The following is a 72,089-nucleotide window of genomic DNA, read 5'->3' on the forward strand; positions in this document are numbered from 1 at the left end:
ACTTTGGAGTGTGAAGCCTCCTTGTTGTCTCCTTGGTTTCATCTCATAGTATTTCGACCACTTTGAATTTTCCAAGAAGGTTGCTTCCCTTTGGCCCCCAGAGACCAAAATGAACTTGATCACACATGTGGACTTTCTTGACTTGTGCACCTTCCTGAAGTTCACCTTCATGTTGAGCATGGGTCCGATGTTATTCCCTAACTCAACAACTTGGGTTCGATTCCTGAAGGCCCATTTTCCATGCTTGGACCACACTTGGGGTTCTCCAGCACTCCCAATCTTGATGCTCTGTGAGGGTCTGTCACCCTTAGGATTGGCCTCTGCTCCACATACTAGTTCATTAGAGGACCGACTTAGACTCATGAACTCCTCTCACATTTGCTCTTCATAACCTTTATACCTAAATTTGGTTAGTAAGGGCACCTTCAAGTGCCATATGCCAAAAGTTTGTGCTCCTTGTCTCTCAGAGCATTGAAATGTTGTGCCATTGAAAGTGGTAGGTAATATTGCCAACCAACGCTTTGGGTTTCTAGCATTGATGCTTACACATGATACCATGAACTCGATTGCATGAAGATCAAGTTCTTCATTATACTCTCTCTTAAATATTGGAAATGGGACTACATTCACTGATCTCTTATTAATATTTCTAGGATGAATCTAGCTAGAAAGGGGACTTGATTCGCGATTGGGAATTTTGTAAAAGTACCGCAAGGATATCAAAAGAGGCTTCTGTTGCTAGCTTGTTTTTAGCTTTGATTTTTTTCTTTTCTCTTCTCACATGCTTTTGGATTCGTTCTAGCACTTGCCTCTTGATTGCATCATTCATCTAGGAGTTAGCTCCACCCACTAGAAGGGTGTCAGTCTCTGGAGGACTCTTTCGCCAATATTTTTTTTACTTCTTTTCAATGTCTTTGAATTTCACTTTCTTTTCACTACAAAGGGAAAGATATTCAATTTTGAAGATATCAAAATTCATTCTTTTGAGGATTGTTGTACTGCTATTGTCATGATGATACCAATTTTAGAGGGTTTCATTTAGGGGGGTTTTGAGGTCTCAAAAATGCCTTTCAGGAGATAGAGAGAGTGTGCTCAAGAGAAATAGAAGCAAAACATCCATAACGGAACTCCTAGTTTAAAAAAGGTTAAAAATACTTTTACAAAAAGATATGTACATAACAATATTATGAATTTGTATGATCAATATCTATTTTTAGCCTATTATATTCCTGATTATGAAATTCTTTACATTAATGGCATACAATCTCGGCCACTTTTATTTAATGATATATTTTAATTAATGATAATGATTGATTTAATCTAAATTTAAATGAGTAAAAAGCTTGACACTCATTTTTTCCCCTCCTTTCTTTTATCCCTCTTATGTTCTCCCTCCTTTGTGGTAGCCTATATCTCTCTCTCTCTATGTGTGTGTGTGTGTGTGTGTGTGTGTGTGTGTGTGTGTGTGTGATGGATACCAAAATTTGGCCTTCAAAAAGGCATCTAAGCTCCCAAATCACGTCATATTAGTGTTTAACTCATTCCAAATGGATGGAAGATAGATGTCTACTATCATTAACAAACATAGTTAGATCACCATGTAGTAGGAAAAACATGGGAAAGGACAAAGATATGAGAGCTTGTTCATCTCTACTTAGAAGGGTAGAATTCAATATTTCAAGCTTCGAGTAAATAAAAATAGCATAAAGGAGTTACTGATGCAATATGTATTTATGCATAGAGAGTTATATTTGGAACCTGAAACTTCAAATCTTCCAATGCATAGACCAAATTGTAAGAATCTGATTCTTAAAGTCTTTATTTTCTTAAAATCGGTTTAAGATTTTCCATTGTAACATTGATTTGTCTTATGGATGTCTACCCCTCTAGTCTTGAGGAATGGGAACTAGTCGAGTCCATTATTGACGTTATGTATGGTTTGATTGGAGAGGAAATGTACAAAGCTAGAAATAGCTTGCAGATAATGACATATTCTTTATTGGCCATTCTTATATTATCCCCATGCAGCAAAAACAAGGGGGATCAATATCCCCCCTTCATTTGCTAGATTTTTCAAGCTTTGAGTAGCCTTTTCGAGGTCTAGGTACTAGTAAGGGCTATAGATATAAAATATTTTCTGAGATATAGAAAGCATTAAAACCTAATATCTCAAGTAAGCTAAGCAAAGTTACTTTGTTTATGCTTAATAATATATTTGCTGATTTCTTTTCTAATTTTGAGATTAAAATATCAAAGGTTATGCTTTCAATGAAGAGACTAACATATGATCATGTCATACAATTTATTGATGAATGATGGGACACTAGGACACAAGGAGAAATCATATGTAAGATAGATTGATACTCTATAGCTTTTAAATATATGGTTGCTAATCAAAATTTTATCCTTAGCTTTCATCATATTAGATGGCATTATGTTGGTGGTACTCTGGTTAGTTTAGACCAAAATTTAGATAATTTTAGCAAATATCCTATAATGGATCTTGATGTTTGGTTCAATGAGGACATAATTGCAATCATCAATGTTAGATCCTCATGTATGCTACATCAAGTGAGGATGGATTTATAGAGTGAAGATATTGAACTATCATGCTCATTTGTGTTTTAACTTAATAATAAATGAGTCAAATTTTATATCATATTATATCCACTTAGATGTATATATGATTCCACTTCTTGATTAATAAAGATTTGTAACATATTTTTTGTAGATATCAACAAGGAGAGGGAAGAATATACCATGCAAAGATATTGAAGAAAATATCTCTTTAGTATCAATATAAAATACATGTATAAATTTTGTGGTAATTTTTTATCAACCATCTCCATGACTTATACACATAAGGGCTTACAAGCAATGAGGCAAAGCTACTTCTTTTTTTGAGGACTTTTCTTAGGAGAAGGGACATCCTTTCTAGGAGTACTTTTGCCTTTCTTTGATGCTTTGGTTGCCTTAGGTATTGAAGGCATAACTTTACCTATTGCAATTACATGCATCTCCTCTCCTTTATTTTCCAAGCCCCCACTACTATCCGTAGTTTCATACAATTGACAATTATGTACTTTATGACCTTTGCTCTTATATACCAAACATGCTCACTTGTACAACAATCCCTTGAAAACTGTCATACATTTGCAAGAAAAGATTTTTAGTTCATTGTTATTTTTTACAATGGACTATATTATTATCATCAATGGATTATTTTGCAATGAGCCTGTATCTTAAAGCTTAGTATCTTTCTCATTACCTTTATAAATTTATCATCATTGAGATAAATAAATTTAACCAATCTTCTAGCATTTGCAATTACTCTCCTACCACAAGAGTGACTATCATCCTGATGAGGACACTACAACCAACATTATAAAGTAAAACAATAATATAAAGTAAAACTATGAAACTTGTTGATGGTATTTTATAGAATATATTTTCTTATTATGTTCCAACCATATTAATCAAGACCTTACTACAACTTGTCTATACTAAATTGTTACAAGTAAATTAGAAGGCATGGAAGTCTTTCTCTAGTACTTCAATCAATCCTTTTACAGCTCTATACCAAAAAGACAATAAAGAGTACTTACAAAAAGAAATATCAAAATATTTAGAGTACTTGCATTTATAAATAGATCAAAATATCAAGGAGACCCTAGATTTTATAGCTTATAACTTAACATTTCCATGGCTTTCTTTCAAAGAATTGATGAGGAAACATTGCTTGTCCACACAATCTATTCAAATTAGGCTTCAATGAGAACTAAAAACAATCATACTTCAAATATTTAGCAAAACAAATCCTCATAAAATCTAAAAAAATATTGAATTACTTACTTTTCATTGTATTGAGTTAGAAGGAGCTCCAAAGTGTCAAAGTTAACTAGATTGAACCAATGATCAAATACACTCGCATCAAGCTCATTTCTCATATAGTATAAGATAGATAGATCAAGAACCTCAATTTTTTGTTGTATATCAAAGGGGAGCTTATGCATTTACACACCTAGCAAAGGAATGGAGATAGTGGGCATAAACATGATAAACCTATTGCTAAAAAAATAGAGTAGGAAAAAAAATGGATATATTATACCTCATCCCAACAAGAAAAAAGAGTCATTTAGTTCTCTCATTTTATTCTTGAGGATCTGAATACTATCAGAGTAAAAAAATATCATATCAAATCTTCTATTAATATCACTAGGTGAAAAAAGCAACTGACATTGAAGCCCTCAAGATCAGCCCTTTCAAGAAGGGTAGATAGCTCTTTTTCAAAAGATGATAGCTACTCTGCTTCCTTTTCTTCTGCCTTCTTCCTTCTATACTCCCTCCATTTATCTACCTACTCTTATATGGCCTTTTCCTCTTTCTCATATTGTTTTGTGTCTTTTTCATGGGTGACATATTCAACCTTAGGACCTGGATCACCTTTCTTTTATCTTTATGGAGGCGCATTTAAAAGATTGAAAGTCTTCTTATTAGTAAGGGGGACTGGCTCAAGGACCTTTGAGAATCTGTATCTCAACCTCCTAAGAATTATCATGTTTTTGTCTGTAAGTGTAAGTCTATGTGCATGAGCAGCACAAATATAGGAATCTTTAAAAAACTCAATCAAAAAATATTTTGAAGCCTCTTGAATGCAATTGAGAGTTTTCCTTGTCTATGTAAAACTATCAAGACTATGCTTGTCACAAATTTCTCTGACAAGCCTTTGAAAGGGCAGTTTTGGAATTGCAATATCAAGAGCCTTCATTGCACTTTTAAACTCCTTCAGGCATCTAACATGCTTTGAAAACTTTCTCCTTGGATTTTATTTCCTTGGAAGTTTAGAATGCTTGGACGACAAATGGATCTTTGAAGCAAGGCCTTTAGGATTAACTTTTTACTTTCATGCCGTAGACTTAGTTCTAGCCATTTGAAATCTCCATAATTTTTTAAAAAAAACTCAAAATTAGGATAACCCCAAGTCAAACAAGGAAAATGGTTGATATAGCCAAGGATCTTATGCATCCATAGTTGTTAGCTTGATGTATGACATAGTTGCTATACATCTTTACATTGCCTATGTAATTGAAGTGGTTAGCATGTACTTAACAAACCCTAGAAAAAAACATAAGAAAGCAATATAGAGTATCATGAGATACTTGAATGACACTAGTGCTTTGCTTCAAAAAGTGCATGAAAATACTCTTGCATCAGCTAGCATATGAAATGCAAAATGCAGACCTGTCCATGAGAGAGAGCTGCCATTATTGCATTTCATATATCAAGAAAAAAGTTTTGGTTTTATTTTAGAGAAAATTCATAAATAATAAATGATATAGAACTAGCTAGGATCTATAAAAGAAAATTACATCACTATAGAGAAATTACAACTAGGCATAGGACCTATCAAAGATAAAATTTCATTATTGTAGAGAAAATGTCTTCTTTTTATCTCAAGACTATAGAAAATAATGTGCATTATGGGACCTTGTGTGTTATGAAATCTTAGTTATGTGCTGGCTATTGGAAATTTTTGAGTTGTGATGAAGTTTCTTTGCACTAGTAAAGTTGGAGCAAGAAAGGAATTTAGTGGTTTGAGAATTTACTTTTGGTTTGAAATTTATTTTTAAATTGACATTTTCTTAAAGTATAATGGGAAAATTTCTCCACATGTGTGGTGGGTATACCATTGTTGTCTCAAAACTTATGCCATGTGTCACTAACCTTTCCACACATTGTGGCACTTTTATGGCGTTATTTTTTTAATGAAATGAAATGTTTTTTAGCCTTTTTTTTCTAGTTCAAATATAGCCTTTTTAATCAGTGCATGGTACCTTTTGAGCAAGTTTCAAGGTGATTGTTTATAAATAAATACACTTTGTGAAGCCAAATCAGGTTGTTGTTTACACAAACTTTCATTATTCACATTTTTTTCTCTCCCACAACCATACACCTTGCACATCATAAGTCAAGAATATGTGTGCTCTTGACAAAACAAGTTCATGCTAACAAAGCAATACATTTCTAAGATAATAAACTTCTATCGGTTATTTCTCGTATACATAAGTGTTGTGATTTATTCTTAATTCCACTAAGAGAAATAAAAATGATTGAATAATTTATTTTAAAGACATACAAGTAAGGAGTCCCTCTTTACTTTTTGTTAATTTTTTCATTTTTTCTAAATGATAAATATTTTTTTATGAAATGTGATAAGAATCCAAAAGGCTCCTTTGACCTCTATAATCATGTTTCATAAGTTATCAATTAATGTAGGGTAGAATCTTGGCTCATATCATTTTAGGGGGCCGGAATGGGACTTTACCCTACAGGTAGAGAGGTCGAGCGTTGCATCCCTCTCATTTCCTATTCTCTTTGAACCAAGTGCGATATGGGTCCGCTTCGGTTCAGATGCTCTACGCAAAGGAGATTGTCTGAAGACCAACACATGAAGGCTATGGAATGAATTGACCATCAAAAACCCAGTAAGACTCAGAAGTTGCTAACCAAAAAATCCTATGACATTCGGTAGGAGTGCCACGCAGTGTCTTTTAGATCAGACTCCTGATGGACTACTAAAACATGTCAAGGTTTGGACACATTACACTTTGTATTCCTAAACTTGTCTTGTTATCTTAGAATTTGGTTCTATGAGTAATCAAGATGACTAAACGAAAGATTTATCTAGAGGGAATGGAGAAAGAGGATCTGGAGGATACATGTGATGAGAAGCTCTTTGACTTCCACCATTCAATTGAAAATTCATCTAGATTCAACTACATCAGAGATATGCTCAATGCTCCCTTTGATTTGCAAGAGCTCATAAAGGATCTTGAAGACAAACTAAAGGACTATATGGAGTGCTATGATAGATATAAGCATGGCCTAGAGATTGAATGATTTGCCCATCATAGTGATATAGTGGAAGCTACCAATGTAGCTAGAACAACCTTGCAAACAAGATTTAGCCTCATTGATTTAAGGAATTCAAGAAGTGGGAAGTAGATTGCCCTTTTCATCAAAATCAGCATCAATCTTTGCTTGTCCACAAGGATGTTGGATTTCTTGTATACCTTGAGTATATAGATAGCTCTTCTTTAGATACAATACAAGAGAAGAAAACAAAGGATATTGCAAGTAAAGATAAAAAGGTTGAAGAGAAGGGAGAAATGTTTTAGGAGGATGTTAAGAACCAACTAGAGCAGAAATGTGATCTTGCTTTGTTTAAAAGTGAGAATATTACAAAAGTGGAAGAAAAGAAGATAAAGTTGAGTAAAAAGATTGAAGAAGGTCCTCTTGATTGTATCCCAACATTTCCAAATTACCTCATCAATAAAAAGAGATATGTATTGCTAAATGATATTCAATATCTTTTCTATATCAAAGAAGATTACTGCTTAACAATCCTTACAAGATGGGGCCAAAATGATAATAATTTTATAGGTTATGAAGAGGAATTTCTAGCAAGTCTTGATGTTGAGGGAGAGAATTTTCAAGATAGCCCTATAGCCTTGCATTTATGTATTAATCAGATCGTGGAATATGAAAAGGAGGGGCTACCTACTACATAAGAAGAGTTCTCACAAGTTCAATAGAGACTTGGTTTTGATGACATGGGTTATGAAGAGAAATTGAAGTCTCCATTGAAGAAGAAACCAAAAAGTTCAATAAATCTTTATGATGATAGTCTTCTTGAAGAATATGAAAATCCTAAGGCATGGAAGATAATTTTAATATATCCATTGATTTTTGCATAAAAGTTTAAATATCCCTCTTTTCTTCTTTGGGTGACATTTTGTATAGTCCTTGCCAAAGATGATGTATTACATGATGTGATTGTATATTTGAGCTTGAATTATATCAAATTTGTCTATAGAACCATTAGAAGACCTCTAATAAATTTTTTGCTTTGTATCTTCCACCTCCATGTCTTCTGTGTCTAAAGTATTTTGTTATTGCTTGATAATGTGATTTTTCTATACCTTGGGTTGACTAGATAGATAAAGATCTGTATTTCTTGATAAAATATAGAGTATGGTTGTATAAAATATGATGCATAGTTAGCAAATAAAGAAAGTTAATTAAGAAACCTTATATGAGTTAGAAAATGAAGATATATACATACGCACACACATACACACACACACACAAACTTATTACCGTATAATGAGTGAAGTGTTGAGCACCCCAAGCTTTTGTCATTGCCTTTTTAAAAAGATTCAATTGGGTTTTGAAGTCTTTGAGATCCTCATCATTCCATTCAACTTTATCACAATAAAATAGTATTTTGTCTAGCCTTTTCCAAACATTGGCTTTTCCATTCCAAGCTTGTTCATTATCAACATGATCCTTAATTGCATTACATGGGGAATTCCACTAATTGTGTCTAAAAGGTGAGCCACCATTCCTAGAGTTTATCTTACCAAGTCTCCCACGAAAGCTTAGGAACCTTTTAGCCTTTACTCCACCAATAGATAGATTTTTGGGGACACAATTACCATCCTTAGACTTTTGAAGATCTAGTTCAATAACAACAATACCACCATGCAAATCAATTGTAGATAATACTTTTTTAATATTTATTATAGCATTTGTTCTAGCTGATCATGGCTTCAACTTCCATTCAAACCTTATATAAAGATGCACAAAATTTTCAATTATCATGCAATGCCCATGAAGTATATAGATATGGGCATTCACTAAATGAATATTTAGGATGGCTTAAACTATGGATCCTTGTTGTGCCTAGAGGAAACTATATTCCAATTGCTTGAGTTCAACTCTATGGCTAGGGACATGTAGTATAGGCAACGAGATTAAGAATTAGCTCCCTTTGACATATTGTACTTACATTTGAGTGTCTTTAAGGCACTAGCTATGTGCCATCAATCTTATAGTTCCCAAATCCCTCAACAAATAGCTCTTCTCTAGCTTGTTGTCTCTTAATAACTTCAGGTATTGGTGTTTGATGAAAAACTCAATACAGCATATCAAAATTCTCTGTATCTACTTCAAATGCTCCTAGCCACCAAATATTGGGTTCAGATCAAATACTAAATGACATTGAGTGATTGCAATGACATGATGAAAGTTCTCTATTCATCAAGTAATAGAGACCCTCTCTAATTTTGTGCATTTTGAAATCTCACTTTCATCAAGTTCAACCACCAATCTAGCCACTCCTTGCGCCTCTTCTAGTGACAAGTCATAGAATTTGATCATTAAATATTCTAGGGTGGGCAAGTCAAGGAAAATTTTGTTAAATTCATTGAATAAAACTTCCTTTATCCTTCCCTTGAAGCTAGCCTTGATATGGAAAGGCTCACTGCAGAATCTCCATCACTTTGTTATTCACTTTTTGTCTGATAGATCTAACTACAGCTGGCCTTGGAAGTATGCAATTGCATACCTATCCTTGCTTTATATTTGATTATAAAATTTGAAAAAGTTTTATATGAGTATCTTGACTGATACCAATACTATCTAGTGTCTTTTGCACTAACTCAGTATCTAAAGAATGATCCTTTATCAATGACTCTAAGCATTGTTTCTTTTCCTTTTTAAATTTCTTCATCTCCAAAATATCTTTTGAAACTATTGAAGGAATAAGAGGATAGTAAAATTGAGATGCTTTTAAAGAATCTCTTTCACTTGCATTCGATTGAAGAAGAGATCTAAACATATCACAAATTAATACAATTAATTATAAACAAGGCCATATTCAATATTTTTATAGTGAAAAAAATATAGATTTTTGCTTGGATTCTTTTACTACATCCACGTGTTCCTTATTTGAGATTCTCAATATTTTTAAGATCCCTTTGTTGATTTTGAAGACCTAAAATAATTTGCTTTTGTTGACAAGATTTGATGCATTTCTCTAACGAATGAATCCTCTTTTGACACCCCTCTAGCTTTTGCAATAACTCATTGTTATGTTTTGATAAAATATGGTTTTAAATCTATCCACCTCACCTCCATCACACACTTTTTGGCTCTTGGATCACATAGTTGCTTTATAGTGTGAAACCTTGTAAGGATTAAATGGGGGTCAAATGGAATCTAATCGACAAAACAAGACTTGGATTGTGTTCTTGGCATCAAAATCTATCTAGGAAAACTCCAACTCATCCATTTGCAATTGTTTCACTTTGCATGAAAAAATGGTCTTTTACGTTTCCCGAGCACTTTTTTGCATTGAAAACAAGTCCCAAAATTAGCTCTCACCAATATGAGGACATCTTTTTTGGCAACTATAATCTAGAAATCTATTATGACCATCACCAATGAACCTCATCAATGAAGAGCTATTATAGAAAGGTAGAGTGCTATTTTTGCTAGGATCTTTGGGATATAGCCTGTCAGCTAACCAAAGATCAAGATTCTTCTTTCCTTCAAACCTAAGTATATGTTTCGTAGACTCTATAATAGTAATGGTTTTTTTCCTCTTCCTTATTAGTTCATACTCACTATCCAACTCAATATGAAGATGATAGAGAGATCTTTTACTAGAGCTATAGAGATCATTGGATGGCTGATCCATAGCTAAGGATATGATTAGAAAATTGATTCGAAAACTATGTGAATTAGAAACAAGAAAGAAAATGAAGAAGGAACTAGTAAGAAGGGTAAAGGCAGAAGAGAGTGAGAATGGAGGGAAGTAATCAAACATAAACAAAATTCAAAATGAATATTAGTTTTCACTTTAACCAGAATGAGTAAGATCTTCATTCTGATAACCTATGTCACCTTTATGGTAGCCTAGATTTTTCTAAGTTTGATGTGACTACTAGAATATCATGAGAATGACTTATTAATGATTTTTTATATATTTACTTACCAAAATATAAAATTAGTGTCAAGGAGAGGACTGGGGAGAGAGAAAGAGGAGAGAGAAGATTGCAGAAGAGAGAGAAGAAGAAGTGCAAAGGAGAGAGAAAGAGAGTGATGAGGAGAGAGAAATACTAGAAATGGAGAAAGAAAGATAGGAAGAGAAAGAGAACAGCCATGAAAGTTGGAGAGAGGGAGAAGATGAAGGAGACTTGTATTATTATAATATGATGGTGAAAAATCAAGTCCCTAATACCTTATATACTAGCCCAGTGTAGCTAGTATTTTCCCATTATTAAATCCCCATCTCTTACATTCCATCCCCACCCGAAGGTTTTTTCCCTCAAAAACAATTTGGCCACTTATGATAACTGGGTAGGAGCAGATCAAAGTACTACTCTGCTGCATTATTATAGGGTTATACTAATGAATGGAGGTATTATTGTGTACGATGGGTCATTAGGGTATGTACGATACATGGGCCTTATTGGGGACTTATAAAAAAGAAAATTTGATCCAAATATCTTGAGTAAATGTGAGCGACAGACAGTGGATAACAAGCTGTTTACTATAGGGCCATGCTGTAGTAAATCTATCATAACTTTCTGTAGGAGACTCCGATCAGGGTGTGCCATATGTAAAACTGGAGCTCTCAAGAAGTAATTTCAGCCCATGTATGATGTCTATTGCTATCCATAGCACATAATAAAATCTAGTTTGAAGTAGAGAGCTGTTTGTAGTCAATCTGAGAGAAAATAGGGCCACAGTTAGCTAGATTTCAGCCAAATCTACTTTTAATAGGTATGGAAACTCTTCCAAAACTAAAGCTGGCCTCCAAGAAGCTTCCTCAAGTGGTAAACCTTGTCATTTAATCAAGTATTCCATGATGGAGCGAGAGTGAAGCTTCTTTTCCCTTTGTCCTATGACTTGCTCGGGTATGTATTGAATGATGCCTTTTTCATCTATCAATGGTAGCTCCTCAACATAATCCACTAATGATCCAATGAAGGGCTTCAATAGACTCACATGGAAGACATTATGAATCTTCGTGGATGGGGGCAATGCCACCCGATATGCCAAGTCTCCCACTCTTTTGACAATCCGGTATGGCCCAAAGAACGTGTGAGCTAACTTGTTGCTGGACCCATCCTTAAGGGTGGCATATCTGGACTTGGGCACCTTTAAAAGCACCAAATCCCCTTCTTGGAACTTAACATCCCTTCTTTTGTCATTAGCATAAACCTTCATTTGATTCTCACTTTCTTCAAGTTGACTTTACACTACTGAAGTAATGCATGCATTCTATCCAACTCCTCCTTGCTTTGTGGGTTTATCTTATCATTGAAGATAAGCATGGGAAGGGGCAGCTTATAGCCATACAAAGCCTCAAAAGCTGAAACTCCAATGCTAGAGTGTGTAGAGTTATTATAGGCGAACTCAGCCAAATGCAACCTTGAGTCCCAAGCATGTTGCACATCATGATAGAAGTAAGTTTACAGCCACTTATTAACCCTCTTTGTCTGGCCATTGGTCTATGGATGGTAAGCAGTGGAAGCAGCTAACTGAGTGCCCATAGAACTAAAAATTGCCTGCCAAAAGTTACTCATGAACTTAGCATCGCACTCATGCACAATGACCTGTGGTAAGCCATGTAATCTGAAAACATGTTCCATGAATTGGCTCGCTACTTGAGAAGCTCGCGGGGTTCACTATATATATATTCTCTATATAACGTGCGTTCATGGCATATTTATAAATATCCTAATCTGTGAATTTTTTTGAATAAAACACAAGCCTTTTCTATTCAATCTGTAGGTAGCCCCCTTATATGACACCCTTCTGTATGTTAAAAATGTATAAAAATAGTGTTTTAAAAACCGCTTATTTTGAACTCACGTTATATATACATATATTCATGAGTGACCCCCGCGAGTTGAGAAGCATTATATTGAGTCTTTGTAGCAATGAAATGGGCTGCCTTGGTGAGTGTGTCCACAACTACATAGATGTTGTTCCATCCTTTTTTAGTCACACCGATAGGCCGGTAATGAAGTCCATAGTAATGTGTGTCCATTTGCCTTCGTGCATAGGCAGTGGCTGAAGTAAACCAACTGGTTTTAAGGTGTTGTCCTTGTTTTGCTGACATGGCACGCAGCTCAAGAAAAAATCTTTTACATCCTTCCATAGGCCCTTCTAGTGAAAGCTCTTAGCAATCTTATCATAGGTTTTAAATATGCCCAAATGACTAGCTGTAGGTGAGGAATGCATCTCTTGCATGATCTTTTGCTTGAATGGAGAAGTGTGTGGGATGGCAACCCTACCTTGAAACCATAAGAGACCGTTCTTAAACTGATATGGAGAGTTTTCTTCCACATGCCTTTGGTGTAATTTCTGGAAAACGTGGCTAAAATCAGCATCTAACAAACAGGCCTCCTTAAGCTCTTGTATCCAATCATTATGAAGTTCCATGAAGCCTGAAACTTTATAGGCCCACATTCTAGATAACGAATCAGCAACTACATGGTCTTTTCCTAACATATGTGTAATGTCAAAGTCATAGTTTTGCAATGTAGCTAGCCATTTGCATTGTTTGGGGTAAGATAAGACTAAGAGAGGAAATAATTGAGGACCCTATGGTCGATCTTGATCCTAAATCTACTGCCATACAAGTAGTGGTGCCATTTCTTAATGGCATGAAGGATGGCCAGCATGGTCAAATACATTCATGGTCATCTCATTTTCACCAAGCTTGCGGCTCTCAAACACTATAACCCCATGCTCCTATAACAATACAACTCCTATGCCTTTGCCACTACTGGCATCACATTGAATGGTGAATTCTTTAAAATAATCCAAGCAGACCATGATGGGAGTTGAGGTAAGCAATTCCTTGAGCTGATTAAAGCTCCTATAAGCTATGGCATCCCAAAAAAAGGCCTCTTTCTTAAGCCCATTAGTCAAGGGAGCTGCAATAGTGGCAGAATGCCTTATGAATCGGCAATAGAATGATAAGAGACCAAGAAATCCTCTAAGTGAAGTGGTATTTGTAGGTGTGGGCCAGTCTTTTATACACTGCAATTTCTTAGGATCAGCCCTAATTCCATCTTCACTAACAATGTGCCCCAAGTATTCCACTTTTGTCTGCATGAAAGAACATTTTGTCTCCTTGGCAAAGAGTCTATGCTATCTCAATACATCAAACACCTACCTCATATGCCAAAGTTGATCCTTCAGTGATCTACTATAGATGAGGATGTCATCAAAGAAAACCAACACAAATTTGAAAATAAAGGGCTGAAGTATTTTGTTCATTAAGCTTTGAAAGGTGCCCAGTGCATTAGTTAACCCAAAAGGCATAACTAAGAAATGATAACGCCCTCGATTAGTCCAAAATGTTGTTTTGACCTCATCCCCTACCCTCATGTAGAGCTGGTGATAGCCTTGACCTCAAATCTATCTTTATAAAATACTTAGCCCCCTTGAGTTCATCTAGCAAGTCATCTATGTGTGGAATGGGGTACCTATTCTTCACGGTGATCTTATTAAGATCCATGTAGTCTATCACATCCTGAAAGATCCATCCTTCTTTTCAACCAATAACATAGGGGAAGCATATGGTGATAGCCTTGACCTCAAATCTATCTTTATAAAATACTTAGCCCCCTTGAGTTCATCTAGCAAGTCATCTATGTGGAATGGGGTACCTATTCTTCACGGTGATCTTATTAAGATCCATGTAGTCTATCACATCCTGAAAGATCCATCCTTCTTTTCAACCAATAACATAGGGGAAGCATATGGTGAAGAACTAGGCTCAATAAATCCCATGTCCAATATTTCTTTGACTTGTTTTGAAGCTTCTTCTCTTTCACACCTAGACAATCTGTAAGGTGGCTTGTTCACAGGCTTTGACTAAGGCTCGAGATCTATGGGATGTTCAATTGCCCTATTAGGGGGGGTAGTGTTGTAGGTACTTGGAAGAGGTCCTTGTACTCTTCTAAAAGATCTCTCAATGCTGAATTCTTTACTGTTTTAGTGGATTGATTTGAATTTTCTTTATTTAATTGCAATCAAAGATTTGGGCCCGTCTCTTGAACTCTTTCTTGAGTTCTTTGTTTGTAATGAGCTGAAATTCAATGTTATTTTGAATTCCCTACAAGTGAATGAGCTATCCTGCACTGAGAAACTCCATATATAACAAGGAAAAATCCATGGTTATAGTGCCCAAAGTTTTCTGCCAATCACAACCCAAGACAACATCTATAGGCCCCATTTCCAATGCAATTAAATCCATTTGTTGTCCAAAATTTTCAGCGAGCTGAATATAAACAATAGGGCATACTTGAGTGTTAATTTCTTCATCCCCATTGGCAACTTGCACCTTCAATGGGGCTGCTACAAATTAGTGGGAAAACACTTCAACCTATCCATGATTGCTCTATTAATGAAACTATGAGTGCTACCACTGTCTACAAGTATAAACACATTCTTCCCATGAGTTTTGGACTTAATATGCAATGTATTAGGGCTTCTAGATCCTGTCCAAGCATCCATAGATATGGTATAAACAGTGGCAGCACGTATTTCAACATGTGGTTCATTCTTTCCACCCATATCCCATGATACACGACCACCGGGGTCAAAAGGAAAAGAGTCAGTAAGGTCAAAGAACTCTTCTTGACTAAATTCTTCATCAGCATCATCCATTTCAGCAGTCATCATAAAAGCATGTGCATCCTCAGGGTCCTCCTCTGAGTTCTCAAATACCAACATGATGTGAACCTGTGCCTTAGCTTTTCTAAAAGTGCATTTTGAGGCATGATCAGCTATATACTTCTTGCCACACTTGAAACAAAGCCCTTTTTCCTTTATTTCTTTATATAAATCCATGGGAATGGACTTTGGACTACCAAAGGCTGAAGCATTTTTATTCTTGCTATCCCCTTGCCTATTATCCGTTCTCAAGCTATTTGTTGTCCTAAAATTACTTTGTGGTCTTGAGCCATTAAAAGTGGGGTATGTGGGGATCTTAGGAGTGCTGAATGGCACGTTACCACCACCATAGCTTGCCCCAAACTGTCCTACCCTTATAGCACCTCTTTGCTAGCCAAAATGTGACTGCATAGGTCCTCTTTGTTACCCAAACACTGGCTAAGACACCCCTCTTTGTTGTTCATGTTGAAATGAAGTATCCCGACGATACTTACGAGAGTAATTATTCCTCATTGCATTGTTCATGGGCTCCTCTTCCCTATGTGAAGGCTCTCCCTGTTTAAAAGTGCTGTTAGGGATGCCCACTCTCCCCAAAATACCTTAGGAGTTCATATTTGCTGCATTCATTGATGGTCTAGTCACTCTTTCAACATGCATACCCAAACTATCCTCATGTTCCTTCCCTTTCATTTGGAATTCCATCCACTTAGTGAGATGGGCAACAAGAGTGTCCATAGTGGTCTTCATTTGACTGATGCCTTCCATCAATTCTCTATGCCTCTCAACATGCCTTGTCTCATGTGAACTAAGGGTGTTAGTGAGTGCGTTGAGGCTCCCAATGTCATGAGAGTAATCTTCATCTTCCATCTCAGGGTTAATTTGAGCCCTCGGGTCATGTGTATCCCTTATTTGTTGCTAGAGGTCATCATTTGCCTTAGTTTTTCCCTTGTTCCCTGCCATGGCTAAGTGCAATCCCGTTAGACCCCCACTCACTATTTTTCTCGTAACTTGAGCTAGGAGCTTCAATTGACCTATTTTTTTGTTTAATTCAAAGCCAACGATATCCTCTTCAAACTGACCATAAGCACGTTGCTACAGGTTTAGTACAGAAAATTTTGTAACAGCAAATTTGTAGCTATTTTATGCAGACTTGCACCCTGTTTGAGAGTAGTAGGGGAGTGTTTGGGCCTGTAAGGGATGGGTAGTGCCCAACTAAAGTGCCAAACTAATAGGGGGTTATTGAGGTCTACAAACACTCTTTGTGGCATGCTCTTCAGTGCCGGTACTCACTTTTTACCTTTGTAACTGAGTGAAAATGTCTATAGCACCTTGTAGGAATTCAAAAGTTGAAATATGGACCCCTGTCTATTGTATGTCTGCAACCACTACTTCCATGGCACCATACATTGTTTCAACATACATACACATGGTCTACACCATAACATACTGTTGAGCATGAAAATGAGCATTCCCATGATCGTGTCACTCATATATGAGCATCATACATGCACTGTTTGTTGCATTCACTATCATAACTACATACATGACTGCATGTGTATCTAAAGATACGTTTTGGCATTGATTCTTAGTCATACATAATTGCAATTACATCAGTGGTACATCAATATGCCATATACATCAGTGGCATAATCCCAAGTACATCAATATGTCATAGATATCAATGGCATCATCATGACATGCCAATTCTCACTATCCCCAAAAATATCTCTGCACCTACAAACAAGTTTGGATCACCAAGAGGTGGGAAAAGTTCCCCCCAGGCTGGGTTGTGCACCCCTTTAGGGTCTTTGATGGCAAGGGGGGGTCACCCCTCTTTTTTCTTCCCACCTCGCGTGGCATTAGGCTTTTCCTCACTCGAAATATACATGGTAGACATTTATTATTAAGCAACCGGCATGATATGCATTTACAAATTGAGGATTGGGTCTTTTATGATATGCATGATCAATGAGAAAGATGGGATGGGGAAAGGGGTTACCTCTGCAAAAATTAGTGACTCACTCATTGCATCACTTAGCCTTTCTTACAATTTTTGGCTTAGTGATCAAGAATCAAGACCAAGCACAGTTATGGGTTAGGAGTTAAATTCTCAGCCAACAGGAAAGAAATTTGAAGTGTGCTCAATCATGCATGCATTTCAAGAAGTGCATAATGGAAGAAGGCAATCAATAGGTGATTCATAGCTTCAGCCTAAACAAGAATTCATGTGATTCTTTAATTTCTCCAAGCAAGAGGTTGGGCTCAGCAAGTGATTAGAAAAGATAGACCAAGACCCATGAGACATACCTTGCTTAAGCTTGGGATGTTGGCCATGTCTTCAACTTTGCCGCTGAGAATACTTGATGGCAATAGCACCTGCAAGAGAGTATGCACCAGTGGATTCCAAAAATGTTGGTTGTAAATGGAGTTAAAGGGACACCAGCATGCTATGTAGGATATGGATGAATTGGAATAAGTTGCTATGGAATTGTCAACCCCATCTATGCAACACCAACTGTTTGTGAAGTCTGCACTGAGGGGGTAGTTCCGGAAGGAGAAGCACCACAAGGCTAAGTTGAAGGGATTATAGTGTTGTCTCAGAAGTTGATAAATTCACCAGCTCGGTTGATGAGGGTTCCAATATTGTTGGAGATAAGGAATCATACCGGCCAGACATTCATACGAGCACAATTCAGATGATATAGGGTGTGCGACCAGGTCATATGCCACCATTTGGCTCAAATGATTGTCGTACCCTCACGAAATACTTGAGAATGGCTAAAACAGAAGTGTTGAGGACTTGAGAATGGATGAAACAGAAGTGTCAAGGGCTATTTTTGGAACAACATACACTCTTCCAAGAGTTTAGCAGGTTCTTGGTGCAATTTAGTATTTTCTCACTTAAAGAGCTCTGTAGGCTATCCTCAGAATTATCTAGCTGCTACTCTGTAAGAGAGTCTGTCAATGGCATTTCTATCCCTTAATCTTCTTGGGTGGCCCGAAGACTTAGATCCTAATGTTGACATGGATTATGCATGCCCATTATTTGCTCAACCAATTTATCCTTTTCTTGTTGATTTGCATACAGTGTATAACGATCTTCCTGGAATCAATATAGCTTTAAAGGCAACACAAAATCTATGGAGAGATGTGGAAACAAGAAGGAATGTAGACTTCACAGAGCTTTCTCTGAGTCAATGCTTCCAGCTAGCTATTGAAGGATTGCGAGTAAGCCTAAGTATAGCGGCCACATTTAATATTCTTGCAGTGTTCATGCCTTTCTGCATCCGCCTGGTGAGTTGGGAGAAAGAGAATGTCTCTAGTGAAGCTCTAGAAGCCGCTCCAATCGCCTGCAACAAGTACATGACCAAGTATGCTAGGAAAGATGCCTTCCATCTAAGAGTGAGGGTGCATCCTTTTTACATCCTTCGCATCAACAAGATGCTTTCTGTGACTTTTAATGTAGCCTCAGATCTTCTTGAGTATGCTATAGGAGATGATAAACGATTGATGAAAACTACACTTAATGTGGTTGTCTTAGTTTATTTAGATAGGCAAGAGATTTCCAAAGATCCTCGTCTGCCTAATTTTCAAGATGATGAGCATTTCTCCATCTATCTAATTTTCAACTTCTTCAAGATGATGGAGGCATTTCTTCCTTAGAGTATAATTCCAAGACATAGGATGTGATGTGGCCTCCTCAACTTGTAGAGAAGAAGGATGAAACATAGGTACCTAATGTTGAGATATCGAGCTCCACTCGTGATATGCCAGGGTGACCATTGTGCATTTATGTCACCGACATGTCAGCTGCAGATGTGGTTGGTACACCGCCCATGAATAATAGCTACATGATAGCTATCCTTATCTACTCTAGTTCGTGGCTCAGTTAGTATGCCACCTTAGTTAGTTGAGTTTGGTTTGAGACCCATATATAGGGTTCTTGTATTTCTTTGTACTAGATTTCTTTTTGGCTTACACAAACTTAGAAGAGGAAAACTATTTTCAGCCTCCACCTGTGTGTGTATTCCCCCATTGTGCAAGCAAGAAAGCTACAAGTGAGACTCCTTCCTTCTCTCCCACAATCTTGACATGGTATCAGAGCCTTGTTCGTGGTAAGGAGCTCAAGAAAGCAAGCCAAGCTCGTGGTGTTCTGGTAAGAGGAGCAATGTTGCTTTCATTTTCTGTTTTGGGAGCAGATCTCTGCAGTTAGCACAGCCGAAAATTGCAAGAGTGCATTGTCTCAGGTTGAGACGCCCTTCGCGGTGAAGCAAGAGGGCAGTATATGCTATTTTGAGGCCATTTCGGGGCCTATTTTGGAGGCGAAAGTTTTCTGCACGCACTCGGGAAAAGGCCCAGTTTTATGCTGTGTAGCCACTGTTCTACAGGTCGGTGAAAAGTTACTGTAGAAATTGCATCGTATGCCTGTGCGCAGAGACATTGGGAGTTACAGAATCATCCTTGTTGCCTGTTCATGCAAAATCATCACTAGGAAGTGACTGTGTGGTTAAATACCACTTTCGTTAGTTTTGCAGATTTGCCCTTGTGAGGCTGAAGCTGTGTTCTCTGCAGTGACAGAATTTTTTGCAGTATTTTGTAATGGCGTCTGATTCTCTTTCACAGATTGTAACTGAAAAGCTTGACAAGAACAACTTCCAAGCATGGAAGTTTAGAATGACAAATTTCCTTATGGGAAAATGATATTGGGAATTTATTGCAAGAAATGAAGAAGAACCAGTTCTTCTTGATGTTCCCAATCAACAGCAAATGCAGGCATTCAAAGCATGGCATGAGAGAGCCAGGAAAGTTATGTACTGGCTGTCTATCAGTATTTCAGACTCTATGATTGTGCATATTCAGGATGCTAGTACGCCAAAGGAGGCATGGGATACTTTGTCAAAAATGTATAGCACAAATACGCAAGCCAGGAAAATGCAGCTCAAGCAAGAGTTGCATAATGTGCAAAGAGAAAATATGAGCATCAATGACTACCACATGAAGGTGAAGAAGATTGCAGATGCACTTGCTTCCATTGGGTCGCCAGTGGAAGATGATGATTTAGTTTATGTGACCTTGAATGGTCTAGGAAAGGATTATGCACAGTTTTGAACATCCATTTGCGTCCGTAAATCTTATGAACAGATTGTCAAGTCAATATACCCGCCGGTCGAGTGGTCCTAGGTAGGGATGCTAATCGAGTAATAGTCGATGCTTACCCTGAGTCTCCTCAGAGTGAGAGAGCTCCTTTATCCTCCACTGAACTAGAAACAACAGATGGTCCATCTGGTAGTGAGACATCATCCAGTGATGAATCTAAAGAGGGGTCTACTACAAAGGATATTTATTACATAACTCTAAATGAGCCGATAGAGCCGCAAGATAGGATAAGAGATACGGATGTGATTCAGTTGGACCTCGGCACGCCAAATTATTCGCGGCGACCAATTAAATTAGGTTCCATAATCAGTTCAGTAGAAAGGGAGGACTATGTGTCCTTGATTCAAGAATTCCACGACATCTTTGCTTAGAATTATGATGGGCTGAGAGGCATTCCTCCCAGCCTTACTGTTCATACTATTCCTGTAAAAGAAGGTAGTCGTCCTGTGCGTCAGAAAGTAAGGCGTATGCCTTTTGAATTGAGGGACGGACTGTTTGAAGAGTTACAGAAGCTAAGGAGATCTGGTTTAATCCTCCCTATACAGCATACGGAATGGTGTTCACCAGTTGTTATCAAGAAGAAGAAAAACAACCAGATCCGACTATGTGTAGATTTTAGAGAGCTGAATAAGCAGACGGTTAAGGATTACTACCCGTTGCCATTTATTGACGAGATTTTGGATCAGTTAGCGAGTAGGGAAATATATTCGTTCATGGATTTCTTTGCGAGATACAACTAGATGGCAATTGCAGAAGAGGACAAGTTGAAAACAACTTTTATTACTGTCTTTGATACTTCTGCATACCATGTGATGGCCTTTGGTTTGTGCAATGCACCTGGATCATAGCAAAGAACAGCAGACAAGATCTTTGGTGACATCTCCCCAGATGAGTTGAAAGTATTTATTGATGACCTGGGGCAGCCACTATAAGGGAAAGGATGTTGATTATCTTAAGAAAATGCTTTGAGCACCGCAGACAATTTTGTATTGCTCTTAAACCATGGAAGTGTGTCTTTGGAGTGCCTTATGGGCTATTGCTAGGTCATGTGGTCAAATCAGTAGGAATTGCAACTAACCCTGAAAAGATCAAGGTCATAGTCGCTATGAGTCCACCATGCACTCCGAAAGAGGTACATAGCTTTCTATCATCGATAGGGTATTATCGGAGGTTTATAAATGCCTTGGCAGAAAAACGTTGGCATTAACAAACTTATTATCCTTTAGCTGTCTATTTGTATGGAGTGACCCTTGTAAGGTAGCTTTCGAGGAAATAGTATCAGCCCGCTGTTTAGCCCAAATCTGGGAGGAAAAGTGGTATCATCCGATAGCTTTTGCTAGTCGAAAATTGGGCATTTCAGAGATCAACTATACCTACATGGAGAAGTTGTGCCTTGCGATGGTCTTTGGGACTAAGAAATTCAGGCACTATATCCTCTATGAGAAGGTAGTGTTCTATACGAAGGCGGAAGGGCTTAGATTGCTTATGAACAAGCTACAACCGCCTGATCGTTTGGCAAAGTGGTTAATCACTTTGCAGGAGTTTGATTATGAGATTAAGAGTAAACCACCGAGGTTGCAGGGGATTGTGGAATGCCTTGTGGATTTCGGCGAGCCAAAAGAGACTTTGGCTTAAGGAAGTGATATTGAAGAAATGTTTAAAATTGACACAGCTTCTATCCCGTCTTGGTATACTGCTATCACGCATTATCTATCAACAGGAGAGATTGGAGCTGGTTTATCAAAATCAAAAAAGAGGAAAATCAAACAACAGGCTTTGAAGTTTTCCTTGATCACAGGAACACTATATCGGCAGGGTGTTGATGATATCTATCACCGATGTGTGATGCCTGACGAGGTTCCTTTCATCTTGGAAGAGTGTCATGACTCTGCATGTGGAGGACACTTAGAAATGTGATACCTGTCAAAGACATGATAGCAGAGAGAATAGGAAATGTTCACTTACGCCTATCATGGCTATCCTTCCATTTGAGAAGTGGGGCATTGATTTTGTGGGTCCTATCACCCCGTCGTCTACTACCCAGAAGAGGTACATTATAGTAGCAACTGATTATTTTACAAAATGGTTAGAAGCATGGGCGACGAGGCAGGACAATGTAAAAGAGACTACAAGTTTTCTTTTAGAGCAGATTATCTGCCGTTTCGGCCCACCAAAGGAGCTAGTGTCGGACCGTGGCACCCATTTTTTGAATAAAGTGATCGAAAGCCTGACTGAAGCTTGGCAAATCAAGCACAATAAAACGACCCTCTATAATCCACAAGCAAATGGACAAGTCGAAAGTACTAATAAGCACCTTGTGGGTATCTTGTCTAAAATAGTCTCTAAGAAGAAACGAGACTAGGACATGAAGTTGTATATGGCAGTATGGGCGTATAATACAATGTTCAAGCGAGCTACCGACCATACTCCATTTAAATTAGTTTAAGGAGAAGAGCGTGTGTTACCTCTCAAAATCAAGTTACCAACCATACGGTTTGCAATTAATCACTCTTTGGGAGATGAGGATTCACTCTTTGAACGTTTCACGACCATAGTCCACCTGGATGAGCTGAAGTTGTAGAGCTTATTACACCAGGAGGTAGCTAAACATCGGATGAAGTAGTTGCATGACCTTAAAGCAAAGAAGTATCCCTTAAAAAAATGGCAATTAGTTCTATACTACGATGCGCGTAGGGAGCTGTTTCCAAGAAAGCTGGAACCTAGATGGGATGGCCCCTACAAGATTGTTAGGATAGGAAAAAATAGGTCTACGGCTCTACTAGCTAATCTACAGGGAGTAGAGTTTAAAAATAAGGTTAATCTTAATAAGATTAAACCTTATTATTTCTAAGTATGCTAATACAGAAAAATGCATTGTAGGTCCATGCTGGGGTTGATTTGAGACCTGCACAAGAGCTTAAAGTTGGTTGATGGGGCAGTTAATTCCTTATTTGGAGCACCCATATCTGGAGCAGAGATACCATCAGGGGAAACTTATCTAGTGGAGCAAAGGATATAACGTGATTGAGCAAGAAGACAGAACCTTTTTGTGGAAGATCAAAGTCTTCTGCCATCACTGCTTACGGCTGTTGACAAGTATCCTTGTTGAGTTTAATGAAGAAGGTGGAATGGAGCCATCCGTTCACCCTCTAAACATGCTAAACTTTGATTATCATAATTATGAATAGAGGAGTTCGTGATGGCAGGCTGTGTAAATCCATTGTGGACGTACACATTATATTTTGACAGAGTGTCCAGGGGCCCTAATAAAAAAGGGAGTGTAGGAGTAGTAATTCGAGATCCTCGACGTAGACTTACGATGAAGTTAGCTACTTATCTCAGGGTAGGATTCACTAACAATATGGCAGAGTATAAAGCCCTGATTATGGGATTGCATATTGCCAAGCAAGGTGGTATTTGGTGGTTGTTAGTAAAAGGAGATTCCCAGTTGATCTTGAATCAGCTAGATGGGACATACACTATGCAGAATCCCATTCTTTGTATGTATCATCAAACTGCCATGACCCTACTTGAGGAGTTTGAGAGAGTGTCTTTTCAACTGATTCCACGCTACTGGAATCAGTTTGCAGATTCACTGGAAAATCTTGCTTATGAAGAAGACCTCTTCTTTAACTATGGTCCTAGTTTGGACGTTGCTATCAATAATGAAACAGGATCCGGTCGCTTGTGGGAAATGTTATCAGAGCATGCAATATATGGCAGACGATGGTTGATATGGGTGATGCAAAGAGTAGCCGAGACCAATATAACGTTGTTATTCTAGACCCATAGGTTAATTAGACAATATGTTATGCGTATGCCTCTTGCTATATATGTAGGAGGGATGGGTCATAACCTTATGCATTTAGTTTAGGGCTGTGAGTCCTATTTTTTCTCCTTGGAACGGAGCCTATTATTGTATATCTGTACTATTTCGGGGAGGGATGTGTAGGTGCTATTTTGTTTAATCTCGTTAGGTTTAGAGGGCCACTTTTGCAAGGTTTTAAGTGTTTTATTTCATTAGGCCAAGAGAGCCAATCAGTTTTGTAGTAAAATTCTTTATTTCATTAGGCCAAGAGGGCCCGTTGTCTGTTTAGTACAAGTGCGGTTAATGGTTTCTTGTCTTAGTCTTGTGCTAGACAGGTTCGAAGAAGAGCTTGGAAGGAGCCTTTTGTTGCGCGGAAGCTTCTCGTGGCCCTATCCAGGTGATATTTCTCCTTTATGAGTACCGTGTTTTTATGCTATATGTGTCTGTGTACTTATTGGGGGATTTTCTTTTCTTGTTGGGGACCGGTGTCCAAGGCATGAAGTCCCAGGGTTAGGTTAGGTATGTCTAAGAGAGGTCTGAGTAGTTGTTGCCTCCTGTAAAGACATTGCCACGCATTAAAAGACCTATTTTCGAAGGTAGTCCTAGTGACCCTGCTTTGCTAGCCTACTAGGCAGCTCTTCTAGGAGTTTTTGTTAGTTGTGAGGCAGTTAGAGAAGCCTGCCAAAGGAAAAATGATGATGATAAAGAGGAAAAGAAACCCTTAATATCTTAAAGAAAATAAATCTATACAGAGGTGTGTAAAAAGGGGTTCTAACCCCTATCAAAATAGAAAGCAAAGAAAGGAAAATTTATAAGCAGTTGATCATGGCCTTGCGAAGGCCTGGTAGGTTCCTAGGGACAAGTCAGACGTGGGGCTGGTGCCTTGTCTTCCTAGGGGTGGCATCTTGCTGGAAAAAAAGAAAATAAGGAAGGTTGGAGCGAAAATAAAAGTGAGCGTTAGAAAAGGATTAAGTGTCACCTTGCGAGGGCTTGGTAGGTTCTTCGGTACTGAGACAGGACCTGAGGCCGATGCCCTGTTCTCCTTGGTTCACTACGCTCAGCTCCCTCCTTTTTACATGCTCGAGTATAGGAAAAATAAAAAACCTAAAAGAAGAAATGTGCTTAAAGAAAATACTTCTTGATCAGGCTATAGGAGTCCTCACCTAGTAGGAGTTCCTGGTTGTATTGTCCTTAGTTAGGTAGGTAGTTCAGACCACCACTTAGGGCGACCTCTCTGATAGTTCTTTTTAGTTTGGCCATGTTGGAGTAGTTGGTTAGTGACTAGCTTCGGACCTTTTATCAAGTTATGCTAGGCCTACTCCTTGTGGATGTCATACCTTGGTTTTGTCAGGGGGTAGGGTGAGCATTGTACTCTATTTTAGTATGTATCTATTTTGTATCAGCTTGATGCTTCCTTTGGTTGTTTTTGTGCAGATCTGTTGTGGGATTCGACGGGCTGAGTTGTCCTTGTTAGCTATATATAGACAACTATGTTAGCTATATATAGTTGTCTATATATAGCGTCCAGGTCCCCTCTATATATTCCTATCATGGGTGCTCAGTTAGTGCACTTCTGGGGTTCCACTTCTAGTGTCTTGTGTCTCTCTTCTCCTCTCTCTTCCTCCGTTCCTCGTCTCCCTCGCGCACTGTTCAACATGGTATCAGAGCGAGGTTTCACAATTATGCAAAGATAAGTTTTTCTTCTTTGTTCATTCTTAGATCTTACTTTCATGTATATGGTTTCATATTTATGTTGTTCATATATATTACTTTTATATGATATATATGTTAATAAATCTTTATGGCTATACTTTGTTGCAAGTTTTAACTTGAGTTATGGCTTTGAAGATGTGATATAATCATGGTAATTATAGCTTTAGGCCGTTCTCTCTGAGAGAAGAGCAGAGCCTCGCGTCCTCTGTCTCTCTCAAGAGCCTTCAGAGACTTCAGGGCCTCACATCCTCTCTCTCTCTCTAAAGAGCCTTGTGAGACTTCAGAGCCTCGCGTCCTCTCTCTCTGTAAAGAGCCTTGCGTCCTCCAGGTCCAGAAGGTCAGGACGAAGTTCGGCTATGGTGCTGCCTGATCTGGTCGTAGGCTAGGGCCCGGGAGGCGAGTGCAGAAGCGGCGAGGTGGAGGCGCGAGGAAAGCTTGAGGCGCAGGATGGGAGGGCCAGGGGCCAAAATCCTTGACCATGAAATAAACGAATGGGAAAAGCGAAGAAATAGGCAGTGCGTTGCATAGAACCATGACGGCCACTTCGGCGAAGAAAAACTCAGTCGAGTGCCTTGATGGGGGCTAGTAATCGGACTGTATCGTTAGGACAAGACGTGTTTCTTTATGCTATCGGACTGTATCATTAGGACAAGACCTGTTCCTTTATGCTGTCAGCGTGGCGCTCGGTTGCCTTGTTCTTTTCGTTGGTCTGTGGTATATTGATCCTAATAGGGCTCATGAAAAGAAGGCAGCGGAGCGCAAGAAGGAGCTTGGCATGCCAAGCGCCTCCGGCCACTGGAGGCTTGCTGCAGAAATGCATACCCGACAGGGTTGTCCTCCCGACGCAGAGGAAAGGGGGATTTCCCACTGCGGCTGAGACCACATTGTGGGAGCCTAACTCCGCTCGTTGGGAGCAGCTGACTATCCCCAAGTTCGACCTTTGTGAAATTGAGGCTTGCCGCAGAAATGCATACCCGATAGGGTTGTCCTCCCGACGCAGAGGAAAGGGGGATTTCCCACTGCGGCTGAGACCACATTGTGGGAGTCTAACTCCGCTCGTCAGGAGCAGCTGACTACAGCACAATTATGCGTCCAGGGATTAGTATAAAAAGGGCATTACGCGTGAGAGAGAGAGACAGAGAGGGTGCTGGAGAAACTTGACGTGGGAGGTGGAGAGGACACGAGTCTTTCCTCTCCAATTAGAGTTTCATGGAAAAGTGTGCACGCTATTTCTGGATACAATGCGAATTTATTCTCAAAAGCTTTATCCAAAGCTTTACATTAGCGTATCACCAAAGTGATTATAATTATCGTTTTGTCTTTCTACGTATAAACTACCTAGATTTGAAAGGATACTCCCTGTATAAACTACCTAGATTTGAAAGGATACTCCCTGTCAGGCGATAATGTTATTCTATCCAGGTTATTGTTAATTAGCTTTAGTATCAATAGCATCGACATTACGAAAAGAATTAAAAATAGAAATGTCATGGATTTTTTGTCATGTCATTGTTTCATAAGTTTCATAGCTTATATTTTATATTTTTCATTCAATCAATGTTATTCAATTACTATTTCATTCAATGCTTTGGTATGTTGGTATTGCAATACTTCATGGTGCTTGTCCTTGTTCGTTATTCCATTGATGCTTCATTCCCTGATATTGCCATGCTTCATGATGATCGTCCTCGTCCGTTATTCCATTGATGAGCCTCTATATTCTAGCTGATGATATATTGTTTCGTTTATATTCTTTCCAGCTGATGAGGGTCTATATTCTAGCTGATGACAAATTGTTTCATTTATATTCTTTCCAGCTGATGATACATTGTTTCGTTTATATTTTTTCCAGCTGATGAGGGTCTATATTCCAGCTGATGACAAATTGTTTCGTTTATATTCTTTCCTAATGAGCGTCTAAATTCTAGCTGATGACACATTATTTCGTTTATATTCTTTCCAGCTGATGAGCGTCTATATTCTAGTTGATGACAAATTGTTTTATTTATATTCTGTTCATGGGGCCCCACATGTGTTATGTTGTCTACAGAGCGGTGTCGCGAACCGTCTCTATAGACCTTGTGTTGTTCTAATGTCATTGTAATGTTTTTCTTTAAGTTTTGACGTGATAGATATACTGCTTACATCCCAAGTTCAGTTGAAGGAATTTCTTGGAGATTTTATCTTTTGCAGTGATGTCGCTTATCCTTATTTTACATGTATATTTAGGAGTGATCAAGCTCTTTTGGTGCCTTTGAATAGGCTGTTGTAATTCAGGAGTGATGTAGCTCCTTCTCCGTTAATGTTGTAATTCACGAGTGATGTAGCTCCTTTGACGCCTATGAATAGGCTCTTGTACGTTCAATTTTGTAATTTTATATTTTGAATATTAATATAAAGGTAGGCCTATATAGAGCTGTGGGTTTTTCCCTTGAGCCCCCAAGGGTTTTTTTATCCATAGTAAGGGACCTTTATTTGAGCGGGGGTGTTAGCTATATATAGTTGTCTATATATAGCGCCCAGGTCCCCTCTATATATTCCTATCATGGGTACTTAGTTAGTGCACTTCTGGGGTTCCACTTCTAGTGTCTTGTGTCTCTCTTCTCCTCTCTCTTCCTCCGTTCCTCGTCTCCCTCGCGCACTGTTCAACAGTCCTATCCCGTGGTCGCCAATGAGAGCCGAGTTTTGAGCCCCGAATGTGCCTAAAATTTGCCAAAAATTTTTGAATTTAGGGGAAAAATATTTAACATCGAAGGCGGCGGCTCCAGCTAGGACGATTTTAAGCACCAAGTGAAAGACGACTTCTAAAAGGCGCCTGAGCGACACTTGTGGATTTTTTATAATTATTCCGACTGCCATGTGGATTGTCAGGACTTGCCAGTCAATGTGGGATGTCAAGCCGGACGCACATAAATTTACAGCACTCGAATCGGATGCCGGACAAGGGAAAGGCCAACAAACGGTCAAGATTTGAAAGGGTAGACACAATATGGACCAAAGGGGGGGTGCCCTTTGGGACATTTTAACCCCCTCATCAAGATTGCATGAAAAAAAATGTGAGGAGCAAGAAGATGGAGGCGGTAGCACGCTGGCGAAAAATGTGCCAACATCATCCTCTCTCATGATTGGGGGTTGAATACAACCCATGGAGCAGACATTGGCCCTTGATTTCTCCCTGTGGGCTGAGCATATCGTCATCCTTCACTCGTACAATGGTATCCTGAATGAAGAATTCTGATTCTAGTCTTTCTCTCTCCTCCCTCTCTCTCCCCTAAGGGGCTGTTCTTGTGTGCAAGAGGAAAATGAAGAATGGTGAAGGAAAGCTTGTCCGGTTGGAACCGGATTGCTTCCAGATCAATGTAGACATGAAGATTGCTGATTATGAAGATGTTGGACATTGAATGTGGGCTGACCCACAGTCCCACACCAAAACCGAGATCCTGAGACACGGAGCCTAAGCGGTAATTCAATTTTTATGAAGAAAAAATGAGTTTTGATGCTATTTGTTTGATGAAACATTGTTCCCATGGGCTGATTATACATTATGATATTGTTTTCTATGAGTTTCAATAGTTTACAATCTGAAAATCTGAAAATCATAAGTGATATGATTGAAATTGATGGTATAAAACCCAAAAAACATGCGTTTAAGGGGTAATATGGGGTTTTTTGCAAAATAAATGGAAAATATGAGACATAACACCCACAAAACTTGAGATTTTGCTGTCAAGACACCTAAGGGCCACAACCCACAATCAATCTTAATTTCTAGTCATTTTTTACTGAAGAAAATAGAGGAAAAATACCAAAAAATGGTGAAAAATAGGTTTTAAATGGGAGAAAATTAGGAAACGGTAAAAGAAAAATTCCAAAAAATTACATGTGTGTTTGTGCAATGTATGATGAAGATAAAACACGAGGTTGGCCTCGGTCTACCCTCGTTTCTATGTTTCTGTTCATGTTTATCGCTTTCTTTGTAAATAAATACACATAAAATGACTCTTTCACCTATCTACGAATGCAAAACATTAAACGGTAGGGTGAGAGGGGAGATTGAGCACCAAAATATAAATTAAAATATGTTTTATGTGTTACATCATGCTATAGGACATTGTTTTAAAATAAAGGGAAAGGCAGCATGAGCGTAAGGCTCGGTGTCTTTTCTCTTTGCAGTACATAAACGCTAGCATGGAAATCATGGAAAGATTGGTTTCGCACGATGCACAATGCTGATTTTCTTTTGTTTGTGCACTAAACCATTTACATTATGTACTATGCATAGTTCATGGTATCAATGGAAAAGCTCTTGGACTGCATAGCAATTGTTTTCTTAGGAATTGGACCCATGATTGAGAGTGTAAGGTTATCCCTTGTCGTAGGATAGAGGGTCAGTTTCCTAAGGGACTGTTAAGTAAGGACACATGGTATATCTCCTGGAAATGCGAGAAATATAAAAGAGAGGAGTTTGTGTTATTTTGTGTTATATGTTGAGCAGCGCATCAAGGGGCTAATCCCTGTGATGTAGGAGAGCTGCAGTGGGGCCGCGGTGTTTCTACTGAGAGGTTGCCTCCATGTGTGTGATCATGGCATTGCCAATGTATATGGGTTCTCCCTCTAAGGAGCTTATGGAAAGGGAGACATTGGACTATAAACTATAAACGCATAGATTAAGCTTTAGGGTAGTTTGTCCTTTAGCATTAGATTGACGCTCCTCGTCCATAAGGCCGTGAGGATGTTTGTGTGTCATGAGCATGAGGTCCAGCTAGTGCCATAGCCAGTGTTGGCCCAATTTAGGTCCCATCAATTTCTTTTCAATTAGCAAGTTCCACAAGGAACATAGATGTAGGTATTGTGTCTATACCTAATTTCTTGGCACACTTTGGTGACATGAAAGAGTGTGTGCTTTCACAATCAATCAGAATTTTAAAGGACTTACCCTCATATTCTGCTAGTGTTTGAATCACTGAAATTTGGCGATTTGGGCCTTTCTTATGGAGGGTGGTGTGAACTAATTGCCCTCTCCATATTGGCTTTCATAGTTGGGTTTTCCTCCTCTTCAAGATCTTTAAGAATTATAGCACATGATTTTCCTTTTGCAATTAAAGCTTGGTTCTGACCACTGTACTATCCTTGGCGAGAAATTTGGCCAAGATTTGGGCACTGTCTTTTAAAGTGACCTAGCTCATTACAGTGGAAACACCTAGGTACTCCTGAATTACTTCTCGTAGGTATGAAGTTCCCAACCGCATTTGTTTTGGCCCTCTTTCCTTGACCAAGTGGACATTGACCTTGGGCTCGCTTAACATAGCCCCGTGAAGTCCCTTTGTTTTGATTCCAGAGTTTATTATTCCTTGGCTTTGATTGAATCTCTTGAATAAGAGGTGATGCGCAAACCAAAGAATCTTGCAGATCAGTTGGGCACATAGATTCAAGGCGTGTGTTCAGAGGAGCATTTAATCCGTGACAAAACTTAGACACCTATTGAGCAATAGTCATGGAAGGCACATATTTAAGCAGTGAAATAAACTTTGAGTAATATGCCTCCAGGCTCATTCCCAGCTATCTTAAGTTAAAGAGCTTACTCATTTTTAGTGTGTGATAAGATGGTGGCAAATATCAACCATGCACAACTTCTTTCAACTTTTCCCAAGTGATAGATGTCTCAGCAAGTCCTTGGTCTTTACAGCACTGTTTCCACCATAGGCGTGCCTCATCGGTCAATTTCAACTTGGCAATCATAGCCTAATTAGCAAGGCTAGATCCTGCAGCAGTAGTAAAGTAGTTCTCCATGGTCTCAATCCAAATCTTTGCCTTGGCTTCAATGTCTTTGCCCTTGCCATCGAATTCTGGTGGCTTAACCTGCTTAAGGAGATACTTCTCCTGAATTTCAATCGGACTAGCGATAGTTGTATTACCTTGGGTTATCATAAGTTTCATGAATTAGTTTAGTTCTTTAAACTTTTCAGCTTCGTTTCCACATTAACATATCTTACTAGTTTTGTAAAACAATGATGGGCCAAAGAGCAAAATATTTTTACAAAATCTAGTCGTTGTTATCTTTTATAATCAGTAGCCATATGTTATGATTTTTACATGTAAGGAATATTTGCAAATGGCAGATGTTTACAAGTAGATATACATCAGAATCGATAGGATAGGCTAGATGCTATGTACAATTTTCAAAATAGGATATCATTATATCTTTCTTTTTCAGAGATGGATATCAGTTACATTCATGTAGAAGAAAGTAGGCCAATTGCTGTCTATGTCCAGAAACCTATACTCTTGAAATGGCAGATCTAGAAAACCATGGATACGGTAATCTCGATACTTGCGACATCCTTGGATTATAATCATGTCGGCTGGGATTACCTTCAGTACCTTGTCATAGACATAACGTTCTAGACGTATCTATCGACCACTAGTAATCATAAGTGGATTCCTTCTAGACAAACAAAAGATAAATGCCTCAACTACTTTTAAAATTTTCATCCATTCAAGGCATTTTAGATTAGTCTGCATGTCGAAGAATCGATTGGCCTCAATGTAACAATAACACTCATCCTAGAACCATCTTCTTTCGTGATTCACGAGGGATGGATCATATAGGTGATTGAGTATCCTCATCATTTCTCTTCTCCACTCATCATCCATGGAGTTCAACGTAGATGTGTACATTCCTCGAAAAACAAGGAACTGGTTCCAGGCTTCATTATTTTGCCAAAGTTTATCCCTTAACAATCAATACATTGATTATTACTTAGAACAATTAGTCTTAAAAATCATAGATATTTTTAATTTCAATTAGGCCTTGATACCACGTGTCATGTGCCTACCTAACAGTTCCCTAGTAGCACGTTTTAGTGGTCCATTAGGGAACTATCCTAGATGGCTTCATCCGACACTCACGAGAATGCATAGGGTCTATCGTCTAGGTTTCCCAGAGTCCACCCCGTAATAGAAGGTATCGGCCATCCCCACGAGGATCAACCTGCAAGCTCGAGGTCCTAATTTGACAACTGAGGTCTTCATGCATCGGCTAGCTCCATCCGAGGTATCCCACAAGGGCTTCTTGTTTGATTGGAGCGACCGTAGTTACCCTTGGTTCATGGAGTGCAACACTTTTTTCCAGCAACTAGTTAGGATTCAGAGAACCTTAATGGAGTTCTAGCACAACTGTTGTACCTTTTCCCTAATATAATTATTGATCAAGGTTTTAAGACCTGACCGTAGGTAAGTCAATGCTTGGCTCTACCTAGTTTCTCCTAATTAACATTTCATTCAATCTCTTGAAAGAAGCTCCCAGCTTACCGGGACCACCCATCTGTAGGATGGATCCGTCAGGGATCTCGCCCACCTACTTCCCACAAATGGTTTTCTTTAGTTTTCTAATTACCTATCACATTAAGTTATGACATATAAAAATAGCTTCGTTAATTAACCCAGTATCATAGGTTTCTTTGCGTAATTTTACGACACAACACAAAGACAGAGAAAAATAATCTTTTGGTAAAATATATTTATTTATTATTTTGTAAAAGTTATTTACAATGCTTTTCCCCTTCTGCCTATGCAAAAGATAAAACCTCCGTTCATCGAAAAATCCCTTCTGTCTGTGCATAAGAAAGCAAACCCTCCAAGATTTGTGTCCCTTCACTAGTACCGAGGACTCTAGGATCGCATCTTGATACACGTGAGGGTCAAGCAGTTCCTAAGAGTGATCGAGAGATTTATGGCCAGAGTCCCCTGGCACTCCTGCCTCCTCCTATCTAATGGATTCCTCACTGAGCGACCTCTCACCATTAGGGCCGGTCCAAAGCTCCTCGTGGCGGTACAAAACAATCCCCCTTGGAGTAGGGTTCTGCGTCTAGCTGTGGGGGAGACATAGCACGATCTTTCCTCTTATTATCTTGATTATATATTTACAATCAGATCTAACTATTACAAGCACAATTAATCATTCTTGTGCAACCATCAATACATGCAAAAATTAAAAAAAGAAATAGCAGCAAGTGTTTTTAGCATAGGAAGTAGCCCCACCTAATTCTAGGGTTTCTCTTTTAAGGTCCCACCTTATTCCTAGGGTTTCTCTTCCTACTTGCAACTTTTTTTTTCTAGATCCGCAAGTTATTTCGTGAATCTAAAGTCTATTTTATCCTTATGAAAACTTGGTATTTTGTCCCTAAAAGATAATATGGGCATTTATACCTATGGCAGGCAATTCATGCGCTTCCCTGCCCTAACCCACACTTAGCAGCATTTCAAATGTTTTTCCAAGTCTGTTTAGACATTAGAATTTGTATCGACAAATTCTTATCAATGTCCAATAAGTCTTACAGACGTTCGATATTTATTTAATTTCCTAATACTCATAGTTTCAGGGTTGTTGAGTATTTCATAGTTGTTTTTGCTTCAACATCCTCGATATTTTAGATAAGGTTTTCTCATTGATTCATATGTGGGCCGACTCATGATATTGATATTCTCACTAATATAACCATTAATATTAACATTATGTGTGTTTTCAGCAAGAAAATAATTTTTATTTTATTCTGCTCATATTCTATGGTTTAATCGACGATGTCCAACCATTTGTTGAACTTTCAACATTATCTAGAAAGATCAATTTTCATTTAGCTATGTCATAAATGCAATGCTAATTGTTTTTCTCAAAACTTTATTCTAAGTAATGTAAAAATCATAAGTGTAATTTTTCTTTCATCTTTCAGACATCGAATTATATTACTACGCACCTAATTTATGCATTGATTATTTCATGATATTATCTAAATGATTTTCTATAAATTATTATAAGACTCATATGCATCTGTTTATCATTAGCAAAAAGAAAAGAGATAGTCACTTTTAGGAAAAAATTATAAAATATTCCCTTCCCTAACACCATCTACCTTTTTTAAGTTATTATAATCACACACGTCATTAACGAAATAACAATAAATATCACGAAATAAATCATAATTACGATATTTTCTTCATGATAGACATATAATCTTTTTTTAAGTGAAAGAGTATTTTCACTAAATAGTTTATTATTATATTACTTAGGCCATTTTTCTAAGCAGCAATTCATATGCATCTTCTTTAAAATGCGTTTATAATAATTTAAAGCCAAATATAACGATAAGCTTATAAAACATTATTTTTTTTTTCAAACCGACGAGATATTATCTCTATCAAGTTTGTAGTAACAGGGGTTTTACCAATTCCTACCGCATCACTTTCTCCATGGACCGTGTTTCTTGCTTCTTTTGCTTCAAATGGGCTTCTTGAATTTTTGCGATCTCCTGGAGCCATGGATGTTAGGTGAAATCAACGTGGTAGCTCAAGGAGAGTTGGTGGTTGTCTAGAAAAATTTTGCCAATGTTTTGCTTAGAAATATGGCTGTATGGAAGAAAGGCATAACAGGGGGTAGAGAAAATGAAAATGAGGTAGAAGAGGGGTATTTTCCTTCTTCAAGGATCAAGCTAGAATGGAAAAGAGATGTAGAGAATTTTTTCCATCTCACCAGGAGGTCTTCCTTCTTACTTTCTTTGTGAAAGAGAGGGGTTGCATTTATAGCCATGAGGGGGACGCATGCAATCACTCATTTTTTTGGCTACTTATCAAGAGCTTAGTAAGCTTGATAAAAAATGCTTTTTGATTGCCTACCTATTGGATGGTGGCATGGGGATGATTTTAAAATGCTTTCTCTCCCTCCATGCATAAAAAACGTCATGATTTTTTGCTTGTTTTTTCAAAAACGTCTTTTTTTCTTCAAAACAACTTCATTTGGTAGTTTTTGGCCAAGTTACATCATGACTTATCTAGTTTATAAAGTCATGCCATACTATTTGATACTTAACTTACTCAATATCATGCTCGTTCTTGTGCATTCTTTGTCTACCGATTAAGGCTTTCGTGATTTGTCTTGCCATTGCAAAATCAATGCGATCTTTGATGCATTAAATGGAATTGAGAATGCTAAATCAAATATAATGTGAAAAATATTATAATTAAGCTGTTGTAATATTATTTACAAGGCGTATTTACTTTTTTGTTGGCTGGGTTCATTGAGATGTCTTCTCGTGTCGGATTGCAGAATTGATTTAATGTAAAATTTGATATTACACGCGGTCACTTACGTGATAACTCAACGAGTAATTTTAAAATATTTCAAGCCTGAATTTGTTTTATGAAGTGTTATGACACTATTTCCTTGGAAAACGAGTCAAACTTCAAGAAAGCTTGAATTATAGCTACTTGAGACTAAAATCCCGTCATTAAATATTCCAACCTCCTTGCCCGGTGTAACATTAATATGACAAAAACATCCATCTAGCCCCATGCTCCACTAATTTAACCTAGACTGATTACATAGAATGTAGACTACAACCTATTATAATTTCTAATCCATACCAAGTAAATAAATGTATTTTACTATAAGCCCCAGGCTACTGTTAGATATGCTCAATGCCCCATCCTTATAAGGTGCACCCAATGATCCATGGTGCTCAAAGTTATAAGGCCCCCATTATGAGGGGAAGCCAGATGTGAAGCCATTGCTGCGTTGGGTGAAGCAGCTCTATGACCACAATAATCCTATGCCCACATCTATTGAGGAGAAGGCAGATAGACCAAGGAGGTCTTAGAGAATAGAGGAGCAAAGGAGGGCTTCTGCTCAAATAGTCAATATGGCCTTGATGGTTGAGATTATGAGAGAAGTAAAAGAGCCAACTGACTCAGAAGAAGCACTTGTAGATCCAGCATGGAAGTCAGCTATGCAAGCCAAGTATGATAGCATAATGAAGAATGACACTTGGGAGCTAGTGGATCGGCCAACAAAGCAGAAGGTTATTGGCACCAAGTGGATTTGAAAGGTAAAGTACAAGGCTGATGGTACTTTAGAAAAGTACAAAGCTAGATAGGTTGCACAAGTTTTTTCATAGGTTGAAGGGTTTGATTTTCAAGAGTCATTTACTCCAACCACTAGAATGACTACTATTTGCACAGTACTTGCAGTGCCCGCCCACAAGCAGCGGCCAGTTTACCAAATGGATGTTAAGTCAACGTTCTTAAATGGTGACCTCAAGGACGAGGTGTACGTGGCTCAGCCACCAGGGTTTGAGGCCCCCCATTCTGAGAACAAAGTGTGTAAGATGAAGAATGCATTGTATGGGCTAAAACAAGCCCCCAAAGCATGGTACCAATGGATAGATAAGTTCTTTTTAAGCTTAAACTTCAAAAGATGTGCCTCATATGCTAACTTGTATGTTTACAGGGATGGTGAAAAGTCTGTAGTGATTGTCCTATATGTGGACGGCCTTCTTATTATAGGTAACTATGAAGATATGATCAACCAAAATCGAAAGGCTTTGAGTTCTAAGTTCGAAATGATAGATTTGGGCTTGCTGCACTATTGTTTGGGAATTGAAGTCTGGCAAGAGCTAGGAAAGATCTTCATCTCTCAGAAGAAGTATGCATGGGAGATCTTGAAGTCATTTGGCATGACCAAGTGCAAGGAGATAGCTACACCTATGGAGGTGAATGCAAAGTTATCCGTTGAGGATACATTAGCACTGGAAAACATTGGGAGGTACAAGATCTACTTGTGTAATACCAAACTATTTATTAGTTTTGTTGTTGGTGTTTTGAGCAGGTTCTCAAACAAACCTCATGAGAGTCATTGGAAAGCTGGGATGCGGGTGCTCAAATACTTGAAGGAAACTCTTGACTATGGTATCACATACAATTGTGAAACTTCTCTTGCGGTGAATTGTGACTCAGATTGGGCAGGAGATAGTGATTCCAACAAGTCAGTTTCTAGTTATTCTTTCTCTTTGGGTTCAGGAATTTTCTCTTGGATTAGTAAGAAGCAGCCAACAGTGACATTGTCTTCTACCGATGTAGAGTACAAGGTAGCTTGTTTTGATACCTGTGAAGTAGTATGGTTGAGAAGGATCCTATGGCATATGGGAGTGCAGGATGAAGAACCAACTATGCTGAGATGTGACAATCAGAGTTGCATGGCCATTGCCAAAAATCCAATGTTTCATACACGTACCAAACATATAGAGATCCATTATCACTATGTGCGTGAGTTGATGGAGGATGGGATAGTGGAACTGGTCTACTGTCCAACAAAGGAGAATGAAGTGGATATCTTCACCAAAGCACTTACGAAGGATCTGCTTCAAGTTCATCTTCAGAGACTCGGCATTGGATCAATGAGATAGTTCACCTACGGGTGGACATTGAGGGGGGGTGTTAGATATGCTCAATGCCTCACCCTCATAAGGTACCATAAATGATCCATGGTGCTCAAAGTTGTAAGGCCCCCATTATGAAGACAAGCTAAATGTGAGCCTAGACATCGATTGAGTCTTGACTTGTATATTAGATGAGGTCTATGTGACCAAATGGCAAAAAGGTGACCATTGTGGGTCTAATCTTTGGGTTAGACTGAGTAGTTAAGCTAGTAGCAACTTGAGGCACATTGCATCGAGTTGTGGGGTAAGGGAGTTAAAAGGGGCCCCTATTTTTGGGTCCGCGGGTTCAGGGGTAGCGCCCCTAGCTTGATGGTAAAGGGAATATTCCCTGGTTGGCTTTGGAGGCTCATATGGTAGGTCGGTCACACTGACCTAACTACCTTCGTGGGCTATAAAATCTAAACCCCTTCACAGCCATCGATCATCTATCTCTCACCCAATCAGAGTTGTTCTAGCTAGCCTTAAGCTCTTGGGGGGCTATAAAATCTAAACCCCTTCATAGCCATCGATCATCTATCTCTCACCCAATTAGAGTTGTTCCAGCTAGCCTTAAGCTCTTCACCTATCTTTTGTCTAGATCGCCATCTAAGCTTTACAGTGGAAGCGCACGGGTGGACAGAGCCATCTCTCTATCAGTTGTTTGGAGCTAAAGAAATTTTCTAATTCTCCTCTTATCTATTGTGTACACTCTATCTCTATCTATTTCTCAGATTCTGTTTGCTGCGTCATGTAATTTTTACAGCTACATTAGGCAGCTTCTATTTAACTCATGATTATAACCGGGTCCAAGCACCACTGCCATAAGGTAGAAGGTAGTCATACTCGAAACTAACACACGTGGACACCAACATACTACTCTATAGTCTGCGTCTAGAGTATAGAGTTTGACATGCTCAAAACATTGAAAATAGATGCTAAGATACTCAAACCAAAAGATCCTCAAATGTGTATTGCTAGATGAAACCCATACAACAATCTCAATCGAGATAGAAATAATAGTGACACAATACTCAAGAATAATCAATGGAAGGACAACATAATCTCATAGACACAAGATAAGCAATGCTACAAGAACTATGTCATTACTACTACCAAAAGTCATGACTAAAGATATACAACATAGAAAACTCTACTATTGTTGTAGCACTCATAATGCTAGTTGGTCAAAAGACCCAATAAGCACATGACTAATACACAAATAAATCTAGTGAGATGAATGAGTTGTTGAACCAATTGATATTTCTCTCTATCTCTATATAGCCCATTGTCATTTGTGATATTCTCTCTGACCATGTGCCATGCCAATGGTCTTAACTACTTCTACTCTCATCGGCTTCTTAATGCACCATTGGCAACCCTTGCTTTAAATGCCACTAATGTGCCATGTTGCCTTTAGCACTAGCACGGATAGTGGACTTGGACCCATAGAATCACTCACTGATGTTGCCTTTATCCTGTGGGTTAGCTACATCATCTTGCTAGATTTTGTCCTAGTCTCGAGGTGGAGCAAAGGGGGGATGTGTGGAAGTAAGGGGTGGGATTTGGTGGAGGCTAGAGGTGGGGTACTGCTAGGGCTGGCTAGTTGGGGTCATAGAAAAGGGAGCAAGTTATAGTGCAAGTGGTATTGTTTGAGCCATATATCCATTTGGATCCACAAGGGTGACTGCAAAACATTGTTTGAGCCATACATCCATTTGGATCCACAAGGGTGAATGAAAAACATTGTTGAGGATAAGAACGATGGCAAGATTTTCCAAGTAGATGGCACCCAACTAGATTTGGTGTGAAAGAGCTAGTACCTCTCAAATGTAATTAAGGAAATACAAGAGGGCATTCCATCTAGTTTCTTTTTTTTTTGCATGGTCTAGGTACTCAGGAGGGAATGAATGTGATGCTATTTTTTCAGGGAGAGGACTTTGGTTAGGAAAGCTAAAAGCTAGATAAAATTAGCCAACTTCATATATGATGTTTGGCGTGGAAATAGAGGGGTCTTTAGAGAGTGGATCATCGAGACTAAGGTCTCCACCTCTCAGATCCTTGCTTGGAGCATCATGATTTGGGGATTCTTCTCCCTTATCCAAGAAAGGTTCCTTCTTACCTCTAGCTTTTGACTGGAAGCGAGTGCTCGAGTAGCGTTTTAGTGGAGGGTGTGGATCCTAAGCGCGATGTGAAATATCCACCTTCTTCATGTCTCAGGATACTCGGGCCCATTGTTTCTCCAAGATATGCTACCAAAGAAGGTCAAATTCCACTTTCCAATCCTAGTTCACGTCCAACATGGCCTCATGTAGCATTTGAATTCACTCCTTAACCTCAATGTTTTGCTACTCCAATGCTTGGCGATGCTCAACCATCAACTGCCACTTCAGATATGTAAAGTTGTTGTGCCAATGGAGAAGTCAAAGAAGTTTAGGGCTAGCAGTTTGGGTGCAATGTCCTCCTTGCTCATGATGCCAATAGGCTCATTAGTGGCACTCTATTTCCTTTTCCATTGGGCATGGGTGCTTTACTACTATTTTGTATTCCCAAGGTGGCTGATCTACTATGATGTGTAGTGTGGGCAGTCTAGTAGAGAAATAAGTTTGAACTTAGTTATAGAGCTAGATATTGAGTGGGATTGGGCCAGGTGGAGCTAAAAGAGGTGCTCTCATCTTACTATTTCTAGGGAATGGATGGGGTTATGGTATGGGTAGAGAGGGCAAACTTGGGATCAGAGTCCAAATCATGCAGCTTGAGTCAAGTGTTTCCATTTAAGCTTTTTCCATCAATTGAGCCACTCCTCGTAGTTGCACTACAGTTCTTCAATGATCTCAAAGAAAAAGTGGGGTCGCACCATCTAGGTGCTCTACTCCGGTTGTATATTCTTAGAGAAAGATATTATCTCTCTCCTATTGATGGGATTTGCTCTAGATATCATCTACAAAGGCTAGTTGAACCTATTGGCATCAGTCCAACCTTTGATGTGGTGTTTGCAAAGGGTGGCATGTTTATATTAAAGCTACTCAAAGAGGGCAATGTTGGCCTGCTTGAGGTGGTCCACTTCACCAGTGAGTTCCTACTACTAGTGTTGTTGCCAAGTCAAGAAGCCTTTGATGAAGTTCAATGTGATTGGTGATCCACCATTTTCTAGCTAAACTCGAGCTGTATAAGAACAAGTTACAGGGATATACTAGTGGGGAAGCAACAAAGGAGGTTCCATCCTAACATGTGAGGATCATCAAAGTGTGGGTGGGAGGGCTTGAGTTCTTCTTTAGGCTCCTCCTCCTCCCAGCTTCTCCATGTCCTAGTGAGCGTTAGGACTAGGCTTGTGTAAAATTCGAGACTTAGGTTGAGCATGGTCAACATCCATCACCTATAGTGAGAGATGATGGAGTAGGTCAATAAAAGTAGGAGGGGGGAACAAGAGAGCAAAGTATTTTATGCACATCACCTTCATGGTTTTGGAAATGGATGACTGATGGGCTAAGCCTTTTGCCTTGACAAAAAGACAATCATGAAAAGGGCATGGGCCTAGGCAATGGGAGAAGTAGAAGGTGAGAAGAAGAGAGATGCTACCTTTTTGGAAATGCTAAACATCTTAACTTGTAGGCATATGGCTTCAACTAGGAACTTTAGGGTGTCTTGCTTAGGTTTGTGGGGTTTGAGGAGGTTGTTGAACTAGTACTCCTTGTTCACAATGGTCTTGAAGACTTCTTCAATGGGGCTGAGGTGGAGAGTGTTGGTGGGTTGGGGTTGCCACCCATGAGTATGCTGACACAACTTCTCTTGCACTCACTTAAAAGATAGGGTATACTTATGACCCTCAATGTAGATTGTGGAGCTTGAGAGGAGTTTCTCCTGGGCATGGGGGTGAACTAGCATATAGCTCCATGGTAGGTTTACAATGTTGGTGAGTTGCAAAGAGTCAATCCATGGCTATGTATTAGTGAGGGCCTCAATAGGAAGAGGGAAAACTTCTTCAATACTAAGTTAGAAGGTACACATTAACAGAAGAATAAAGAAAGGTGACACATAAAGAATGTTGAGGAAGAAAATTTGAGAAAAAAGTGATGTACACAAGTGTTAGATGAAAAATAATGGTGCTAAAAGAGAATGTCTTTCTTAGAAGACCGTTGACTTAATGCAAAGGGATTGTGGCCAATGCATGTATGCCATGTTAGCAAAATAGGCCATAACAAGGCATGATGAAAATGTGTTTTCCAAGATACCATGGCATCTTTGGGGTTATTATCAAATGAGTGCGGTTATCATCAAATGAGTGGGGCTCATAACTAAACATCATGTCACCAAGACTAGTGACTTTTGTCTTAGAAGTATAGCACGGGAACGTGGTGTAAGCAAGGGTGTGTGAGGGAAGCTTAGGTATGAATGGAATAGAGGACAACTAATCCTAGATTATAGCATGGGAACTGGTATAAGCAAAGGGTGCATGAGGGAAGATAGGGTGTGAATGGACTAGAGGATAGGAAAAACCCTAGCCCGATCTTCTAGTGGCTATATAAACATCCTAAAGGTCATTCTCAATGTAGATGAGAGAGTGTACTAGTTGTACTCCTCCATAAGAACTTAATAAGCAATATTTTTTATTATGCTTTGAGCTCTCTTCTCCCTCTTGTGCACACATTTTCATGTTTCTAATCTGATATTTCAACATGGTATCAAAGCATCTCTAATCCAACAAACTTCTTCTAAATCCATATTGGCCTAAGTGCACATGAGAAGCTCATTTGTCAACCATATCCCTTAACCTCCATAGCCAATATGGACCTCTAGACATTGTAGGCTTTGGTGTGGCCAAAGGAGGAAATATTTTGGCTTTCTTTCTTCTAGATACCTCTTCTCAAGCTCAAGGAGCATAGGCCTAGGACTTGAAACCTCAACATTATGTGCTATATAGTTGCGCATCGAAGAAGTAGTAGAAATAGGTGTAGATTTGGCAGTGTCGTGGAGTTTAGCATGTTGGTGCATATTGTGGATAGTGTAACCACTCAAGCATCCATGGGTCTTTGTTAGCCCCCCAAATGGGCTATCTAACCCCAAAATGGCTTGCTCTAATTCCCTCTCTACTAGCCATATACAATGAAACCCTCATTTTGTGTCTAGCAAGCAGCCATAGCCAAGAAGCTCAAGCTTTCTTCATTTCCACTATAAACATCTTGGAAGTCACTAATAGTGATTCTAATAACTAATTAACCACCTTTGGAATCCATCACAGACCTCTAAACCTACATCTCATCACTTTTTCTATACCATTGTAAAAGCTTTGCAAAAGTATAAGCATAGGGTAATCCAAACCATCAATTTCTTGCTAGTTATTTGGAAATCTAAATGACTTTTTAGCCCTTAAGTACATTTACTAAGTGTTTGACTAAAGCATTATCTTGCTTTTGTAAGGCTATGTGTTCCTTATAAACACATAGATCACTTCCTCACTTTCAACCTAATATCTAGTGGTGTAAACATTATTTAGTTTCGATCTTATTGCCTACATTGTAAAGGATTAGACATTTCCATTTCCTAGGGCAATCAGTAAGACCTTCCTATCATGGCATATATTGATTTAAAAACACATAAACCACAAGTTTGATGAGAGAGAGTTTCACCCACAATAGGTATTAGTGAAATACAAAACTATGGAGAGGGGTTACTAGCCATTCATCAAAGGGACCAAGAATATTGATCCATCAAACCCTATGGATGTAGATGATGATGAAAGAGCCCAATCCATAATAATGTTTCACTTGGATCAATCCTTAATCCACCACATTGATCAACTTGGAATTATAAAGGAGAAGTGCACCGAGCTTGAGAAATTATATGGTGCAATAGCAAAGAACTCCATAATCTTCCTCAAAATAGAGTTCTTTAGCTTGGGATATAAGCAAGGAGAAGACATAGGAAAGTTCATTTCCAACATAAAGAAAGTAATGGCCCAAGTAGCTTCGGTCCAAGCTCCAATTTACTAAAGAAGATGCCATTGCCATACTTTTAAAAGTTCTAAGGAAATTCTTTTCAACTCTTGTGACTACCTTAACAAATGTACCAAATCCTACACTTGAAGGTGTTATACAATTTGAATGAGGAGAAAAAAATCAAAAGGAAGGAAACACCAACTTAGTATCTACCTCAACAATCAGTGATCAACACTTAGTCCATAATATTACTACTAAATGCTCATTTTATAATAACAAGGGACACATTGTAAGCAACTGTTGGAAAAAATATCCTAATAAGATAAAGTGTAAAAAATGTAATTAAAAATGACATATCACTAGTAAATGTCCTAACTCCCCTGAAGTACCAAAAGAATTGGAGGCCAACCATGTCACCAAAGCACCTGATGACTACCTTTTCTAGTATTTTTTGTATCATCTTTCCATAAACATCCATGTAGCCTACTTTATAAAGGCAATCCATTGATTTATTGAGGAGGGCACCATTTACATTCTATGTAATCCAAAGCCACCTTGGCATTGAGGGGGGTGTTAGGAGTATAGCATGGGAACCTAGTGCAAGTAAGGGTGCATGAGGGAAGGTGAGGTGTGAATGGACTAGAGGATACTACGGGAAAACATAACCCTATCTTATTGCATAGGAACATGGTGTAAGCAAGGGTGAATGGAGAAAGGTGAGGTATAACTGGACTAGAGGATAGGGGAAACCCTAACCTTGGATTCTTGTGGCTATATAAATAGCCTCAAGGCCACTCTCAATGTAGATGAGAGAGTGTACTATTTGTACTCCATAAGCAACTTAGTAAAATCAAGACTTTATTATTGTGCTTTGAGATCTCTTCTCCCTCTTATTCACACATTTCCATATTGCCACTTTGATATTTCAACATTATGTATCTAGGTCAAGGTGGGCAACCAATGGGAAACAAAATTTGGAATCCGACCATGAAGGAGTGGTGAGGGAATAACCCTATAAGTTGATCAAATAGAAAAAGTTAGTTATGAAATCATGAAAGACACAGAAAGGACCCCTCCATCTAGATTTGAGCTTGGTTGAAATTTTGCCCATCCAAGTCTTGAAGACCTGGACGAGTTAACCCTTCTAGAAAAATGGTTTCTTTGAAAGCCTATCCACTTAATGCTTTCGTCGGGCTTGACCAATTTGAAGAGGCTCTTGATTCTCTTATATTCTTCTTCTTCTCTTTTCTTATCTTCATGCCATGAGCACACCAGTTGAAGCATGGAGATGGAGCTTGTGTGAGTGCATCCCCTCGATCATGGTGCTATTGGAAAATTCATGTGGCTAGACTATAATGAATGGATCAGTTGGCTAGTAAGCTCACTATATTTGATTGTACACATTGGCTATGTGAGAGGTACCCATAGTTTGGTTCCTTGAAATGCTTGAATCAATAAGTGATTTGTTTTCCCAATAGTGTTGCTTGCGAGAGCAGTGACATTGTGATTTCATCATCAAGGAAAACAGATTCAAGAAACTAAGTATGTGTGTCCTAGGCCAAGCAATGGAATGGGAGCTCACACTCTCAAAATCACACAAATTAGTGTAGGACAACAAATTGAGAGGCAACCGGTTCATGTTTATGTGTTTGATCTTTCTTTCTTGTTATATGGATGATTCATTGCAAATTGTAGATAGGTTTAAGATTGCATGTGAACATAGAATTTAGGTATTAAGGTGCCAAAGTTAATAAAAATTTTCAAAAAACTAAAGAAAATTTTATCTCTGTATACTCAAGAGAGCTACAAGCAAGGGTTTTTCAAGCTAGGGGATTGAGGTTGAGAGGAGTTGTGGCAGTACAGAAAAGCTTGCACTTTTTCATTCACTACTAGCTTGGGTTGTGTAACTCGCATTGAGCTTTTCACATTTGCACTTGCTATTATTGTGGAGGTTATGTTTTTTCCTTTGCATAGGTTTATTTGAATTTTCAAATATAGAAAGATAGGAGATGACTACTAGATACATGTAGAGGAACACGAAGAGATCAAAGAGGAATAAGTTGAGAGCAAGACCCACTTCATGGGATTTCTTGTTGAGCATGTAATCTCTTATTGAGAACATAGGTACGAATCTCATGGCTTTGTCTTGGCTTGGAAGTTTTGACTTCTCTCTTTCTCCCTCTTCCCAACCTCATTCTTAGCACTTTGAATCTCTCAAACTACCTCCACATGCAAATTGGAAAGGTTTTATGATTGACTGATGATGTATGGACATGTGTTGAAGATAACTTGAGTTATAGCATTCTTGGGATTCATGCAAATTGGAAAGGTTGGGACCACTGAGTTCCTCATTGGAACTTTTAAGCAAGGAGGCTTACTAGGGAAGCTTCCCTAGTCTCAATGTTTTCCTTGTGATCAAAGCTCACGCATAAAAAGGTTAGCCATAGGAAGTATGGAAGAAGTGCACTTGAAATAGATAGTGTCAAGACAACTCTCTTAGAAGCCCAACAAATACTTCATGACCACAAATGACTCAAGAAGCCTAAACCACTCTTGCAACTATGACTCGAAACTTATCCCCATCATAAGAGGCCAAGAGCTCAAAGCTAGCATGGCTGGGAGCCACTCTCACATAGGTTTCAAATGGCAACTAGGAGTGTTTCATTCTAGCCTCCACTATATAACAATCACTTGGTGCACTAATTGCACCTAATAACTCATTCTTGTGTACATCTTACCCATTTGCACCTCGATAGAGTGCCTTGATATCCTACAACAACTCACATATCCATTGCAATTGCACATAGCTACATCAACCCTTGTCCCTTCAAGTTTTCCATCTAGTTACCCTCAAACACACATCACCCAAACCCTCACCCACGACCCACCTAGTACATACCAAGAGAGTGAATGTAGGTACAAGTCAACATGTAGACACCAACTTGCAAAGGTGCCAAGTAGGGATAATCCTTATTTGACATCTAGGGTCAACTACCAACTTGCCGAGCTACATTGCACTAAACTAAGATCCTCTAAGTCATTGATAATCTTTCCACTCGCATTCACACCACTAAACTAAGGGTTTTCATAGCACTTACCAACACTAGACCATCACGAACTCACACATAAATACAAAAACCTCTATAACACACCATCACTCTAGTGATACACTACCACATTAACCACAAACTCTCCCCCAAATCTACATTGTACTCTCTTGATAACCTCTATAAGCACACATATCTAGGCACATCCCTAGACACAACTAGCCAGTAGCACCTAAACTTAGCCAACTAATTGTAAGTGTCTTGACCAACACTAAGCATAGTAAGTTAGGTGCATGACACTTATCTAGATCATAGGTAGTGGCCACTTGCTAGACCATTGAATACCTAAGGAATTTATCGTGCTCCTTAGAACAAGAGTACATTAGATTAGACCATTTGGGAACTTCATGAGTCGACCCATGATCACAAAGTTCTCAACCATAGTTGCACTTGTAAAAGTGGCACCCAACCACATCACAATATCTTATAACTACTTTTAGGCGCCAAGGGGAGTGATTCTCAATCAAAACTATCAGAGCTAATGAGGGTCTTGGAATTCTAGTTGGTAGCAAACAAATATAATCCAAGGAAATAGGTCACATTCTACTTGGAAAATCTTGAGATTGCACCTGACCAAACACATCGAATCATCATTTAAGAAACCATGAAAACTTGAGAAAAGAGTAAAGGAAACCAAACTACATAGTCAATCTACAAAGGTGTGAAACTAACTTTCAAATTAAAGGGTTTGCAATTCCTAAACATGTAATAAGATCAAGCACCTTCATTATGGAAGCCGATATTAATTTATGAGTGGTACTTTACACCTTCTTGAGCTTTGGTGATTGGATTAATTTTTGCATGAAAATGAAATCAAACAAAAAATAATTGAGAATTTTGATCATATATCCATGATAAGAAGAATCACATTGCATTCATTGACTTTCCTTGAGAAAGAATTAAAAACCTCTTTGCACACCATTCATGATTAATTACATTTGGTAAGAAAGGGATTGTCTACTGTGATAAGAAGCATGTGTAGATGTTAAGTCATTCAAAAATTGGGGGCAAGAATCAACCAATCACTAGAAACCAAACAAGAAAATGGAACCCAAAAACCACTGGAAGTTGAACCACAACAATACTAAGACAGGGCGAAAAAGGTGAAAAAATAAACCTATAAAGTATATACGTCGAGTGAACCTTGGTGGGAAAAGCGCCTAGACAAAGTGTCTCTTATAGGAGAATCTATTGCTCTACCAAATCTCATCGGCATCATCAAAAACTTAGTTGCACAAAAATAAAAATTGACCATGTAAGCATCAAGATTAAATGCTAGTGACCTAGGGATTGACTATCGAGAATTTTCAGCCAAAATCTAGCAACTCTTGTTATAGTATGAGCAAAAGGCACTGTTGATGCATGTGGATAGACTAGCTCATGAAATTATCATTGAGATAGAAGAGGAAAGAAGGGTAGGTAAGGACCTATTGCACAAAAGGTCACAAGATTCATACAAGTGCAATGAGTCAATATGCAAAGGAAAGAGACTGAGCTTAACCAAATGCAATGGATCTTGGCTTTCACAGGGTGTATGGGACCAGGGCTTAATGCCCACATAAAATGAGTGCTTGAAGTAGACCTCACTTTAGCCGTGAACTCCTAACCAAGAGACTACTGGAAAATTCTCTCAATGAGTAGAATAGCATCGCACTAGCTACCTCAATCCTAGCAAGATTAGGAATTGTGCCCAATACTAAAAGCCAAACTAAAACCTTGATAGTAAAAAACAAAGTTGAGAAATACAAGACAAGAGGTGATCCATATATTTTTTGGAACAATTCAAGAAAATTAACAAGGCCAAGAACCTTGCAGACCCTGGAGAATGTGCACATGCTTTTGGATTGTGCTTAGGGGAAAAGGGACGAACTTGGCTCACCAACCTGGACAATGCCTATTGCAACAACTTTGACACATTGAAAGACCTTCACGAGGTTTTCTAAATTAGGGTACACAAATAACTTGATTGCCAAATCAATGAACATCACTCAAAGGATAAAGAAGAGATCCATGATTATATCACCCATGTCAAGAGCCTCTATAAGAGAATCCATATGACTAAGGATCCACACCATTTAGAGTATTGAAGGATTGGTTGCTTAAGATCACACATATACAATTCTTTGTGAAATTCATAGTCATAAAAGGTGTAAACTGTGATATCTTATTTGAATGTCCATGGATATATAATGCCTAAGTCATTGAGGATTGGAGCAATAGTTTGATGTTATTTGGCAACTAATGATAAGTAGTTAGTATAGTGATGGACACCTAGGAGACTTCACCCATTGACTTGGACACTATCTCTACACTCCTTAGAGGGGATGCAAAGACTATGCCCTATTATGGACCTCTCACAAAGTACATCCCTTGCCTTGACAATGAGTGAGATGATGCATATAGTAGCGATAACTGATTTTCCTTGTTGTCAGATAATGAAGATGAGTATAAGCATGCCACAATCACACCGATCAAATAGGCTAAGAAGAAAGGAACCACCAATGCTATTGGGGATCAACTACTATCTATCCCAATTTGCAAAATGTCTAGACGTGTTGAACTAGGAGCTTGCATGACCTATCATGTGCCAGCAAAAAAATTGGAGTCAATGAGAATCCTAGATTATCTCAAAGAAATATTTCAAGGTAATCCCATTATAAATCTCATGAGAAGAACAAAAACATTGATGAAGAAGCAACCGCTAATAATGAATTCTGTAATGCATAAGATATAGAGAGCACCTACACAGATTGTGAATTAGAGGATAAACTCTCATACATGGACCTTGAAAGGATTGACTAGACAACTGATGGGCATACAGTTGAGAAAATTATCATTGATTCTAGACCCAAAAAACCCCTAATGTTGCTTGTTAAAGGAATAGTCAAAATGGATTGCAATTGTACTTGGTTGGAATATCTAGAAGTATTGGACTATGAGTGAGCAAGGCTCAACCAAGGTGATTCAATGACACCATAGTAAATGAGAACCACTTCAAAGCTATAGCCACTTGGAGAAACACCCTCATCTAATGAAGGTTGTGAGTTTAACTCTAAGTCAAAATTTAGCTATGATAGTGATTCAAAAATTCCATTACTTCGTAAAACTTGAGCACTAAAGGGGATCTTTGGGTCCACCCATGGTACAAACAACTAAAGAAAGAAAGGAGCAACAATGGGAAAAACTCTAATGCCAAGAAGTAAACGAAACTACACAACCTTTTGAGACGTTTTACCAAATTTAAAAAGGAAGATGGAATACTTGTGATATTGGGAGCTAAATGGCATGGGCAAGCCACTGAACTAATAGAAAGCCTGATAAGGAAGTTGACTTAGTTGAGAAAGGTGAATAATCCTAGCTAGTGTTCATTGCCAATGACCTGATTGAGGACAAGGAGACAAACGTTATAACCCTTTTACAGGAGTTCAAGGATGTGTTCACTTGGTCACTTGAGGAGCTCAAGGGAGTAGACACTAGCATTGTCACTCGTGATATTCTCATGCTATAAAATGTGGTCCCAATCAAATAGTGACCATATTCTATGAATCCCAAACATGTACATGTAGTCATAGAAGAAATTGACAAACTACTAAATGTCATATTCATTTATGAAATTGAGCACACAAACTAGGCATTTCCAATTGTGATAGTGCTAAAGAAATATGGCAAGATTAGAGTGTGCACCACTTACACAAATGTCAATGCGGTAATGGAACGAGACAACTACCTACTACCGTACACCAAGCACATGCTAGAGAGATTCACAAGGAATGAATCTTATAGTTTCCTATATCGCTCTTTAGGATATAATCAAGTGCAAATGCACCCAAACAATAGGCATAAGATTTCTTTTGCCACTAAATGAGGTGTATCTGCATATATAGTAATGTCATTTTGATTTATAAATGCTCCTATCACTTTTCAATGGCTAATATGCATGATATTCAAAGGCATGCTCCAAAAATGGTTGAAAGTGTACATAGACAATCTATTCATCCATACCAATGGTGTTAACAATCTTGAAAAACTTCGATTGATCTTTGAATGTTGTATATAGTACCTCTCACCTTGACCCCCTTAAAGTGCAAGTTCTGGGTAAAACATAGATGCATCTTAGGGCATGTGGTTTCAAAGAATTCCATTGCTACTAACTTTTCCAAAGGTTGAATCATTGTCAATGTACTACCACCAAGAAACTACAAGGGAGTTCAATGCTTCCTCAACCACATAGGATATTATATCGACAATTTAGATTGAAGTATGAACTCATGGCCATTCTACAAATTGTTGATTGTATTCTAGTGGATTGAGGAATGCTAATGTGCTTATGAAGAGCTAAAAAAGGCTACAGCACCAATCCTATGAGCTGTAGATTGGATCATAGGCTTCCACATGTATATTGACAAATCAAAACTTACTATGGGAGCAATTTTGTGCTGACCTAGAGAACTTAATTTGGATTATCTAGTGAGTTTCAATAGTCACAAACCCATATATATATAAATGAATTATTTCACCATTGAGAGGGAAGGAGTAGATATGGTGTTTACTATAAAAAAGGTTTCAATATTGTTTACTAGCTAGCCCTTTTATTTGCTTTGTGGACCATCAAGATCTATTGTACATTGTGAACAATCCTTGTGCTGCCACATGTTGATGCTTGATGTAGCTAGAAGACGTGGGGTCTTGTGAAGTAAGTCAAGAAGAGATGGTACATATAAAAAAGATGACAAAAATGCTAGGAAAATGCTATGTGAAGTAAGTCAAGAAGAGATGGTACATATAAAAAAGATGACAAAAATGCTAGGAAAACGCTAGAGTGGATGCCCTTATTAGATCCTACAAGTAACTCAATACACATCAAACATACTCTTGGCATCTAGCCTATAACTTGACTTCTCTCCTAGCAATCGCTCTTAGGAGAACACCGACGCTTGATCATTCACATAACATAGCTCGCATAGAATGTGACAGTGGAATACCTTCTAACACAATCCCTAGCTTCTCTCACTTAGAACTTCCAAATACAATATGTATAAAAAATAATGACAAGGAATCAATATCTTGCTTAGTAATGGCCAAGTAAACATCTTGAACATGGATAGGATGACAACTTTCTGTGTGTGTGTGTGTGTGTGTGTGTGTGTGTGTGTGTGTGCGCGTCGCTCTCTCTCTCTCTTTCTTTCTTTTTGATACATATGGATGTTGTTCAATTATCTGAACAAGATTTCATTCTTACGGGATCCACATCTTGGAAAATTGATCAATACATTGGCTCATATGAGTAAGATAGGAGGATAGGAGTAAACAAAGTACACATTTCAAGGCAAACACATAGATTAATGGTGTTGGATATAAGAGACACATTCAATATACTCCTTGGTAGTGGTATTTGCTCTTATGACAAATTAGGATTGTAAGTACTCTATGGAATTTGAGAGAGATATTCCTTGAAGCATATCCTTGTTGAGCCACAAATCTCAAATCCTTATGCCTATAGTAATGTCAAGGCAAAGCTTTTGAGTGTATCAACTGACAATGTTATTGGTAATGCACTAAGGTTTAAACTTAAGAAATTATGCAATCACTCAAGCAATAGCATATCTCCTTTGAATTTGTCAATAATTCCTTCTCCTCCACCATTATGCTTCTGCTAGGCTAGAGGCAAGACCTTATGTAGCCTTTTGATAGTTCCTCGGCCATGCATGTGTGTAGCCCACTTCAAATATTATACCTCTTCATGGGATGCCATCATCTCCTTTACATGTGCCGTTTTTCCATCTTCTTTCAATTCACATGCTCATTAGTTGCTTGAAGTTTGTTCATCTCAGGATGTTAGTAGTGGCCTTCCCCCCACTTCTTCTTCATAGAGTAAACATTGTTGCACATGATCATAAGTGTAGCTATCTTGGATAGTAATAGAGTTCACAATCCTTGTCTCCATTGCAATTGTGTCATCCCAGCATGCAAAAGCTCCAACAAGAAATCACACCTTCTTAGGCCAAAGAGTTTGTCATCAACAACAGTACCACTTTGTAGTTTAGAGAGATTTAATGCACTAATGAACTATCGTCTTCTTAGCTGTTGCTGTCGAGGTCTACCTTGAATTATCCATGGCATATAGATAATCTTGAAATCATGCGTGCATTCCCCAACAACAAACATGTATTTATTGTCAACCATTGATGAAGATACTCAACTCCCAAGAACATAGTCCATTTGGCATTCTTCTAATACTTCTCTTGTACGTCACATTCTTATTTTCCATCCTCTTCAGTGCTAGCTTGCAATGATTGTGGTTATCTTATCATTCACATACCATCTATATAGTCTTCTTTAGAGTTTCCAGTCTTCATCAGGTCATAATCATACTTTTGAATTTAATCATTTAGCTTATGATAATATGGTTGTTGCAATGTTGTCACCTTCTTGTCTCCCTTAAATTATTATAGATACTCTCTCTCATCATTTTCAATCCTTGTTTCTTCCTTCTTCTCAACATTGTGTTCCCTGGAATTCCTATTTTTCCAATCATAAGTTACGAGCTCCTTCCTACACTGATATCTCCTCTCCCCCTTCATGAAGATCAAGCTTCTTTCCCCTTAGTAGGCTAGCATCTTTCCTCTTCTTCCTAATATATCTCCTAGAAAGCTCCTCCAAGTGTATCAAAGCATTATTTCCCCTCCACAATTAGCTAACCTTCTTGCAAAAATCTTGCATTTCTACTCTCGCCTTTAATTATGCAAGTCTTTCTTTTTATCCTCAATCTTTATCTGCTCCAAACGTAGCCTTAGAAAGGCTAACATGTCAAGAATTGGACTGGAGAGAGAGAAAGAGGAGAGAGAGAGTGTGCAAAAGAGAGAGAAAGACTACAGGAAGAGAGAGAAAGAGTGACAAGGAGAGAGAAAGACAAGAAAGAGAATGACGCCATAGAAGCTGTGAGCAAGATGGGAGAGAAGGATAGTAATGTATTAATGTGTCAAAAAGATGATAAAAATTTACATGTCCTCTCCTTTTATACCAATGTCAATGTAACATGGCATAACATTAATATTATTTACACACTAATTTCTTATTCTTCCCAGCTTTTTACAATCCATCCCGTCCCAAAGGTTTTTGCCCTAAAAAACAAATGTAAAAGATTGGAAGAGGATGGATAGAACAAAGTACTACTCTGTTTTTACAGCTTAACAAAAGGAAAAGTGAATGAAAAGGGACCATGGACTAGAATGGTAGAACAAGAATAAGCCTTAGCAATATACATGATCAAGACTTCAAAAGTATATAGAGCCATAAAATCTTCAACTGATGAACTCAGAATGAAGTAAATAGCTTGCTGTGAAAACAGACCCTGTTGAACCAAATCTGAAATAACTTCTAGTAGAAGTGTCCAATTGAGGTGTACCACATGTCAAAACGTAGCTCTTGAAGAGTACTTTGACCCTATGTGATTGTCTTAATTCTGAAAATTAGGCACAATAAAAACTGTTCTAAAATAGCGTGCTGTCTTGACCCCTGTCTGCACCATAACTAGCTCCATAAGCAGTAGACTTTAGCCACCACCAATGTATCCTGTAAGAAAGGAAACTCATCTAGTATAGAATCAGGCCTCCCAAAAGCTTCCTCAAGTGGTAAACCTTTCCATTTGATCAAATATTGTATGATGGAACAAGATCAAAGCTTCTTCTCACGCTGACCTATAACAGCCTTTGGGATGTACTGAAGCAGACCTTCTTCATCAATAGGTGGCATCTCATCAATTATATCAACTGGATCACCATAGAAAGGCTTGAGCTAACTAACATGAAAGACATTATGAATCTTTGTGGAAGAGGGTAGCTCCAATCTATATGCTAAATCTCCAATGCGCTTTAAGATCTGATTGGGGCATAAAATCGGGTAGCAAGATTGTTACTAGATCCATCTTTCAAAGTAGAGTACATAGACTTGGACACCTTTAGTAAGACCGATTCCCTTCTTGGAACTCTAAAGTCCGCCTCTTCTTATCAGCATACATCTTCATTTGGTCTTGATCTTTCCTAAGATTCATCTTACACTACTAAAGAAGGGTTTGCATTTTTTAAATTCTTCTTTCCCATGAGGATAGATTCTTTCGTTAAAGATGAATGTGGGTAAGAGCACCTTATAGCCATACATAGCCTCAAAGGGTGAAACTCCAATACTAGCACGAGTAGAGTTGTTGTAGGAAAACTTAGCCAAGTGTAACTAAGAATTCCATGAATTTTGGGCATCATAGCAAAAATGGCAAAGGTAAGTCTCCAACCATTTATTTATTCTTTCTGTCTGTCCATTAGTTTGTGGATGATAGGACATAGAAGGAGCCAATTTAGTGCCCATAGATGTGAATACCGCCTGCCAAAAGTTATTCATGAACATGAATAATCACCTGCGGTAATCCATGTAGTCTAAAGATCTGCTTCATGAACTGACTGGCCACTTGTGAAGCAGTAAAATGGGTCTTGGTTGGAATGAAATGGGCTACCTTGGTGAGTCTATCCACCACTACATATATACTATTCCATCCCTTTTTGGTAGTAGGCAAGCCAGTAATGAAATCCATGGTAATATGAGTCCATTTACTTGTAGGAATAGGTAATGGCTGCAACAAACCTCCTGGCTTATGGGTACTGTCCTTATTCTCCTTACAAGGCATACACTTCATGAAAAAGTCCTTGACATCTTTCCACAGCCCTTTCCAATAGAAACTTTTGCTGATCCTGTCATAGGTCTTGAAAACTCCAAAATGTCTAGCTAAAGGTGAAGAATGTAGTTCCTCTAAAAATTTCCTTGTAAACAGAAGAGGTAGAAGGAATGAAAATCTTGCCATTTAACCAAATAAGGCTACTTTTAAGCTAATAGTGTGAGTTTTCTTCCATAAGATCTTACTGTAATTTCTAAAAAATATGGCTGAGTTCTTCATCCAAAAGATAAGCCTCCTATAGTTCTTCAATCCAATCACTATGTAGTTCAGTCATTGCACTGTACTTTGCAAGCTCACATACGAGAAAGAGAATCGGTCACTATATTGTCTTTATCCCTTGACATATGAGTGATGTCAAAGTAGTAATTTTTTAGTGTAGCTACCCACTTACACTACTGAGTAGTAAGATTGGACTCGGTGAGGAAATACTTAAGAACCCTGTGATCACTCTGGACCCTGAATCGACTACCATACAAATAATGGTGTCATTTCTTTATTGCATGCAAGATAGCCAACATCTCCCGATCATAAACATTCATGGCCATTTTTTAATCTGTCAACTTACAACTTTCAAAGGCAATCAATCCATGCTCTTGTAACAAAACAACTCCAATGCCACAACCACTGGCATCACACTGGATGGTAAATTCTTTGGAGAAGTCTGGGCATACTAAGATAGGAGTAGAAGTAAGGAGTCCCTTTAACTAGTTGAAGCTACTATCTGCAAGAGTGTCCCAAAAGAAAGCCTCCTTCTTCAACCTGTCAGTCAAAGGAGTTGTACTAGCTGCATAATGCTTGATGAATCGGCGATAGAATGAAGATAGACCAAGAAATCCTCTAAGAGAAGTAGTAGTAGTGGGTGTTGGCCAATCTTTTATACATTGCACCTTCTTGGGATTAGCATGTATTCATTTTTCACTGACAATATTATCCCAATTATTCCACTTCAGTCTGCATGAAAGAATATTTCTTCTCCTTAGCAAAAAGCCTGTGATGTCTCAATACATCAAAAACCCTCCTCATATGTGCTAAGTGATCATATAGATTCTTACTGTAAATTAGAATATCATCAAAGGACACCAAGAAAAATTGAAAGAGGAAAGGCTAAAAAATCCTATTCATCAAGCTCTGGAAGGTAGTTGGAGCATTTGTAAGTCCAAATGGCATCACTAAGAAATGATAGAGCCCACAATCAGTCCTAAAAGTAGTCTTGATTTCATCACCCTCTCGCATGCGGATCTGATGATACCCTGACCTCAAATCAATCTTCATAAAGAATCGAGCCCCCTTGAGCTCATCAAGAAAATCATCAATGTTGGGTATCAGTTACCTATTCTTCATTGTGACCTTATTAAGATCCCTATAGTCAATGCATATTCTAAAAGATCCATCTTTCTTTTTTATTAACAAAACTAGAGATGCATAGGGTGAAGAACATGGTTCTACAAATCCCATCTCAAGAAGTTTCTTGATTTGCTTGGCTACTTCCTCTCGCTCACATTTGGATAATATGTAAGGTGGCTTATTGATTGACTTTGAGTTGGGCTCCAAATCAATAGGGTGATCTACTACTCTCTTGGGAGGCAATGAAGTAGGCATCCCAAACAAATCCCTATACTCCTCAAGAAGAGCTGTCAAAGCTGGATGACTTGCTAAATTATTGGGCTGATCTTCCATCTCTTTATTCAAATGCAAAATATATATTTGTGAACGCCCCTTGTACTTCCTTTTAAGTCGTTGAATGGTGATAAGCTGAAAATCTGATCTACTAGGAATTCCTTGCAAATGGATGAGCTGTCCATTGAAGATGAACTCCATATACAGTTGTGAGAAATCCATAGCGATTTTTCCTAATGTCATCAACCAATCACAACTGAGTACAATGTCTATAGGCCCCATTTCCAAAGTAATCAGGTTTACTTTTGCTTCAAATTTTTGAGCGAGCTGTAAAGAAACATGTGGGCTTATTTGTGTGTTGATTTCTTCTTCACCATTGGCCACTTGAACTCTAATGGGCTGATGTAAATCAATGGGAATACAATTAAGCTTTTCCATAATGGATTGATTCACAAAACTATGTGTGCTGCCACTATCTATCAAAATGAACACTGCCTTTCTATGAATGTTACCCCTCATATGGAGTGTGTTAGGGCTCTTAGAACCTGTCCAAGCATCCATGGAAATGGAACAACTAGTGGCAGCAAGTGGCTCATGATAAGTCCCTCCTGGGTCAAAAGAAACACTCCCACCTGGATCAAAAGGAAAAGAGATAGCTGGATCATAAAAATACTCTTGCCCAACTTCTTCCTCAAGATCATCATTTTCAGCATTAGATTCAATTGCATTAGCTTAATCAATCTCATCTTCAAGATCCTCAAAGACTAACATACTCTGAAGCTTTGCGCTTGTGTGTCGTTTCAGGTACGTCTTCAAGCATGCGTAACTAGAGTAGTGCATTCCAAAAACGCTCTATATACTGAAGAATAGGCTCACGATCCCGTTGCTGAAGAAGATCCCATTGCTTTATAGCTTTCTCATGAAATTGTGGAGGAAGGAAATTCTACATGAACTTCTTCTTGAAATTCTCCCAAGTAGCGGGACAATCTATACTCTTACGTACTACAGTCCACCAAAGAGATGCTTTGTCCACTAAATGATTAGTGACACACTTGATTTTATCTTTTTTTGCATAGGTTTCCTCATGGAAATAGTCATCAAACTGACTAATGAATGCTAGAACAATTTTTCCTTCTCGTATGCCATTGAAAGTACGGAATTTGAAACTTCTTCTACTTATCTTTGATTCCTTGCGGATGGTTTGAGCTTCGAGAGTTGCGTCAATGGTACGTCGGATAAGATCTTCAGCTTGAGGTTCTTCTTTGTTGATAGACGATCTCTGTAAATTTGCCAGTTGAACTTGCAATGCTTGCCTAGCCCTTCGTTCTTCTTCCAATTGCATCATGATTAAATCCAGCTTTTGCTCCATCGTAGGTTCAAGTAGGTCGCCTTCAGCCATAAGATCATCCATATGTGGTTCTGTCATCCTGCAAAACTCAAAAGACCTTTCTCACTCAAAATCAAGTTAGCGGGATGAGCGTAGCTCAAGTTCGGAAATACAAGGCTTATGTATTTTGGGTATGGCTTTCACAATCTTCGAAAAATCTGCGTTTTATCCTTCTTCGTATGATGAAAATGCTTCAGTAAACCTGCGTATGGGTAGAGTACCTTCCAATGAACAACTTTGCAGTTCAGAGTTTCTGCACAGGAACAGCCCTTCTAGGAGTTTTGAGCACAAGTCAATTCTGACTCCAGTTGACTTGTCTGACTTGCAGAGTAGCAGATTAATGTGACTTGCAGAGTTGCAGACTTGCAGAACTTAGTCGATTTATCTGACTTACAGGATTTAGACTTGAGAGACTTGCTGAACTTGGCTGGTTGGGTGTGACCTGGAGTTTGGGATGGCCAGACAGATTAAGGAGCTTAAGTAATTAAGCTTGGGGGGGCTTAATAATCAGCAAATGACGCAATTCATGGGGGGGGGGGGGGGGGGGCATTTTCTGACAGCGCCGAAAATTCCGCGACGTCTTCTGATACCTCGATGAGATTTTTAGAAGCTTAAAGCTTCTTAAAGCTTATTAAGATTTAATACTAAGCTTATTAAAAATAAAAGATTTTAAGCTTGTGAGCTATGGAGTTTTATCTCACTCGTTTTTGACGACTTGTATGTGAGGATGTAGGGGTGGTCCTACGTCTCTGCAGACCGGTCCCTCGTGATCTGATGATGGAAACAGGGGTTCTTGATCGCCAGAAATCTGCCTGTATCGACGGTTCGCGACGAGATTGACTGTAGAGCCCGATCGTTCCAGGAGCTCCGCCTTCGTACGAGATGGATAGCGATTAGAAGCTCTTGATCTTAGCTTCGCTCTGATACCACTGGTGCACAGATCGGATGCTGTACGCTCGCGTAGTGAATGCCGGAAGGTCCGCAAGAACAATGGAACTCTACTTTTTGCACAAATTACAAGGTAAAAGCATGAACGACAAGAGTAAGAGACCAATTGGGTGCAATCTCACCCCATGCCTTGTGTGAGCGCTCCACAAAGCATGTATTTTATTTATTATTCATCTTCAAGCTCAAATAATAGCCCAAATTACAAAATAGCAAGCTTTTAGCTTTTGAGTTTGCTTTAACACAAAATAAGAATAAAGCTAATGGACGGTGCCCAAAGAGTCTGGCACGCCCAATACAATGTCCAAATAGAAATAACATAATCGTGCGCCCATGCGCATACAAAATAATAATAAATATCCAACGCCTCAATAAATAGGCGTGACAAAATATAGGCGTGGCGCCTATCAAAATATAATCCATAAATCGAATACTCACTATCCTCCAATGCTTTCCTCCGCCACTGCTGCTATCTCTACACATCAACTGAAGCATTCACAATCGTTAGTAAAATAATACAATTAAACCGACAAAAGTGAATACCTAGCAGTCTTCAGCTACATAAATAGATCAATTGGTTAGAAATAAATCCTAACCTTAATTTATTACGAGTGCGCACTCTAAACTCATAAACGTTTATTAATTTAATATGCATTTTGCGGAATCACCCGCTATGGAATCACCCATGTACACACTAAATTAATGAAATGCTCGAAAAGGACAGGCGTCCCCATCAACTTCTCGCACAAAGAATCCACTTTGTGTATGAGCCCCGGTCATCAAAGTTTACGAAATCCACCGTAAAACATCACGGAATCCACCATGGCACCGAATCCACCGTGAAATATGCCTCCTGGCATCAACAGGGGCGTCTCGGGATACGGAAAAACGAAAACGCAAGCGAGAACATAAAAAAACAAAGAAAAATTAATAACGCATAAACCGTTCGTCAGAATGTAAATTTGTAAAAAGGAAAAATGGGTCGAGAGAGGAGGGGGAAATGAGAGAAAAGTAAGACGGGTGTTCGGAGGAAAATGAGGGCGTTCACTTGGGAAAAATGCAAAAAATAGGCCCGAAAACACATACGGGGATTAATATCAGAGAATTCGCGCACCGGAATGCAGGGCGGAAAGAAGGAAAAAGGTGTAGAAGAATGTGCCCAACAACCCTATCACGTCAAAACACAGTTTTGACCGAGGTAGGACATGTTCACATGGGAAAAATGAAAAAATGGCACACAAAAACGAGGTTGGAAATTAATAACAAAAAATTGGTTTACCGGAACAGTGGTTAGAAAAAATGAAAAATGTGCAAGGGAAGGGGGGGCATAAGCTTGTCACACCCAACCTGAGTTCCGGGGGAATGAGGAGGGGTTCACATGCAAAAAACACGAAAAATGCATGAAAAAACGCTCGAAAAAATTAATAACTAAAAATTCGACAATCGAAAAAGGGGGGAGGAAAAAGGAAAAAGTGAGGGGAAGGCTGGTAGGACACGAGGGTCAAATCAAAATGGAATTTCGGTGAAAATAGGGTAGGTTCACATGGAAAAGTTGTGAAAAATAAGCATGAAAAAGACTCGAAAACCTGCAAACATTAATAACGGATGAACCGTACCTTGAAATGATACGGAGTAAAAAGGAAAAATGTAAGGAAGGAAGGGGAGGACATGGCTATCACATCAGATCACCGGTCTGAAGCAAGCAAGATGCGTTCACATGGAAAACAATCAAATTTACACAAAATACTTCAAAAATTAATAAGTTGAGAATCGTCTATCGGAATAGAGGTTGGTAAAAAGGAAAAATGGTCATTCAAAGGGATGAACAGGGCTATAAGTTTAGATTGGAATTTCGGGAAACGTAGGATGTGTTCACATGGAAGGACAACAAAATCAGGGAATGAAGGAAAACTGCAAGGGAACGGCCCCAAGGGTGGGTTAAAAAGGGACGAGTGGGTGGGGAAGGGACCCCATAAGGGTAAAATTAGGGCAAGCATAGATGCATTATCATGTTAAGGCAAATACAGAGGGGTATGCAATGTAGACGTGCAAGGACACATCCCCACACTTAAAACCTTAACGGAAAGGTTTGACTGAGCAACAGGGACCTAGTACCACACAACAGACCAAGCGCTAATGTCCCCACACTTAAAACATGACCGTTACTAACAACAAAAGGTGTAGGGGTAGAAAAACTTGGCCCATGTTGTCGAGAATCAAGGTTGACTGTCGATGGCACGTCCATTGTCGTTGTTGATTGTAGGAGGTACCAAGGTATCTTCACACCACACATCGTTTGTGGCAGGGACCATGCAGCAGCACCCAGGGAGGTAGCTGGTTGAAGGAATTGCAAGAAATTCATCGATGACGAGGAATATTGCACTCAACTCACAATCACTCATATGAAATGAAAGAGCAGTCACTCACCCCATGACTAATATCACTCAAGGAAATTAGAATAAAAACCCATAGCTCACACCCGGTTTAGGAAGCGACAAAGGAATGGTGCAAAGGGAGTATGCCAGGGTGCACAATTGATGGTGCATCAGTGCATCCAACCCGTCTGGCATACGTGCAAGGAAGAAGGCAAAGGAGCCTAGTAGTGCAATGTATAGAACATAATGATTTGTCATGTGTTGATGGCAGAAACCCAGCCCATGGGTGCATAGGGAAACGGAAACGTAGTTGACTCCAAAGGTCGTAACGTCCCTCAATCCTCACCTCTTGGTAATCAGAGACAAACTCTCGACATCCAAGTTCATTGAGTTCTTCATTTTTCTCATGAACTTCACATCCTTTGATTGGAACATCGTCAAGAAAAGGAAGAGTCAATTGAGGAATATAATCCCTCAATACTTTATGCATAGCATTCATCATGTGAGCTATTGAATTCGTAGCCCCTTGAGGTAGAGTACACATGCGGACTAGGCCAAGAGGCGTCTTCATTGTGGTAATGTCACGGCTTTCCAAAGCAAGCTGAAATTGGTCGTAGCCTGAATATAAGTCTCCCATGGAATAGATTTCCCTACCTGCAAAAGCTTCAGCAAACTCATCCACAATTGGTCCTGATCCAACATTTCTAATAGTGACTTTATTGACGGGTTGTAAATCTTGAATGAATCGTAAGGATCCATTCTTTTTAGGTATGGTAAACCAACGGTTGGAATATGGAGCTGAAGATGGCTCCAATATTCGCATTTTAATCTTTTCATTTAAAAGTTCCAATAACTTAGGCAAATGAACCCTTGGAATCGGAATTGATTTAAGATTCCAAGGCACATGTGGGATCGTAAAAATTACCATTGGTGCCACAATGCTTGGATCCACACAGCCAATTTCATGTGGCTGAAATGAAAAAGCTTTACCATGGTTCTTTAACATGTGCATGAAGATTTGCTTTTCAGCCCGGCAAGAGAAAAGAGTCTTCACCAATTTTCAGCTTTTGTAGACTTTCTACTGTAAATTGGTGACCAATATCTTTCAGATCACGAAGGCTTGGTTGTTTGGATACCCTTTCTACCAGTCCTTCACTTTCAGGTGGTAGAGGAGTAGCTACCGGCTTGACCTTCTTATCAACTATTTAATACTTTATTTCTACTCTTGCTTCATCCTTGTTTGGCTGTCCAAAAGCTTCATAATCTGCAAATTCTTGAATTATGTCATACATATCCAATGTACATACCTGTATGGACTGATTTTCAGCTTGATTTTCTACATGAATGGCTGTATAAATTTCAGCCATTGTATCATTATAATTTAGCCCATAAAATAGTCCTGAAATTTCTTCATCTTTAGGTAAAACATCAATTTGCTTCAGCTCTTGCTCCATATGACTCAAATACTTTCTTTCACCCCTGTTCATGGCTGAAAACTGTTTATAACAGCCCACACCATTGGTTGAAAAAACCTGCAAATCAGCTTTTGGCCTTGCCTCCTTCATATGTGGAGGCAATTTTTTGTGACATGTTGCACTGCCATAGCCTCCACTTATAGCAGCGCTACCCAAAAACCCTTAAATTCTCGGGCATTAGGAGGAACAGGATGATCTCTCAATCGATCCCTATTCAGATGGTGATTAACACAGACAGTTAGGAACTGATTGCAGCCATAGAAGCCAAAGAGTTGAAGGTCTACCACCGGGGCTTTTAGTGCAGAAGAAGAGTTTAGGATTCAAGATTTGGAAAGGGAAAATGGTTTGGGGTTTAATAAGATCCGGGATTTAGAAATAATTTAGGTACGGAAGAAAAGTTCAAGCCTTTTCACTATGTACTTAGCATACATGAACAGAAGGAATAAGTCTATCTTAATTACTTACATCAAATACCTCTGGATACATACATCATATCATAAAGGATATTTTCAGATTCTCAATTCATTTATGAATATCAAATGCAAGCTCTAATGGCATTTATTTCAAGTACATAGATAGATTTCAACCCTTTGGTTCAAGTATATTGTTGAAAGATTCAAATGCATCCAAGATTTGGGCCAAACATACATGAAATGAATTGAAAAAGTATAATTTTAGCTTCAGCCCTGTTTTAAAACAGAAAATTCCAGCTCATAATCAAGTTCAAAATGAGTGCATAAACTCAAGAGGAAGCACTTCTAATCATTCATGAACAATGTCCTGAAGAAAAGAGGTAATTTCCTTCCATTACAACCATAAAAATCCCATTTTTGCTCATAAAAATGGACCATAATAGTGGGCTGTCCTGTTTATGACTGGTTATTTCAGCCCATAACAACCCATAAGTTTTCAATATCCTCACCCTTTGCTTGCCCCAAAGTCACTCAAGTACTTGGGTACAAGTCAGGCTTCATTGGACCAAGAATAAGGTAAACAAGATGAGAGAAGTCGTGCATAAGAGCAGGCTGAATACTCTTCTCTCAGATTTCCCTCTTTTATAGACTGTTTCAGCATGCATTTTCGTCAGACCAAAGAGGCAGAGAAGTGGAGCTCTCACCATATTTACATCTTCAGTAGTTGGGCCTGTTGATCTTCAGTTTGCATGCTCCATTTCATGCACCATAGCTCCAGCTCTCTCCAGTTTGCCTCAGACAGTGCAGCCGCATTTTGCGCTGAAAAATGTGGGCTGCTCCTTGCTCAGTCCCCTGGTCACTTTTTGACCAGCCTAGGTCACTTGCTGATCACTTAAGTTTGTTACTCTAGGTCCCATGTGGACCTAGTGGACTTTTGGCAGTTTTTAGCATCTTTCTTGGGTTCTGACCATATTTTTGTACTTGAATTAATGTGATTTATCCTGCAGACTGTCAATTTCTTCTAGATGACCAAGTTGTAGGTTCCCATAGACTTATTTTTCATAAGTATACATGGTATAACTGAAAATTATATGCTAAATACAAAAGAACTTGTATAACTAAGGTGGTTATTGGATATCAATGTCTGAATTTTGTATGCAAATTTCTCATATAACTTTCAGTGAAGCTCTTCTATGTTCATAAGAATCCTCATGATTTATATTATGAACAATAAACTCTTTGACAACGTATAACTTGATTTACAACCCTAATTTTTCGGGTTAAGATCAAAGCATAGGCATAATTCCAATTGATCATCCCCCAATATGCAAACAAGATTCAAGATAAATGTAACATGTCCACTTGTTATCTTTAGGACACATCTTAGCAGTCCATCTGAAAGGATATCTAGAAAGCTTCACCCGGCATTCCCATGGAATGTTACGGGGTTTGCAATCTAGGACTTTCCGCGTCCACCACGTAGCGGAAGTATTCCGGCCATTCCCACTTAGGACCGACCTGAATTAGGGTTTTCCCTATTGGTCTTTTCCTAACGGTAACTAGCATTGAACCCGAGCGAACTACTTTACGCAGAAATGCCAGGTCCGAAGCGGATTTACACTACACTTGGTTCAAGGAGAATGGGAAACGAGAGGGATGCGAAGCTCAACCTCTCTGCCATAAGGCATATTCCCATTCCGTTCCCCTAAAACAACGTAAATCGGGATCATTTATAAGTTAGACTCTAGGTCAACGCTCTTGCTATTTGTGTTCTTTGAACTGTTTTCCTGTTGTCCATCTTGATTGAGAAAAGTTCATGGACAACTGGGACTACCTATCCGTAGGACGGACCTATGGCCACATCCTCTGCACTTTCCTCAGGTTGTTTTAGTTATGTAATTACCTAACACATTTAGTTGTACATGTAACAATTAGCTTCCTTAATTAGCCTGTTAGGCACTGGTTCCTTCACGTAATCATAGCACTTGACATAGAAAAGCAATGTCAAAGAAGTTCCTTTTCAACAGGTTATCATATTTATCTTTGAAATACATAAAGTCCAACCCATAGGCTTATCCATAATCTACCCGAAGGCTATCCAGCAATCCACAAGGATCACTAATCCAAGATTTCGCCCATAGACTAGTATGCGGGCCTCGAGATTCAATCCAGAGTCACATTGGCCTCTTGTGCAAGGCTCGGAAGGCTAGGGATTTACATCCAAAGCCCGCTCTGGCACCCAAGCGTCCTCCTGCTCCAAGTAGCGCTCAACGGAGAGAACTCTCTCGGCGGGTTCGGTCCACCTTCCCAACGCGGTTAACAACCCCCTTGGTTAGGGTCAGGTAGGCAGTTGGGGGTAACTGAAGCTGCCTCTTCCTTCAGGCCTTCAACCTGAAGCATTAGATATCCATTTATCCTTTAATTCTTTGATCAAACAAGGCAAAAAAGTGCTCTTAAATCTGTAACAAGCACAATCATTTCTATTGGTCGTTATTGTTGGCCAACTACTAAGGAGTGAATCGTTCTTTCCGAATGTATCCAGCACTTGATCCAGGATTAATTTTGACTTGGCAAGATCCCCTATATCCTGGGTTAGGGCCGTACCCTATTAACCCGACTTGATCAATACCTTAAGTTTATATGTTATTCCAATTTATTGGTTGGTCTTTTGCTTCCAAGCAATAATCTTTACCCAAGAAAGATACTATAATAGGATGATTATTCATCCTCTTGCAAGATAACTTGCGTAAGAATCTGCCAACCTCATTCCAAGGAATTGGCCATTCCCTTGTGATCCAATCACAAGATCATGCAACTCTGCAACTTGTCGCACAAGTGTCGCATCAAACTATGGGACTATTCTATCCATCAAGAGTGTCTTCTAATCACGGTATCATGATTAGATATAACAATCCGTTCCTGATTGCATTAGGCCGACATTGTCGGTCCTAGGGTTCCGAGTTTCATCTTTATAGCAAGAGATTCTTAGGGTAAAAACCCTAGATCTTGTCTTGCGAGTATGTCCTACTGTCCCTACATTCCGTGAATGTGGGCAAGTCTTTAGGGTATAGAAGTTTCAGCTTTGGCAATACGAGCGACTAGGTCACGTGTTAAATCCTAGTTAGTTCCTTGGAATATGTTGCATTGAATTAACTCTTTCTAAAAGAGTCCCTTCGCGGTTTTTAGGTGTTTAGATTTAAACCAACCCGTCTATTCTTGAAGATAACTACGCTACCATTTTCGTACCCACATGATTCATTGCCTACGTATAAGTTGAATTGCAATCCTAACTTTCTGGATTAAAATCAAAACATTTGATAAGTTATAGCATAATTCTATTTGATCTCTTTATAACATGCATTCATACTTCTAAACTTTAGGGTTTTTTTGTTTGAACCATGCAGCCTTTTCTAACAATTACGCAGTTGACTAGAGTTATGGAGCTCAAGAACCATTTCATGCCTTGCAATTTCCTACGGATTATTAGCACTTTCCATAATGACACATTGCGAAGAAGATATGTCTTACTAATGCGATATGCAATTTATACTCCCATGCCTAATCAAAATGCACTATCATAATTCCGTTTTGTAAAGATGGGCATTAATTAATCTAATTAATGCATAAAGCCACTTGCTAGAAATGCATATAAATCTTTTGCTTGCTTTATTTTGTTTGTTTTATTGAAAAATATCCTATTGACCGAATTCTTTCATCGTGAGCTATTTCTTTTAAATTAACCAAAGTATTTAAATCGAAAAATGCATCCTATCTCCAAAAATGATCCATGCATAATTGAAATACTATGACGTTAATCAAATTTAGGAAGAAGAATCTGGACTTGTGGAGAAATGTCCACGTGGATGTTAGGAGACGATCCTCCTGCGGTTGCGCCTTGTGCCTTCTTAGGAGCCATTGCGAATGCGGCCTTTCTGCCTTGGATGCGGCTTTGCGAAACTCCCTTTGTGATTCCACCGTCCTTTATGAATTTTTTTCCTTCCTTTCATAGAAGCTCCCGTGCAAATTGTATACACGGAAAGGGTTACACTTAGGCTAATTGGGAGATTGAAGGAATTCCAAGGAAAAAAGCTTAATGAGCCTTTTTAAAGGCCTTGGATAGGATTCCATGGAAAAAAAAGGGTACTAAATGGATTTTTGAGGGATTGAAAAGAAGGGCAAGGGCGTAAAAGGCCTTAGAACACCATATTGGGGAATACGAGAATTTCCCATAAGTTTGGGATACATGGTCAAATCTTTGGATTTGTAATAACTTGAACACTATAACTCCAAATCAAGTGTTCTATAGCTCAATAGATTCCATTTTACAAGTACTTTCCAATGATATGTCACATCATATGGTTTTGAAAAACTTATGGGATGTTTTCTGGGTGTCACCTTTTTAGTATTCAAACAATGGGAATTGGGAGATTCGCAAACTCACTAATATTGTGTTTTAGAGGGAGTTTTGTGGGGGAGGGTGAAACCCACTGGAATGGAGTTCAATTCCCGAGAAGGGGGTAGGAAAACCTCTTTAAAGTAAGGATTATTAAAGCCACATGCAGGGAGCTTTTTTATTTTGATCCCGAGGGGGGGGGGGTAGTCTTAGGATGCACTAGGTGGGCGAAAGGGGGAAAAAGGGGAAAGGAAGGGGGTATAAGACGTTCAAGAGGGGATTTATGTGGGCGGGAAAAGGGGCTTAAAGAGGAGTTTTTGTGTGCAGGGGGGAAAAAAGGGTATGAAAGGGCACATGAAGGGGGGCTTCTTAGGGGCTTTAAAAGCTTCCCCAAGAAGCTTCTGAGAGGTCTATGTGGGAGAAAGGGAACAGTAGTTCACGGTGGTGTGATGACAGCTAGGGTGGACTGCACAGCAGCTGGCGATGGTGACTGGGTAGCATCTTGCTTCCCAATGGCAACAGCCGTGCCTTGGCTCCTCCCTCTCTCCTTCACGACCACCCTCTCTCTCTCCTCCACAGCTGCACAACAGTCTCGACTCCCCCAATGGCAACGACAGTAGTCTGTCCCTCCACCTCTCTCCACACCCACACTCTCCCTCACAGCTGTAGTTTCTCAGCCGTAGCGTGACAATCTTTTCCCTCTCTCCCACCACTATGGCAGCATCAGTGTGTGTCAGCCTCTCTCGCAATGGTCCCTCTCATGGTATTTATAGCTGAGGGAGGGATTCTTCCTGCCCCCATGCGGCCATAATGCATGGCCTCCTACCTTCAGCAAGCTCCAGCAAGGAGTTTGCTTATCCTTACTATTCCCTTCTCCTCCAGCACAACAGTCGGCTGGAGGAGAGAGGGATTAAAAATTTGTTTCCATTAATCATTTGATTATCCTCATGACTTATCCTTTTGGCCTCACCTTCTAGAGGCGGTTCATGCGTGTTTTTTAAGCAAATCAGAATATTACATTCTCTCTCCCTTGGAGGAATCGAGATGTCCTCATCTCAAGATAAACTAGGGATATTGATGGTTGAGAGAGCTTTCATCTATCCAAGTGGCATCCTCCTCGGGATAATCTTTCTAGTAGATGAGGCATTCTGTCAAGGTTTTGGACCTCAGTTGTCTCTCCCTAACATCTAAGATCCTGTCAGGCCTTAGTTCAAGGACTCCTTGACTAGGCATTACAACTTGTTGGTCATCAAGTACATGGTTAGGATTGGGTACATACTTTTTCAATAGGCTGATATGGAATACATTATGAACCTTTAGGTTCTCAGGGAGTTGCAGTCTATAGGCATTAGGTCGTGGGCACTTGAGGATCCTGTACGGTCCACAATACCTTGGACTTAGCTTCTTGCAATCTCCTAAGGATATGGAACTCTTCTTTGGACGTACGCAAATGAAGACCATGTCTCCTTCCTCGAAGATTCTATCTTGAAGCTTTAAATCCGCGTAGGCCTTCTGCCTATCCTCGGCGGCTTGGATATCCTGTCTTATTGACTTTATTTGGTCATCCATCTCTTCCAACATCTGCCTTGAAGCTTCAACCCTCAAGGTTGGATGTGAGAAGTTTAGGGGGCTTCAACAGTCATGACCATACAATGCTTGGAAAGGGGTCATTTGAATGCTTTGTTGGTAAGAATCATTGTAGGCAAATTCAACCAAAGGCAAGTACTAAATCCACCTTTTTCGCTCACGACGATGGCAGTGTGCCCTAAGCATATCCTCGATAACTTGATTGACTCACTTTGTTTGGCCATCCGTTTGGGGATGGTAGGCAGTCCTAAAATGGAGTTGAGTCTCAATGGATTCAAAGATAGCTCTCCAGAAGTGTGATGTGAAGAGAGAATCACGATCACTAATGATTCTTCTAGGTAGCCCATGTAGCTTGAATATCTCCTTAATAAACAATCTTGAAATGTCTGAGGCTTTATAGTTTGTCTTTACTAGGATAAGGTGTGCAACCTTAGTCAGCATGTCAACCACAACCATGATGGAGTTGTATCCCCCCTGCACTTGGGGTAGGCCAACAACAAAGTCCATACTGATGAATTCCCATTTCATTTGGAGAATGTCAAGTGGTTGTAACTTCCCTGGCATCTTGACATGTTCGGCTCTGATACGTTGACAAGACAAACACTCAGTGACATATTTGAGAACGTCACCTTTAAGCCTCTCCCAATAGTAGCTCTTTCTAACTGCTTTGAGGGTTTTGGCATAGCCAGGATGTCGTGAGAAAGGGGAATCATGAGCTTCCCACAATATCTTCTCCTTAAGTGACTGGCTCGCCGGTATACATAGCCTCGTTCTATAGTAGACAATTCCACTATTGACAGAGAATTCATGATACTTACCCTACAGCTTTTGGTCCTCATCCTTGATAGAGATATCTTTTAGCATCTTCTGATATGCTGGATCATGGCATGCTTCCTCTCTAGCTAACTCAAGTATTGGATTGTTTGGCATAGATACCTTTGTAGTGAGAGATCTAGCTGTTGATGGATTTTGCAAGATTAGAGAATTAAGGAATGCCTTGCGACTGTGTGCATCGGCAACTACATTCTCTTTTCCTGGTCGGTACTTGATTTCAAAGTCATACTCCTCCAGCACTTCAATCCACCGACGTTGCCTCATGTTGAGCTCGTTCTGGGTAAAGATTCACTTGAGACTCTTATGATCAGTCACTAGAGTAAACTTATTATCCAACATGTAGTGTCTCCAAAGCTTTAGAGCATGGATGATAGCTAACAATTCCAAATCATCGGTAGCATAATTCTTCTCATGACTCTTCAGTTTCCTTGAAGAGTATGCTACAAGATGACCTTCCTGCATGAGCACACATCCTAAGGCAAGCGTGCTAGCATCAGTTACTACCTCGAAATCCTTACTGAGGTCTGGAAGTTTCAGGATAGGTGCTGATACCAAACTTTGCTTCAATCTATCGAAGCTAGTATGTTCGAGAGTTGACCATGCAATGCAAGTTTGCTTTTTCAGTAAGTCCGTCAAAGGTGCTGCAATCAAAGCATAGTTTTTTATGAAGACCCTATATCATCCTATCAATCCAAGAAAAATGTATTTTTTCTTTGACAATTGTTGGTATTGGCCATTCTAGCACATCCCTGACCTTGGCTGGGTCCACTGAGATTCCTTCTACTGATACGATGAATCCCAGATATTCAATTTGACACTTGAAGAATGCACATTT

Source organism: Lygodium microphyllum, chromosome 14 (genome assembly GCF_053477565.2).
Source record: "Lygodium microphyllum isolate KBCC chromosome 14, Lygodium_microphyllum_v1.1.10, whole genome shotgun sequence".
NCBI classification, from domain to species: domain Eukaryota; kingdom Viridiplantae; phylum Streptophyta; class Polypodiopsida; order Schizaeales; family Lygodiaceae; genus Lygodium; species Lygodium microphyllum.